The following is a 70,595-nucleotide window of genomic DNA, read 5'->3' as shown; positions in this document are numbered from 1 at the left end:
TCTTATTCACTTTTCTTAACATTCTGAATTCCATTTATTTAATTATAGCTTAATTTATCCTAGGCCTATTTGTTACTTTCAAGTAGTTTCTAATTTTTTATATTACAATATTTGTTCAAATAGTCTTTGAATTTCTTCCAATCCTCTTGAAACTCCTCTTCTTTCTGGTTGCGGACTCTTCCAGTCAGGTCAGCTAGCTCCGAAAAGTCCATCATCTTCATCTGCCAATCTTCCATTGTTGGTAGTTCTTGTGTTTTCCAATTTTTAGCAAGTAATATTCAAGCGGCCATTGTGGCATACAAAAATAATTTAACATCTTTCTTGGGCAATTCTAAACCTGTTATTCCAAGGAGAAAGGCCTCTGGTTTCTTAATAAATGTATATTTCATCATTTTTTTCAGTTTGTTATAAATCTTCTCCCAGAAGTCTTTCACCTTGGGACAAGTCCACCACATATGAAAAAAAGTACCTTCTTTTTCTTTACATTTCCAACAAAGATTATCACTATTGTGATAAATCTTTGCTAGTTTTACAGGGGTCAAGTACCATCTATACATCATCTTCATAATATTTTCCTTTAACATCGTACATGCAGTGAACTTAACCCCTTTCCTCCATAGCCTCTCCCAGTCCTCCATCATTATATTATGTCCCACATCCCTTGCCCAATCAATCATAACTGATTTAACTTGTTCATCCTTTGTATGCCACTCCAACAACAAACTGTACATTTTAGACATATTCTTATCATTAGTATCTAACAACTCCATTTCCAATTTGGTTTTTTCTGTTGCAAAACCATTTCTCTTATCCATCTTATATAATTCATTAATTTGATAATATTGCAACCAATTCACTTTATCTTTAATTTGTTCAAATCGTTTTAATTTAAAACCTTCCTGATCCTCTAACAACAAATCTGAATACCTCAACCATTTGTTTTCCATATTTAACTTTTTTTGGGCCTGTGCTTCCATCGGTGAAATCCATTTTGGTGTTTTTCTTACTAAGAGATCTTTGTATCTTTGTATCTAGACCATACATTGTATAATGCCTTTCTAATTACATGACTCTTGAAACCACCGTGGGCCTTTATCTTATCATACTGTAGATATGCATGCCATCCAAATCGATTATCCAGTCCCTCCAAGTCTAACACATCATCGTTCTCTAATTGAATCCAATCCTTGATCCAGCAGAATGCGGCAGCTTCAAAGTATATCTTCAAATCTGGTAGGGAAAAGCCCCCTCTTTCTTTTATAAGTAATTTATATTCAATTCTAGGTTTTTCCCCCTGCCAGATAAATTTAGACAATGCCTTCTGCCATTCTTTAAAGGATTTGACATTATCAATGATTGGTAAAACTTGGGAAAAAAACAACATCTTCGGCAATACATTCATCTTAACCATCGATATTCGGCCCATCAATGAAAGTTTTAGGTTTGACCATATCTTAAGATCTCTCTTGATTTCATTCCATAATTTTTCATAGTTATCTTCATAAAGATTCAAATTCTTTACCGATAAGTTCACACCCAAATATTTAACTTTTTTCACAGAAACAGGGCCTGTCCTTTCAAAAAGGTTTTTTCTTTCCTCATTATCTAAGTTTTGGTTTTGCTCTTGTTTAATTTAAATCCTGCTACCTGCCCAAACTCTTGAATCAGCTCCAGTGCTTTTACTGCACTGGTTTCTGGATCTTGTAAAGTTAAAACCAAGTCATCAGCAAAGGCTTTTAATTTATATTGCTTGGATGCTACTACAATGCCTTTAACCTCCTCCTCTTTCCTCAACATGTTTAGCAAAACCTCCAGAACAGAAATAAATAGCAGAGGGGAAAGCGGGCACCCTTGCCTGGTTCCTTTCCATATGTCCGACAAATTGTATTTATCAGTCATATCGAAGAAAATCTTTGGTAGTCTGCCGGAACTTGCATTTTTCTGTCCCTGTGTTTTATCCATTAATGTTGATGCTACTCCATTCAGGCCTCCCATTAAAATCATTTTGTAATCCATATAATCCATGAGTTTTAAGTCCAGATTCTTAAAGAATTCCACTTTGCCATCATTTGTTGCATAAATTCCCAGCAAAAGAAATTTATCGCCTTGTGCCGTAATTTCAACTGCAATGTACCTCCCTTCCTCATCTTTAAACAACAATTTGGGGTTCCATTTTTCTTTAACGTAAAAAACCACGCCTCTTTTTTTCACTTTCTCAGATGAAATAAATTCCTGCCCAAGTTTCTTATTCTGGAGAACTTCCGTGTTGGCTGCCCGTTCTGCTGGAAGGGTGAGCTCTTTCGCTTGAAAGAGCACTGGTGATTTGAAGGTCGGGGAAGCCCCTAGAGCAACGCGGTACCCCTTACAAACCTTGGATTGAGCATTCCGAGGACTTGGTTTCCTGCGGGTGCCTGGAACGACTCCCTCACCCCCCGGTAAGCTCTTGATAAGGGCTCTGAGAGTGGGTGGGGTTGGAGATGGAGGCACTTGGGAATAGACTCACTTCCTTCATCACATGAAGCTCCGAGTCCGGCGATCGTGAGCGGCCAATTTCTCCAAGCAACTTTGATTGGAAAAGAGTAATAAATTAAAAATTGGACATTTAAGTGAAAAGGACAGGGACTTAAAAAAACGGAGGTCAGTCCCTTCCTCTGATTAAGAGACAAAACAGCTACATTAGCCGAAGCCGCGATCTAAAATTTACGATTTTCTAAAGACTTTCAAGTTAACCTTGGGATTTCCCCTTCTAGCAGGGGGAAGGGGGATGCTACTTTTCAGACTTGTTTAATCCTTGCAGACAGTTTGGATTTACGAGGTATTTTCTTTGTGGAAGCGGACTACTCGGTCGGGAAGACTAGACTCCATTTTGACGTTGTAAAGAAAAGGACACTTTCAACTTTCGTTTTCCTACTTGGGGGGAAAAAAGTAACTGCAGCTGCCCGAACTCAAAGGTTTTTCTTTTCCCTTCTCTTTTAAACAGTACCCCTACCCCTGGATATAAATTGTAAATTGTGACTGTGTTATTAACTTCTAGGGAATTAAGAAAGGATTACAAGTTAGAAAGACTGTTGACTTTTATATTAAGACTGATGGAGAGGCTTGAGAAGAGAAACTGTCTGCATCCTTATCTCCCCCTTGTGTTTGAGACTGACCTTGAACAAAAGAATTGCAAGTTATGGATGGGGAGAGAAAGGAGAGAGGACAGAGAAAACAAAAATCAAAGCAAGAAGGGACTCTTAAGTCACCAACTTTTGAGGAGTCTGTGTTGCAATTGTTTCAGGAAATTAAAACAGAAGTAAGAGGAAATCAAAAGTCTATACAGGAATTAAAAAGTGACTTTGCTCAATTAAGACAAGATTTGACACAAGTTAATTCAGATGTATCAGCACATGAGTCAAGACTGACACATTTGGAAACTGTGAGAATTGCTGACTTAGAGGTAATTCAGCGACAATCTCAAATTTCAATTGCATCTCTGCAGCTAAAACAGAAGGAATGTAATCTGAGATTGAGGGGCGTACCCCAGAAAGAGCGGGACAATTTGAAGGATTGGTTAATTGAAGAATTTGCAGTGTACTGGGGCCTCTCAAAAGAAGAATTAAATTCCTGGATTGACCAGGCCTACAGATTTGGACCTAAAAAAGATACTAAGATCACACATGACTGTATGGTGATTTTTAAAACTAAAGAGCAGAGAGATGATATTTTAGAAGAAACACATGTTATAAGACTTCATAGGAAAATTCTCCAAAATCAGAAAGTTCTAAATTTGAATCTGATTTGGTGAACTCTAAATCCAAAACTCTGTCCAAAATGTAGGTCAAAGCAGCAATAATAAAATGGGCCCAGGATTTTGGGCATGTTATATATATGCATTAATGGGAAAACTTGTGGAGGGTGAACTGGAAATTCACAACTTGCTATATACACTGAGATAGAACTTCCAGAAAATGTTTCATGGGTGGTATCTGACACCCTGGAAGCTCTCTAAAATGTACAAAAATGTCTCCAGCACCTTCTGGAGATGTAAAGAGGAAATGGGCACGTTTCATGTGTGGTAGCGGTGCAGGAAAATAGAGGTGTTCTGAGAGGACATTTATTCAGAGCTTAAAAGAATGCTAAATGTAGCTTTTTTTAAAAAACAGCAACAACCTGGAAGCCTTCCTACTGGGGATAATAGATCCGGATATTCCCAAAAATGTTAGCGAGATCTTCCTTTATGCCACAGTTGCCGCCAGGATGCTTATTGCATCAGATTGGAAAAGTGACAATGTTCCTTCTAGGACAGAAGTGATTCAAAAACTGGTTGAATACTCGGAGTTGAATAATTGGAAAAAAAGAAAAATAAACCAAAACATGTATTCATTTCTAAGTGGGAAGTAGTTAAAATATATTTGAAAAATAATTGTCGCAGTCTAAACTCTGTTGTAGGGGATGCAGGTGGCGCTGTGGGTTAAACCACAGAGCCTAGGGCTTGCCGATCAGAAGGTTGGCGGTTCGAATTCCCGTGATGGGGTGAGCTCCCGTTGCTCAGTCCCAGCTCTTGCCAACCTAGTAGTTCGAAAGCATGTCAAAGTGCAAGTAGAGAAATAGGTACCACTCTGGCGGGAAGATAAAAGGTGTTTCCGTGCACTGCTCTGGTTCGCCAGAAGCGGCTTAGTCAGACCCGGAAGCTGGCCACATGACCTGGCCAATAAAGCGAGATGAGCACTGCAACTCCAGAGTCATCCAGGACTGGACCTAATGTTCAGGGGTCCCTTTACCTTTTTAAACTCTGTTGTAGCATTCAAATAAAATCTGTAGTAGTTGGTAGTAAGAATCAAGATCACAGATAATTAAATATTTATTTATACTTTATTTATACTTTTGACAAGTTTTGGCAAGAAGTTAATAATGAATATGTGAAATATGGGATAGATGGGAAGTTGTATGTAAAGAAAGAAGATATTCTTTATTCTATTTATTAGATTTCCCCCCTTTTTCTATTAGTTGATTTGTTGTGTACTTTTTTATGAATGGATGATGAAGACTGTTGCTTTTGTTTCTTTCAGTTAAGCAAATACAATTTTAAAAAGAAAAGAAACATACATGGGCTATTACTGAATTCTTCCACACTTTATTTCACTGCCCAACTAAGCCTTTGCAGGTGTAAAACAATGGCTTTTTTCCAGCCTCAGAATAGCAGGATTGACAAGGTGGTATAGAGTGCAGATTATCAATTATTTCATCCACTTTTTAATAGGTTTCCTTTTGCAGATGCACCGTTTTAAGCCTTGGCACAAAACATCATGCCAACAGTAATAAATTTTGTCGCAGCCCCTTGTGATGATGACACAGTTGGTTGTATCTGGTTTTGCAGGACCTTTATTTCTTGGACGTTGACTATCCCAGTAGCTGAAAAGGAGAGGAGAAACTACTCAGTCTGAATACTTATTTTATTGTGTACCTCTTAGAATCAAATACTTGCCTATCCTCCAAACACTTATTGATTATTTTTGCAGTAACCCAGAGGAGTAACATTCAGAGGAGAATTCTCTTTCGGTCTAGAGCACTCCCCTGCCTCTCTGCCCTACCCTGTAGTCAGAGCTTACAGACTTTCTGCACTACCACCAACACCAGATGAGTCTCATTTTATTCCCCGTATCAAGAAGTTTGTAATGATTGCTTTTTTATGTTTTGATATATGCTGTGAGCTGCCCAGAGTGGTTGGGGGAAACTAGCAGATGGGTGGGGTATTATTATTATTATTATTATTATTATTATTATTATTATTATTAGTGTCTGATTGGAAGGCAAATCATGTGCTAGCCTGCAGAAACACGTACATCCAAACAGCACTTATTGTGCTTTCCTCAGGAAAATAAGGGGGGAAATATTCTTATAGGCAAACCCTATAAATTAATAAATGGTAGGATTTTGATGATTTGGAGTGTTGAAGGGAAGATTGCAGGCCAGTGGAAAAATACAGGCTAAACCTCCTTTCCAAGGCAGTGCCTCAACTGTGACAAAGTTGCACGGTGTGATGGCCTGGGACTCGGGCTCGGACTCGGAACCAGAGGAGTCTCAATCCGCACCAGATCCTTTGCCTCAGGTGGCATCTGAACCCAGTCTGGGGCATGATTCTGAAGAGCCCCAGTCTGCACAGGTTTTCCTGCAACAAGCACCAGCTGGTCCGTGTCAGGGGCCTGAGCCTGCCCTGGCTCCAGATGCAGGGATGACCTCGTTGCTTCTAGCTGGGCCATCACTTACAGCTGCTCCACTACCAGTTGGGTCAAGAGAGGCTGAGGCAGTCCCTGGGTCCATTAACCCACCGACATCTCCCGAGATGCAGAGACTAAGGTCTGAGAGAAGGAGAGACCTGAGTACTTGCAGGAGGAGTGCTTGCCTTTGGGCGAGTCAGGGAGGTGAGTCACCGGGGGATCAGGACTGGCTGTTACCCTGACAAAGAAAAAAGGCTGTCAGACCCCACCCCAGGTTGTGGGAGCAACTTTGCTGTTTGCTAGAACCTGCCTGAGACTCTGAGCCTGACCTTGCCTGGTTTCCTGCCTCGTGTCCTGCCTTGGCCTGTCAGACTGATTCGGGACTGGACCTGGACCGCGTTTCTCGGGTTATCCCCGGGCCCAGCACACACAGCTTACCGAGAGGGCAATCCTAATGCACTCCTTTTGCAAGAGGACGGTCCTAATCAGGTCCACCAGGCAATTTGACAGCATTTTCCAGTCTTTGTCTTTTGTCCATTCAGAGAACAAAGCAGGAGAAGACAGAGAGGGAACAGGGGTTGTGGGAGGGCTGTCTACCATTGGCAAGTGCCACAGCTCAGTAGCAGAGCATCTGATTTGAAAGCAGAAAGTCATTTTATGACTTACTAAATGTGTGCTCTATGTTTGTGCTAGGGAAGTTGGGAAGAACCTTTGAAAGTGGGATACTTTGGAGTACACTGGAAAGAGGACATTTTTAAGGGTTTACAGCCGACATTTCCACACTTTTATTTGCTGCATCTTTTGCTATCTCAAATCTCTGCTGGGGTTCTCTCATCAAAGAGTACTCACCCCACACTTGGGTCTTGGCTTCCAGGATTCCCAACATACAGAGTGTGGGCTGCCTTTGCACTCTGATTGAAGCAGGGGTGTCCAAACTTTTTTCTAAGAGGGCCAGATTTGATGAAGTGAACGTGCGTGAGGACCGACCAAAGTTGTCTTTTTTTTGGATTGAAGTTGTTTAGCTTTTTTTAGGATTTTACCCCAGAATATAAACTGCTGCATGGGCCATATTAAACTAACCGGCGGGCTGGATTAGGCCCCTGGGCCTGACTTTGGACATTCCTGGTAAAGCATCAGAGAAGCTTGAAAAGCAATTGCTTTGGTGCACCCTGTCAGCATTGCCCTTGAGCCAGTGCCACCAACTGGACTCATCCACTTCAGCCTCGACTGGGCCAGGCGATCTGGGGTAGCACTTCCAGAGACCACCTTCTCACAGGAACAGGTCTAAGTGCTGTGGACTCACAGCTTAGAGCTGTGAGCACCGGATTCACTTCCGCAAGAATACAGTCATTGCACAGCAGAGTATACCAGAGTATAGCAGAGCATAAACGACTCGGAGAGCAGCTCTGTAGAATATCTTCTTTATTCTATCTACAACTATAATACACAACTATATACAGAGCTAAATGAGGTCTAAACGAAAAATGCTGAACTGCACTGAGTTTCTGCAACTGCTCTTAGCAGCAACGTTATCTATACACACGATCTCTCTCTAACACTCTCTCTGACACTGACACTTTGATGTGGTGCTAGAGCGGAATAAGTAGAGAGCAGAAAACCACCCCCTCCTCTCTGGAGAATCAGCAGAGAAAATCAGCAGATTCTTGGATATGGGAGGGGTGAAATCTCCACATCCTCCCCCATTTCTTCCAACCATTCAAGAATCTAAACATAACTGCAATTTACACACACACTCCAAAAATTGTTCTCTGCTGAAATGTCATTTTGGCCAAGAGATTGAAAAAAGTGTTGCTGGAAGAGATTCATAAAGACCAAGCGGGCTTTCTCCCGGGAAGACCCTTTCTGACAATTTGAGGAATATAATTGAGATTCTGGAAAAACTAGAAGTGAACATAAATACTAAAGCAGTTTTGATATTTGTGGACGCGGAGAAAGCTTTTGATAATATCTCTTGGAGTTTTATGAAGAAGAACCTACAGGGGATGGGGGTAAGCCAAGGTTTTGAAAATGGTATAAGTGCAATTTATTCAGAACAAAAGGCTAAACTAATTGTAAATAATGTGGTGACAGAAGAATTTAAGATAGAAAAAGGGACAAGACAAGGTTGCCCAATTTCCCCATTGCTTTTTATATCGGTCCTGGAGGTTTTGCTGAACATGATTAGAAGGGACCAGCGGGTTAAAGGTATACAGGTCGGAGCTAAACAGTACAAATTGAGAGCATTCGCAGATGACTTAGTATTGACGCTACAGGAGCCACAATCTAGTACTAAAAGGGTTTTAGAATTAGTTCAAGAATTTGGTCAAGTGGCAGGATTTAAACTGAACAAGTTAAAAACCAAGGTTTTAGAGAAAAATGTAACACCGATTGAGAGAGAGAGGTTTCAGAAGTGGACAGGTTTGACAGTGGTTAAGAAAGTGAAATACCTGGGGATTAATATGACAGCCAAAAATGGGAACTTATTTAAAGACAATTATGAAAAATGTTGGACGGAAGTGAAAAAAGACTTAGAAATTTGGTCAAATTTGAAGCTTTCACTGCTAGGCCGTATTGCTGCAATAAAAATGAATGTATTCCCTAGAATGTTGTTTTTGTTTCAAACATTGCAAATTGTGGACAAGATGGACTGTTTCAAGAAGTGGCAGAGAGATATTTCTAGATTTGTCTGGCAGGGCAAGAAGCCCAGAATAAAATTTAAGATATTAACTGATGCAAAGGAAAGGGGTGGATTTGCCCTGCCAGACTTTAAACTTTACTATGAATCAGCAGCTTTTTGCTGGTTGAAAGAATGGCTACTTCTTGAAAATACAGACATTTTGGATTTAGAAGGTTTTAACAACGTATTTGGATGGCATGCATATCTGTGGTATGATAAGGTCAAAGCACATAAAGCATTTAAAAATCATATTGTCAGGAAAGCACTGTTTAATGTCTGGATAAGATATAAGGATGTATTGGAAAATAAAACCCCAAGGTGGTTGTCTCCGATGGAAGCGAAAGCTCTGAAAAGGCTCAAAATTGGAAACAGAACTGTCAGAACCCAAAACTAAGAATCTGTCAAGAATGTATAACTTGCTGTTGAAATGGAATACTCAGGATGAAAGGGTGAAATCTGCTATGATTAAATGGGCACAGGATGTTGGACATAACATAATGATGGCTGACTGGGAACAGTTATGGACCACAGGTGTAGTAAAGTTATAACTGTTAGAAAAATCATTCCTTGGTCAAGTAAAAGAATGTGGCCTTGTGGGTATCTTATCAGCCGCAAGGACCCTGGGAAAGGGAGCTGTGTATCTTTAAAACCCAGACTTTTCGGCTCCTTACTGTGAGAGGTTTATGGGAGGAAAGGAGTCCTTGATTAATGAAAGGTTTGACACCTGGGCTGGTGGTGTGAATCTCTTCCCCCCTCTCGGAGCTTATTTGTTTTCAAATTGCTGAGAATTGGGGATCTGGTTAATTTCCACAGGTGGGAGGAAGATTCTTTGATTAGGGTTCAAACCTAAAACTGACCCACCTGCAAAAGAGTGAGCTGATCAAATTAGGACTCTTGATTGGCTAAAAGTTACGACGCCAAGTCAGAATTGTAAATAAAAGGATCAAGGGATGTTTTGTGTTTTGCTCTCTGCCATTGCTCTGCAACTTGCAAAGATGCCCGGCTGTAACTTCCACCGATAGCCGTCGTTTCGTCCTTTTGAAATGGAAATCCTCAAACATCTCCATTACGCAACAGCTTGAAAGGACTCTTGACTATTCTAACTGTGTTCCTTTGTGAGTATGTAAAGCTAGTGATAATATACAGCGTTTTTATTTTCTTGTTTGTAAGACTCAAAAGAAGTGCCTGTTGATTTTCAACATGTTTTCTGTTATTCTTTTAAAATAAACTTTTATAGTAGAACCTGTTGGTATTTGTGCCTTTTCCGAGGGAATAGCTAAATCCAAGCCTTCCGCTTAGTTACGCTCTACCGTGAGAATTTCTGTCTGCAAGTCTGTGGATTCAGCTTGTAGAGGGGGGAATTGCCAGGTTAACGGGACACACCCTTCTCCCTGGATTGTGTCTCTGGGTTCCCCTGAACAAAAGGGAGTGGTGGCAGCCCTACCGGTGTTATTTCGGCCTGTGTTTTTGAAAAGTAAAACCCTTGCCAACCTGCTCAAGAAACCTGGTCTGGCCGGAGAGCAAAGACAGGTGATGGAGGGGCAGTAGGGGGTGAACGGAGCTTTACTACAACAGGTATGAAGTTTACGACATGCAATGCCTTAAGAGAGGATATTATGAAAATGGTATACAGTCAAGCTTGCAAAAATCTATCATTTGCCCGATAATAAATGTTGGAAATGTAAAGAAACTAAAGGTACATTCTTTCACCTTTGGTGGACGTGCCCAAGGATTAAGGCTTTCTGGGAGATGATCTATAATGAATTGAAAAAGGTATTTAAATATACCTTCTTGAAGAAACCAGAGGCCTTTCTCCTGGGCATAGTTGGCCAATTGGTGCCAAAGAAGGACAGAACTTTTTTTATGTATGCCACAACAGCAGCAAGAATACTTATTGCAAAGTACTGGAAGACACAAGAGCTACCCACTCTGGAAGAATGGCAGATGAAGGTGATGGATTATATGGAACTGGCAGAAATGACTGGCAGAATCCGAGACCAGGGAGAAGAGTCGGTGGAAGAAGATTGGAAGAAATTTAAAGACTATTTACAGAAATATTGTAAAATTGATGAATGTTAGAATGATGTTGGATAGAAATTAAGTGGTTTTCAGCTTTAATATTATAAGGGACTATGAAAAATGGATTATTTAGGTAAAAACTTAATGTCACAATATTTTAAAATTAAAGACTAGGATAAACAAAGAGGGTAGGGATTTGCTGAACCAACAAACCGAATTGGAATACAAAAAAGGGAGGTGTGAGGAGGTCCGGGAAATAAGCTAATGAAAAATAAGTAATGGAAAGATTGAGTTGATTTTAACCATTTTTTTATTTTGTATTTTTTTCTTTTTTATTTTGTAATACTTTGAAAATCTTAATAAATATCTTAATAAAAAAACAAAAACAAAAGTTGTTCTCTGCTTACAACCTTTGTTAACATATCTGCAGGTATCTCTTTCCCTGGCATATATGACACTTTTACAATACCATTTTGAATACATTCTCTAGCTCTAGCTTGAATAGCAGATATTTTGTCCTTCGTTTACATCCCTCTGAGTGGAGCAACGTTATACATGCTTTATTATCCTGATAAACCTGAACAGGAAAAGCGACCTTCACTTTTATGTCATCAAACAGTTGCTGCAACCACTCTATATCCATCAGGGAAAGAGTTAAAGCATTAAGCTCTGCCTCGCAGGAACTTAAGCTTACTGTTGCCTGCTTTCTGCAACACCAATCAAAAAGACATTGATTGTACAAATAACACACTTCTGGTGTGCTTTTGCCATCCATTGTGTCACTTCCGAAACTGGCGTCAGCATAGATCTCGAGACCTCCAGACTTTTGACTTGTAAGTCTCAATCTGTAATCCACAGTTCCTTTTAAATATCTTGCTATCCGTTTTAGTGCTTTCCAGTCTTGAACTGTGGGTTGATTGGCATACCTGCTGATTAAATTCACACTCACTGCAATGTCTGGCCTTGAACACCTTGCTATGAAATTAAGTTTACCCAACACACTTCTGAAAAGTGTTACATCAGGAAAAACCTCAGCATTTGTGTCATGCTGATAACCTGCGACCATAGAGGTATCCGCAGGATTTGCCTCAGTCAGGTTCAACTTCTCTATTACATCAGTGATCTTACGTGACTGATGCACCAAAACGTCACCCTGAGCATTTCTCTCAATCTCAAGAGAGAGATAATTTGCTAACTTCTCCTAGGTCTTTTAAATCAAAATGCTTTTGCAACTTTGCCAAAGTGCTTTTGTAGATGTTTTCATTCTTCCACACAAATAATATGTCATCTACAAAACAGATGCAATAAAGCTTATGCTGATTGGACTCTTTAACAAAAACACACGAATCAGCCTTTCCTTGCACAAAACCTAAGGAGAACAGCACTTCAGTTAGCTTGGTGTGCCAGCACCGTGCACTCTGTTTCAAACCATAAAGGGATTTTTTCAACTTGCAAACCATTCCTTTTTTTATCTGCACATGATCTGAAGGTGACATATAGATATTCTCATTTAGAACGCCATACAAAAACGCAGTATTGACGTCATGATGGGAAATCGTCATACCCTCTTTGGCAGCTATCTTCAACAACAGTCTAACACTTTCAAAGCTTACTGTTGGAGAATACGTTTCATGGTAATCCTGATCAAGTGTCTGAGAAAAACCTCTCGCTTTATGATTAAATGGGCACAAGATGTTGGACATAATATTATGTTTGCGGACTGGGAACAGTTATGGACCACAGGTATGAAGTTTACGGCATGTAATGCCTTAAGAGAGAATATTATGAAAATGATATACAGGTGGCAGATGACCCCAGTCAAGCTTGCAAAAATCTATCATTTGCCCGATAATAAATGCTGGAAATGTAAAGAAACGGAAGGTACATTCTTTCACCTTTGGTGGACGTGCCCAAAGATTAAGGCTTTCTGGGGAATGATATATAATAAACTGAAAAAGGTATTTAAATATACCTTCCTGAAGAAACCAGAGGCCTTTCTCCTGGGCATAGTTGGCCAATTGGTGCCAAAGAAAGACAGAACTTTTTTCATGTATGCTACAACAGCAGCAAGAATACTCATTGCAAAGTATTGGAAGACACAAGATCTACCCACTCTGAAAGAATGGCAGATGAAGGTGATTGACTACATGGAATTGGCAGAAATGACTGGCAGAATCCAAGACCAGGGAGAAGAGTTGGTGAAAGAAAACTGGAAGAAATTTAAAGACTATTTACAGAAATATTGTAAAATTGATGAATGTTAGAACAATGTTGGAAAGAAACTAAGGGGTTTCCAGCTGTAATGCAGATACAAAAGATTTTTTTTTTACAAATGGGTAAAAGCTTAATGGTAAGGATTTGCTGAACTAACAAATTGAAGTGGAATACAAAGAAGGGAGGTATGAGGAGGTCTGGGGAAATAAGCGTAAGGAAGATGTTATGGAAAATTGTTTGTTTTTTAATTGTTTTTATGTTGTATTTTGTATTTTGTATTTTGTTTTTTATTTTTCATTTCTATTGTTATATTCTAAAAAACTTTAATAAATATCTACCTTCCAATCGCCATCTCCTTCCTCCACACACAGCTGGGGCTTCCCAGCTCACTTCACCCCCAGGATCCACTGATCTTAGCTCCCGGACGTAAGAAGTGGGATTTCTATCTGGAGCAAGACATAAAAGTCCTCCTAAATTCCCCTGAGATCCTAGCCCTGAAAGCTCAGCTGTTAACAATGACTGTGAACCATTTCTCAACTTTCCAGCAAATTCTAGCCTTCTTGCTTCCTTCACTTACGAAACCTGCCCGTGCAATTCTAACCTGGAAGAATCAAACTTGGTTCGACCAAGAATGCAAACAGTGCAGAAGTAGGCTTAGACTTCTTCAGTCTGATATGAAATCAGACAGCACCCAGAGCAAAATCAGGGAGTTAGCCCAATTCCGTTCATACTACAAGAAGCTGCTCCATCATAAGAAATTGCTCTTTGCGAAAGAACGCTGGACGGCACTGTCAGTGGCCATTAAAACCCGTGACGACAAGAAATTCTGGAATTTAATTAATGCAGGTTTAAGACCCCCCTCATTCATCGCTAATAACATCACAGCAGCCAGTTGGCACTCTCACTTTGCTCAGCTGTATTCCGCCCCAGATCCCGAAGTAAATGTTGTCTCCACTCTTCCAGCATCTGCCTTGCCCCCCTGGGAGCCAGTCTCCCCAGAGAGATGTATACAACTAATCAGCACGCTCTCAGGGGATAAATCCCCGGGGGAGGATATGATACCACCTGAGGTATTCTTATCGAACCAGACGTGGTGGGCCCCTATTTTAGCATCTCTCTTTACCACTATTAATGCTACTCTTAAGATTCCACCTAATTGGAAACAGAGCATAGTCATCCCAATACATAAAAAGGGGGACCCACAAGATCCGCGTAACTATCGTCCTATCAGCCTGCTAGATATATCATACAAGGTCTACTCTAGATTCTTGCTAGAGAAACTAATCAAGTGGGCTGAAGAAACAAAGCTATTCCACCCGGAACAGGCTGGCTTCCGTAAAGGTCACAGCACATCTGGCCAATGTCTTGTTCTATTTACCCTGATTGATAAATACCTAAACAGGTTCAACTGCAAACTGCACGCGGCTTTTGTGGACCTGACCTCTGCTTTTGACTCCATCCCCAGAGATAGGCTGTGGCAGAAGCTTAGTTACACTAACATAGATAAGAGACTCCTCCACCTTCTTATGGAAATTCATAATGACATATCGGCCAGAGTAAAATTCGGCCCTCTGGGTGCTCTATCTGATCCTTTCCCTCTGAATAAAGGGGTCAAACAGGGCTGCCTCTTGGCCCCTTTTCTATTCAATTTCTACATCAATGACATCGTTACAACCATGAAGGCCCTAAATCAATCTGCCCCCTCTTTACAACAGCTCAAGATCCCCATATTACTCTATGCGGACGACATGGTGATACTGTCTTTAACCAAGCAGGGCTTAAACAACATGCTCAGAGGGCTCATGACATATTGTGATACCAACTCCCTCAAAATCAATTTCGCCAAAACCAAAATTCTTACTTTTGGCAAGAAAACTCGGAAGCCTTTCTGGAATTTTGAGGGCCACTCTATTGAATACTGTTCAGCATTCAAGTATTTGGGTATCACTTTTCAGCATGGGCTTAGCTGGTCAGCTCACCTAAATATGACCATCCTGGCTGCCCGCAGAACCATCAAAGCCTTGGAGAAATTCTTCTACGCAAAAGGCGGCCAGTTGGTTCCACCAATCAGAAAAGCTTTTATCAGCAAAGTCCTCCCAATGTTACTGTATGGGGTTGAAATCTGGGGGTGGAATTTAAAAACACTACAACGGCTGGAGATTCTGCAAAACTCTTTTGCACGAAAGATACTGGGTCTCCCCAAGGGCTCGGTTGCTGCACAGTTGAGAACAGAACTGGGCCTCCCCTCCATTGTTGCGAGAGCCCACATTAGAATCATTAGTTTTTACTGTAAATTAATCAATGCCCCAGGTTCCCTACTAGCTAGGCAAGCCTTTTTAACTTGTTCTCAAACCAACAAATGGTCCAAGGCCATGGAGACTATTACTGCACGCTACTCCCTCCCAGACCTCGACACGCTGTCATCTTGGCACCAACATAAAATCCGGGCCTGGATTCTTACAAGAGACGAGGCCATGGACCGGGCACAGTCCTCCACAGCCCGCCTCTCCATGTGGCTCCCTAAAGTGAAAGTGGTAAGATCACTTGCCAACTACTTGATAGACCTGACGGAGCCCAATTTGAGAAGAGCGTTTACTATGGCCCGTTTCCATTCTATACCCACGGCCTTCCTGCAGGGGATCTACTCTAAGACCCCTATTACTCAGCGTTTATGTCCATGCACAATGAACGAAGTAGAGGACTTCATACACTTCTTTTTCCATTGCCCTATTTATGAGCTAATAAGACCTAAGCTCCTCCTCCTGATCCCGTCCACCATTACATCTAAGGAAGACTGTTTGAAATCACTTCTTGTGGACGCAAATCCCCAAATTTCACGTGGGGTGGCAATCTTCATTGTGCAGGCTCTGAAACTCAGGGCTACTTTGACTGGGTAGTGTGTCCTAGACCTGGACCTGTTTTAATTCTTTTATTAGTTTTTCAACCCAATGTGCCGAGACTATTTTGGGGCCATTTTATGTTTTATATACATCCGCATTTTAGATTCTCGGCGTTGGCAACCAAATCTTTACATTATTGTATTGTTGTTTTATTGCTATGGCCAATGGCTGATGCAAATAAAGATTCATTCATTCAAAAAAGAGAAAAACCTCTCGCCACTAATCTGGCTTTATATCTGACTACTTTTCCGCTCTGATCAGTCTTTACCTTGTAGACCCACCTACTGTCTACACACTTCATACCTGGTTCTGCTGAAACCAATTCCCAAGTATTGTTCTGTTTCAGGGAATTCAACTCAGCTCTCATGGCATTCAGCCAAGGTTCTGCATCTTTTGCAGATAGATTTTTAACTTCCTTATAATTGGCTGGTTCAAAGACCACACCAGAGTTACTTGTGACCGCAGTCTTAGCGAACTCTTTAGAAAACCCTTTTGGTGGTACACCGGTCATGCAACTTCTCATTCTTATCAACAGATAAATTGCAACACTCTTTCTCAGTTGCTTTTGCAGTTGTACCTGAAACAAAAGGCAATTGGTACAAACCATTTACACATTTTGCATACAGAATCAGCTTGCCATCTCGACGAATTTCACAACGAGATTTAGCAAACACCACCTTAAACCCCTGACGATCAAGCTGGAAAACACTCAACAAATTGTCCAGAATATGAGGAGCATACAGGACATTCTTAATAGTAGCATTCAGGCTCTTTAAAAACACAGTTCCCTTAGCCAAACTCGTGAGAACAGTCCCATCTGCTTGATGAATTTCTTTTTCTTGCTTCTCAAGCTGAACAAAGAGACTTTCATCTTTGGCCACGTGGTTGGAACAGCCAGAGTCGACTACAAAGAAACTCCGCCCACGTTGATTGGAGCAGCGAGAGATCAAAGCCTTTGAAGTAGCAGGTGCTTGGGGATTTCGTCCTCCTCCCCCTCTGCCTTTAAAGTTTCCCTTCTTCTTTGAAGATTTCTTGCTGCACTGGAAACTCAAATGGCTTTCTGCTCCACACGAAAAGCACCGCTTCAATTTCAAAGCTTTAACAGCAGCAGTTTCACTTTCACTTTCCCCTGCTGAAAACTCAGGCACATTTGCAAGCACATTTTTAACAGCACCATTGTCTCGGCTTTCTCTAACAGCCTGTCTGCGACCCCACTCATTCAAGAGCACGCTAGCCACATAATCTTCTGTTAGCCGGTCAGAAGGCATCGTAGAAATCTGGGCAGCTACTCCATCATAAGACTCATCTAGGCTATTTATCATTAGCATTGCAAACACAGCCTCTGAAATAGCCAGGTCTCGCTGAACAAGGTCCTGTCTGAGGCATTTTAACTGAGATGGATGGCTAGGCAAATCACCACCTTTCTCCAACTGCAGCCTGCACAGCTTCTTGAAGAAAATTACACTGGAACCAGCATTCTGCCTCAAATGCATATCTCTCAGTTTATGCCAAACAGCTCGTGCAGTCTCTTGACCCTCTAAGTTCACCAACAAGTGGTCTGCAACACTCAAAACAATTGTCCCTCGGGCTTTCATGTCTGCAGCATGCCACTCAGGCGAATCATCATCATCCTTATCGGGAGGGTCATCTTCTATAGTGTAGAATAGCTTTTCCCTCTGTAAAAGCGCTTTCATATTGACCTGCCAAACTGCATAGGTTTCAGGCGTGAGGAGAGGAAAGGACAGTGCCATCTGGCCAGGATGTGCACAGGCCATGTCTGCTATTACTTAAAGCAAGACACTTCCCTCGTGCAACACAGATAAAGCCTTGGACTCCTTCAGCCACTTCCCTCGTGCAACACAGATAAAGCCTTGGACTACTTCAGCCACTCTCTCTCCCACTCAGAGCGCAATTAACAGGCAAACAGGAATGCTATCTTCTTTCTTTGGCAGTCAGCAACATACCTCCATAAATCAAGCAGCAGCAACAGCAACAGCGGCAGCTTGAACACTCTGCTCCAAAACAGCTCTGCTTCTGGGCACCGCAAATCAATCCAGCATGCAGCCTCCGTTCTGCCGTCTGGCAATCAGCAACAGAAACCTCTGGCGATTGGACGACTGGGATGACTGGAACAGCGACTGGTCAGATGACTGGAACGACGACTGGGCCCATAACCGATGTCAGCATCACCCTTGAGCCAGTGCCACCAACTGGACTCATCCACTTCAACCCCGACTGAAAAGCAATTGCTTTGGTGCACCCCAGGTCCCTTCCCTCTGGAGTGCTGGAGGAAGTGGAAGGGTTGGTGGCAGCAATGGCCAGAGAATAAATCCCAGTGGTTGAACTGCAGGGTTGTTGTGTTGCAGCTTGGCAACAAAGGTGGTGTGAGAGGCTCATTTAATCACACATTTCCTGCCTGTGGATTTTGTTCTTTTCTATTTTAATTTTGTATTTTGTAAAGCACTTTGAAGCTCTCTGGAAACGAATTGGCCTATAAATTAAAACATTATAATAAAGAACAATATAAACACACAAACATCTTGGCTCTCTTCAAATACTTATTGCTTATGAAAGTTCCCAGATGAGGAGGAGTTTGGACTTACAGAGTTTCGATGCGAAAGCCCTTTTGATAGCAGCGCCAATCTGAGCCTACCATGGAAACTCCAATAAAGTAATCGGTCGGTCTGGGCTTCACTATGGCTACAGCAAAGGCCTACATCACAGAAAAGAAGAAAGTCCAGATAAGGGGGAAACGAAGGAGCAAAAATGCCTATGTCTTGGTCTCATTGAGGAGCAGGAAACTTTAGCTGGCAGAAATGCAACGGGCAGATTAATCACCATAACAAGCTGGTTTGCGCATGTAACACCAATCAGGGCACAACTGCACTGGCTGGTGATTAGTAGTCCAAATCGAATTGCTGGTGTTGACCTATAAAGCTTTACATGGCTCAGGAGCCAATACCTTAAGGATTGCCTCTCCCCTTAGGAACCCACCATACCCCGTGCTTGTCATCTGAGGCCCTCCGCAATGTCCCAGAGAGGTTAGAAGGATTGCAAAAAGAGAAGGGGCCTTTTCTGTGGTAGCTCCCAATTATGGAATGTTCATCCCAGAGAGGCTTCTCTGGCGCCATCATTACATGCCTTTAGGCATCGGGCAAAACCATTCCTCTTTCCCCAGGCTATAAAGTAATCTATAGCCTGCAAAAGTGTGGGGGAGAGGACTGTTATTATGATTGTTTTATTATTAGGCTGTCTATTAGTATGCTTTTTAATTATTTCATGGCAGAGTGGGGATTCAAATCCCGGTTTCCCAGGTCTCATGTCTGTCCCTTATCAGTCTCTACAACCACGGCAGACGCTGAAATCTACCCTCAAAGTCACACTCCTCCATGGTCTCTGAACAATTTATTGCATGATCTGCTCACCTCTTCCTCCTCACTTTCAACACATAACAATTTTGTTTCGTATTTCATCCTTTCGCAGTATTGTATGCACTGTTTCCAAGTCCTTGGGGTGGCAATGAAGTCAAATAAATATAGGGCTCCATGCCAAACAATCCATTCCTCACGTAACCTGTGGTGAATGTCACCTTTGAGCAATGCCCAGAATGTGAGAGGAACAAAAAGAGAGAAAGGACAAGTGAGGTTGTAGTAGAAGCCAGCTTGTAGGACTCTGCAGAGTTTAAAATACTGATATTAGGGGGAACCTTGGGAGAAGCTTGGGTGGGGGAACCACCCCCACTGAAGAAAATCTAGCATTGTCCTCAAAGACCCACTAGGACCCACTGGCTACACACTGCAGTTGGTGCTGAATGCTGCAGCATGATTGCTGACAGGAGTGAGGCCTTGTCAGCATATAACTTCTTTGCTCAGGGATCTGCGCATGGCTTATTTGGTCTGAGAAGTACCATTCATTTCCTTCCCTCTTTCTCTTTTTGCATCCATTAAAAATTCACTAGCGAGATTTCTAACAGATTTGGGTCAACAGCCCAAAGTACCAGACACAGACTGAAAGGTGCAAGGGAGCTCCACCAGGTCTCCTGTGAAATTTGACCTTGCTGTAGCCAATTCCTTCTAGACAGTTTCAGAACTGTTTTTGAGTACAGAGTATAGACCAAAAAACCTAGAACGACCCACCATTTGAACAGTAGGAAAGAAAATATAGGAAACAAAAGCTGTAGTACTGACATGATGGGAAAGAAAATACTTTTTTCTTACTTCACAGGCGCAGGATGAATTCCCTTAGCATGGAAAGGAGGACATGTGGGGACTGGTCATTGAGTCATGAGTCAGGTTCAGTATTTGGCCCTCAGGACAAATGCCTCAACAGACATGCTAATGCACCAGCTTGTTCCTCAAAGGACTATGGGATTAACCAGACATCCGTAATAACAACAACAACAACAACAAAATATTTATACCCCGCCCATCTGGCTAGGTTTTCACTGTAATGGAGCTGTTGCCCTCATAGGCTCAACATCATGGCCTTTTGACTGTTTCCATACTATTTAAAATCCTGTACCTAATAGAGAACTTGTACATAGTACACAGAGAACTTGTGACCTTCCCTATGTTGCTGGTTTGCAGCTTGAGCCCGTCACCCTGTAATTTCACAGGGAAGAGCCCTAGTGGGCCAGAGCTAGTATGCTCATCCCTACAGCCCTCTGCACATGTGCTCACTTAAAGCACCTGAAGAGAGCTACCCATTCTCTGTTTCCAGCTGTGCTAATCTGACTGATATTTCAAAACGGGATTGGCACCAGAATGTGCCATTCTAGCCTGTAATGGAAAAGAGAAGTCCGTCCCAATGGTTCTGAAATCGCCTATTGCCTCAAAGGTTCTGGCACCTTGACCTTGACCAATAAAAGTGGTTTCTGAGTAACTTACTAATAGCCTGCTGTAGTTCACTGATTTTCTTTTTCTCTTCGGATATTGCCGCAGATATATTCTCAGCTTTCTTGAATTTTGTGATATCTAAGAGAGTGGCAACAATTGAAGTCGGGAGGAATCTCAAACAGCCATGCACAGATACTGAACAGCCATGTTTCTCAAAATATAATATTTACCTTTCATATATAGGAACCTAGGAAGTTGCCTTATACAGAATCAGACCATTCATTAACCTAGATGACAATTGTCTATGCTGACTAGCAATGGCTTTCCAGGGCTTCTGAAAGAGGTCATTCCCACCTCTGCCTGGTGCTGCTGAAAATTGAACCTGGGGCCTTTTATAACACAGCAATAACAATGGCATTTGCACGTCCACTCAGCTGGAGTCCTTTCCTGGAGCTTCTGGATAGCTCAGTCAGTAGAGCATGAGACTCTTAATCTCAGGGTTGTGGATTTGAACCCCCCATTGGGTGAAAGATTCTTGCACTGCATAGGGTTGAGCTAGAAGACCCTTGTGATCCCTTCCAACTCACCCATTCCTCTTCGACTTCCCTGAACTGAGTAATGAGGAGAAATGGTGGGCTGTGGAAAGAGCTCCTGCGCAGACAAAAAGTAACATATGACTTACCATCTGCCTCAAAAAGATCCGGAAAGGTGTCTTCTATCATTTGCACAATCTTTGTCGTTCCTTCTTCAAATATGGCTCTCCTTTGCACTTCCTTAACATCTAAAGGTGATGATGGGGAAAGTTGTTCAACACATGTGGGAGAATAGCTTTGCTTCCCCCAGCACCCCTTTGGAAGGGATTAAGTTGCATTTGGAATGAGACTTCTGTCGTAAAAGTTCCAATATGTAATGTACTTCCCAAAATTCGTAAAGGAAGAATTTCTCCTCTAGGAAGGTCTATTTTCAAGCCTTAAGATCTAATTTAGAGTCCTTAGCCCAATATCTTCATAGATAGATGGTTATAGGAATGAGTGTGTGTGTGTATTCTGAATTGCAGAGGTGCCGGGCCCTTACAGGAGATGGACATGATGGCTCCCTCATCTTGACAAGGAGATCGAGACCTAGAATCCCCTCCTCCCTCCACCTGACACTTGACAGAGGTGTTCTCCAGGATGTCTGTGGGTACTCCAGCGTCTCGATGCCCTTGGGAGTTGAAGAAAGCATTTCAGCCTTGGGAAGCTCTCCTTCCCCCAGAGGTGAAGCAACCTGCTCTGGTAGTCGGAGTGGCACTCGTCCCAGGTGGTGTGGTGTGCCACTCACGGGGGACGTGGTGTGCGTCCCGGAGGTCATAGCACGTGTCCGGGGGGCATGTTATGCCCCCCGTAGGGATGGCGTGCTTCCGGGGGGGATGCATACCGCTGGGGTCGGTGCACAGTGAGTAGGGCGCGCCCCGGGAGACACTGCTGATTGGGGGTCGGCATTTTGTCCTCCCCCCTTTGGAATGACACCCAGTGCAGCTGCCCCCCCCCCACGGAATGCCCCTGCCTCCCCCTGACTGAGTCTCTTTCAGTAGCAGGATAGCTGCCAGCAGGTGGGCTTGGCTTGGCTGACCAGGGTTGGGTCTACCCCACTCTCACAGTCCAGATTTGTCAAGAAAGGAACAGCTGAATGCACATATTTACGCTGGGCCTTGAACATTAGGAAGGTTTTCTACAGGCTCCCAAAAGCAACAGCCTGGCCCCCAACCTGCTTCATCCGTGAGGTAGTGGAGCTGCTTTGGGTACTTCTCAGATTTGAGGACCCTAGGCTGCAACAGATGGTAGAGGTTGCAGTGTGCTCATCCAAGGAAGGGGTTAATCGCCGGAGTACAAAGGAGCAAGGCACATTCCAGAAGAACTCCCAGGGGGAGGGACAGAACTTTCAGGAGACAAACCCAGCACAGATAAAGCTAGCAAATCTCCCATTTCTTTACTGTGCTATAGACAGAGACCTGAAAGAAAGTGTGGCTATGAATTTCAGATGAGAATGCTTCCTCTCTTCCAACGAAGGGGAAAGGAACAGGGGAATGGGAAATAGGATGGAAGGCTACGAATGTGGGCCCAGGAATTTATATTGCCTTACAAACCAGTTAAAAGTCTTACATGTTTATCTCACCAACTGAAATCAGGGGGTGAAAGGGCTTAGTAGAGACCAGAACCTATCCTTTCCTTTTAAAGGTCTCCACTGAAATGAAGCAAGCAAGAGTGAATTGTAATTCTGCCCATTACCCTTTTATATTTTACTAGAAGACTGGAACTTACACAGATAGGTCAGCATTATTGCCCCTATAACGGAGCCCATCACAAGCACTGCACCAACATACAGGGAATATGAAGATTCGAAGAACTTTTTCACTTTTTCCTGCCAAGGTGTTAGTTCTCCTTGATGGACAGGAGGAGAGAAAATACTGCTTTAGCCATCAACAGACAACATCCCAGTGCCACCCCAGTCAAAAAATTCCTTATGATCTCTGGCCACCCATCTAGATCAACATATGGCAGTCAGCTTCCTAAACCCATGGTGGGGGGTTGCTCCACTGTGAAATGCCAGGGGGCCAGACCCTTGGAAGGTAAAGTGGATGAAGGAATCTGGCATGGAAGTATTGCTTCTTGAAGACACTTTTCTGCTCATGTTCCCTGTCTGGAGGCCTCAGGAGCATGAAGAGACATCACCTGGGACTAGAAGGATCTTGGTCTGACCCAGCAAGCTCTGAGCTGAGGAGAGACTTAACGTAGAGAAGTTGATCCTCAACTAGCAGAGTGGATTGGACACCCTCAGTGTGTCTGTTACCCCAGCCTGCAACAAGGACACAGCATACTCATGGGAAGATTGGGGTTGTGGAGTTCCATCTGGCTGCCCTCCATCAAGTAAGTGGAAGGGGCTGCCGCAGTGGATGGGTTGTAGTGAGGGTGAGGGCACATCAAGGAGAGCTTTCATTTCAAGCTGGGGCTGTTCACTGCCAGCAGCAGATGGTGGACACAAGCTCAAGTTCATTGCTCCTCAGTTGGACTTGGTGGATGCCCTGGACCTATAGAAAATGCTTGTCCTCGCTCTGGTCCTCCCCATCACAACTTTCCTTTAGTGTTCCTCCTCCATGTGCTAATGAGCATACAGACCTGGTGCTTTTGCGGCCTTGTCTCCTGCAGGTGGTTCAGCTTTCTCTGGCTTATCTATATAAAGACGGGATGAGTATAGTAATGTTATATGATGAGATGAGATGATCAACATAAAAATAAACATCGAGCAACAGCCCGAAATATTTCAGCTCTGTCAATTGTCTACAGTACAATGTACTGGAGGGAACATATCAAGTCAGCAGATCTCTGTGTTCCTGTGAAGAGAAAATAGTAACCGAAAGGATTTACCTGGTGGCTGTTTAGGAGCCATTGAACTGGTTTCTTATTTTTTCCACAACCTGTGGGAGTATAAAGTAGACAGTGAAGTCAATGCCTTACTTAAAAGCAGAGTCACAATGGGCAATTCATAGGCAGTGTTGCTATGGAGACCCTCTCCCAGTTAATATAATTGTTAGAGGGAGTTACTGTAACAATGCACTTACCTGCATTTCTTATCCCTCTGATCTACCTCTCTACAATCCCACTATAGAACTCTGCAGGCATCTTTTAAAGTGTTGTGTGGTTCACAATAACACAATACATTTGATAGTCTTTAAGCTGCCCAAATAATATGTATTGTTTTTGCTCTAGAAAGACTAATAAGGCAACTCTGAAGATGTTATTATAATGCTAATTCCTTCATACCTGACCTTGATTGTTTAAAGCAGTTAAGGAATCACTGTTTCACTGTGTGTGTGTGTGTGTGTGTGTGTGTGTGTGTGTGTGTGTGAGAGAGAGAGAGAGAGAGAGAGAGAGAGTACATATGTACTTTGCTTGTTGAACTTAATTCATTTTGGGAGTCCGTTCGACTCCAGGAACCATTTGAAAACCAAGGTACGGCTTTCAATTGGCTGCAGGAGCATCCTACCCGCCATTGGAAGCCAGGATGCCGTGTCGGAAGTTTGGCATCCAAAAAATGTTTGCAAACTGGAACACTTACTTCCGGGTTTGCGGTGTTTGGGAGCCAACTTGTTTGGGAGCCAAGCTGTTCGATAACCAAGATAGCGCTGTAATGTACATTGTAAAGGCTTGAGGAAATGATTTAGGAGCAGACATAGTATGAATAGCTTTGTTTGAGTAACCTTCCCTCTATCTTAGTTATGTTCAAATGCTATGGCAGGTTCTTCAGTTTTGCCCATAGTTGTTGACTTTTTTGAGCAAAAATGCAAAGAAAGAAAAAAAGAAAAACGGCTGTTTTGTCTTTTTCGGGGGGGGGGGGGATGGCCAAAACGGCACTTCCAACATAGGCTGCCATACACCCAGATTTTCCTGGACATTTGTCCGATTTTACACCCGGTCACTGCTGTCGGCTGCAGTATTCCGTATATGTCCGGGTAACCCTATGGCAATCCTAAGCTAACTTCACAGCATGAACTTTGACTCAACTCTAGATAGCATGAGATAGCTGCATAAGTTTGCATGAGACTTCCTGAAATGGTTTACTTCCAAATACAAAGGTCAGGTTCATGTGCTTTTCCACAAGCATGGGCATTAAAACATGGGGTTAGTCACAAAGTAGTAAAAGTTTCTGAATTATTGATACAGGAATTCAAGAGTGGCTTGTGGGAGCCATGCGGCATGAGCTGGAGCAACCACCTCCAACCTCTTTACACACTGAGCTTCTCAGTAGGCTGGGGGGGGGGACTGTAGGCTTGATTACCCATTTCATCCCAAGGTAAAGTAAGTGGAAATAAGTAAGCCTGGCTGGACAAATTAGCTATGGTATTAACCCATTTATGCATTAGAGTTAAGAATGTTGGTTAGGAGCTACCAGCATGAGTTTGACCAAACTGTGGGAGGCAGTGGAAGACAGGAGTGCCTGGCGTGCTCTGGTCCATGGGGTCACGAAGAGTCGGACACGACTAAACGACTAAACAACAACAATGCAGAATTCTTTTAAAATTCAAATCTACTAACTTGGGGGACCATCCCGCCACATTCCATGATAAGACCATCAATGTATTGTTGACCCGCAGAATTCCTTATTGGAGTTATAACCTCATAGTCAAACAAGACTTGAACTGCATGTTTTCCCCAGAGGTTTGCATGGCATTGGGTGCTAAAAGCTCTATTGAACTGTTCATTAAGGAATCATTATATCAATCCAGTTCTAGAGTTTGATTTAATTCCCTACCTTTGTCCACAAACACAGACCCGCCTCCTATTAAAGGGTTAAAAACTCCTTTTTAGTAGTTGGAATTTGGCTTGTTGATTTCAGGTCAGCGAGGCCTAATTCTTCTGGATTAAGAAATCTTCTTTGGAGTCATTCAACAGAAGTTATAGAATAAAGCCACTTCCGACATCAGGAGGAGGTGGTGTTGCAGGCTTCCAGCCCCTGCGTGATCAGGGGAATCCTCGGGCCGCGTCATCCCCCGAGCCAGCCAATCGGCTGGCTCGGGGTGTGTGGCTTGCCTCATTTAAGGCAAGCATGGCTCTTGGGATCTCCCTCTTTGGTCTGTGCAGCTGCCATGGTTGTTATGTAGATGTGTTGGGGGAGGGAGCCCCATTAGCTAAAGTGGTGCTTCAGGTTAAGAACAGTTTCAGGTTGAGAACGGACCTCCGGAACGAATTAAGTACTTAACCCGAGGTACCACTGTATTGGCTTTCTCTGGAGGCCAAAGTTGAATAAGGGAGTCTCGTAAGGAAGTCATTCTGCTAATGATCTCTTCCAGTGACTGGTAAGGGAGGGCTAAAAAAAAGTGTTTGAAGGTCTCTTTGCATCGAAGGCAAGGGAATCGTCAAACTCATTTATTGAATGGTGTACTTCTTGGTTTAGACTGGGCTGTTTCCCTCCGCCATCTATCCACTTGATAGGGGAACATTGTGAGTCGTGTGTAGGTGGTGTCTTCCTTTCTGGTTTTGATGTCTGTTGTTTATAGTACAGTGGCAAGGATTCTTGGGTCCCAGTCAGATCTATGAGGTTTTCATCACTGTTTGGTTTTTCGGAGAATGTTTGTTTTTGCACTCGACTGCCATATCACCAAGAAGAGAGGCCACTGGCACCTGGTTTTCAAAAAAATCTTATAATTTCTAGCCTGTCTTTTATGAAAAACTCTCTGATTTTACAAATAAAGTTGGCTAGATCTGGGCCCCTAAAGGTAATCACTGCCTGTGCCCTAAAGCTGTCATTTTATATATATTCTTTAGACAATATCCTCGGACCTCATTGCTCTTGGTAAGGTCTTATTTCAAATAAGCAGGAGGTGTGTTATACGTTCTGCCTGGGTGAGGAGGCCTTTTGGTTTTGGATAATTTGCAATAACTAGTTTTTGTGGAATCATCACCCTTTTTCCTGATGAAAATTATGCTGGGTCTCTGAGTAATTAGTTATTGGGTCAGATTCAATTTTGTGGATAGTGTCCTCTCTGTTTCCTTTGTTCCCAAGCACTTTCCCTCCTGGAGTCAGAGCAACAGCAACTGAGGTGTATCTTTTATTTTCCTCTGTCAGATTTTCTTTCTCTGACATTTGCTGTGGTTTGGCGACATTGGTGCTGTCTTCTTTGTTTCCCCTTTTCCCCTATGAGCTTTTAATATAGGCTTATTTGTATCCCGGGTGGAATCCGTTGCTATCAAGTTGTAATTGATTTTTACGTGCACGGTGAGTTTTCTTCTGCTTCTTTAAATTTTTAATATTTTTAATTTTCTTCAGTGCTTTAGATTACCGTATTTTTCGCCCTATAGGACGCACTTTTCCCCCTCCAAAAATGAAGGGGAAATGTGTGTGCGTCCTATGGGGCGAATACAGGCTTTCGCTGAAGCCTGGAGAGCGAGAGGGGTCGGTGTGCACCGACCCATCTCACTCTTCAGGCTTCAGGAAGCTCCGTGCAACCCTCTGTAGCCTGGTGCGTAGCCTGGTGAATACGATACAATACTTGACTATACTACACTCAAATGCTGAAATGTTTCTTTGATTGTCCTTGAATCTTCCTGCCACACTTCCCACCCTCTCCTGCCACACTATTCTAGCACGCAAGCTCCTGTGCCTCTGTCTTCACACGAAAGGAAAACAGTGCCTAGTCTGGAGAGAACTGAATAAACAATTTCTACCCTAAAAGCTTCAGGAAAGAGAAGGCTGTGATCCTTTAGATAAACCTTGATCTAATATCCAGTCCTTGCAAGATATCAGTAATCAAAAGAAACCATATCTATCTGTTCTAACATTGCTAGGTAGATACACACAGTTAATCTATTGAAACGTACACAGACTGAATTCTTCCACACTTTATTTCACTGCCCAACTAAGCCTTTGCAGGTGTAAAACAATGGCTTTTTTCCAGCCTCGGAATAGCAGGATTGACAAGGTGGTATAGAGTGCAGATTATCAATTATTTCATCCACTTTTTAATAGGTTTCCTTTTGCAGATGCACCGTTTTAGGCCTTGGCACAAAACATCATGCCAACACTCATAAATATTGTCGCAGGCCCTTGTGATGATGACACAGTTGGTCGAATCTGGTGTTGCAGGACCTTTATTTCTTGGACGATAACTATCCCAGTAGCTGAAAAGGAGAGGAGAAACTACTGTTGGTATTAAAGGGTTAAGAAGCTCTAGTCAAGACGCTCTAATCACTGAGCAGCTGGAGGTCGTTAACCTTCCAAGAATGTGAGTTTGTATAAATAGTCAACTCACTCATGTGTTTGCCCCTCCTTCCCCCTTTCTTTTTCTTTTGGGGCGTGTTTGCTGAAATGTGTGATTCTTCACCAGGGTTTTTTGTTTTGTGTAAATAAACCTTTTATTTGAGTTCCAAACCGCTTGCTCCACGATTCCTTTATTGAAAAGATGCTGACTCTCCAGCCCTTCTTGAGCCGCTGTGCGAAATGCTCTGCTGTAATGGGACATTGTTGCATCGGAAGCGCACTGGACATTTGATAAGCATTAAACTAATTAAAGTTTAATGGGACAGGTTATGGATGTTTGTACGCCAAGAAGGAGATAAGGAGTGCAGTTAAGAGTGATTTATGAAAGGACTGGAGCGAAGACAGAAGCGGTTGCTGACAACGAAAGCCTTCAAAGCAGCTTGAGTCCTGCAATGTGCCTAGGAAAAGTTTTAAAGAGGCACTGCGCAGTTTGTACTCGCTGGAAGACGTCTTATTCCTCGAGGAGCCACCTCAGCAGCTGGGAGACGGTCTACAGGTCTGTGAGTATCGTTCCTAAGCCCCAGGGAGGATGGCAGAGTCCCAGGAAAGTTTTACTGTCCCCTTTACGCGACTCAATGGGAAAAATTGGCAAGATTGGAAGGCTAGAGTAAGGGTTTGGTTGCAAGCAAAAGAGTTGTGGAGTTGTACTGAAGCACCGCCTTTACAGGCAGCTGCAGACGCGTCTGCAGAAGACAAAGCAGCAGCGGCAGCTTCTCAGAAACGCGACAGGAAAGCCCAAGGTCTACTAGTTTTGGCAGTGGGACCAGAGCAAATGCCTTATGTTTCTGAGTTAAAGAACACGCATGAGGTCTGGACGGTTCTGCAGCGGCTAAATTCCAGAAACACTGCGGGGGCCAAAATTCATGCTACAAGATGTTTGTTTGATTTACGTCTCCAACCGGGAGCGTGTGTGAAAGAACATATTGCCAAAATGGTGTCTGCCTTTAATCAACTAAGACAGCTGGGCATTCCTTTCTCTATGGAGCAGCAGTCATACATATTGTTGTCTTCTCTTGATAAAAGCTATGAGACTCTAGCTTTAACTTTGGAAGCTATGCCTTCAACTGAATTAACCCTTGAATACATTTCTTCTCGACTTGCAGATGAACAGGATAAAAGGCAAAGAGAAAGAGGTTTGTCTTCAAAGGGGAGTTGTGCTGTGCCTAAGAGTGGGGATGCTGAGTTTGAGAACACAGTAAATGCTTTTGCAGCTAGACACTGTTTTCGCTGTGGTTCCTCTTCCCATTTAATCAGGAATTGTACACGTGAACCTGGTCAAGACAGCACCAAGGCTGTTACCCCTAGTTACCAGACAAGGAGTTCCAGGGGACGTCGAAGAAGAGGAGGAGGTCGTGGCTACTCCCACAGCACACAGCACATGGCTTCAGCGATGGCGTTGATGCAAGGGCGTGGCCAAGGCAGCAATCTACGCTGGTTGATCGACAGTGGTGCATCTCACCACCTGGTGGCGCCATCTAGTGTCCGTTTGCAGAATTGCAGACATTTGAAAACCCTTAAAGTTGTGACAATGGCAGATTCAACTAAACGTTCCTTAGAGACTGTAGGCGCAGTGTTTTTGAAGTGTTTGCAAACAGAAATTGATGCCTATGTGCTAAAGGGAATGAAGGGGTGTATTTTGTCTGTGTCAGAACTTGATAGAAATGGGTTTAAAACTGTGTTTGAAAATGGGGTTTGCACTATTTCAAAGAATAACGTATCTCTTTTGCAGGTGGAATGCAGAGATGGGTTATATTATTTTGAGACAAGTCCAGATGAAGTTGAACAGGTTCATGCTGGTTGTGTGAACTCGCCTACCCATAATTCTTGTGTTCATTTATGGCACCGCCGTTTGGGACATATTAATTTTCAGTATGTTAAAAGACAACCTGAATTATCAGAAGGGTGCAAATTGAACAAATGTGCTAAGTATTTGGATTGTACTGCATGCAAAAGGGCGAAGGTTCATAGATGCAGCTATCCCAGTTCAAATAGGAAATCTGACAAAGTATTCCAACTAGTGCATATGGACCTATGTGGCCCAATGCCTGTTGCTAGCATGGGAGGTTCGAGGTATGCACTGTGTCTCTCAGATGACAAAACAAAGGTTACATGGTTTTTTCCTCTCAAAACAAAAGCAGATACTGCAGAAACAGTTAAAAATTGGGTTCATGCAGTAGAACTTGAATTCGGTACTAGAGTACTTGCTTTTCAGACAGACAGAGGGTCAGAATTTACCGGGTCTGTGTTGCAGAATTTCTTTAAGAAAAAGGGAATTAAGCATCGTCTGTCTACACCTTATTCCCCCCAAGAAGGAGGTGTGGCCGAACGTAAAAACAGGGTTCTGCAAGAGTTGGCAAACTCTATGTTGTTTGATGCTAAACTTCCTCAAAGTTACTGGGCGGAAGCCTGGAAGACGGCTACTCACGTTCTGAACCGAGTATATAATTCGGTAATTGGTACTACGCCATATTTTGCTTTATATGGGAAGAAGCCCAAAGTTAATTACTTTCGGGTGTTTGGATCTCAAGCCTATGTACCTATCCCAAAAGCGTTAAGGAAAAAGGGAAGTCCAAGGGCTAGGAAACTCATCTTTTGTGGGTACGAACCACATGCCAAATCTTGGAGGTTTGTGAACCCAGATGGGGATACTACAAGAGTGATCCTCAGTAGGAGCGCTGAATTTTGTGAGCAATACGGATGGACTCACTTACATGCTAACCCTGACATTTTGAGAGATGATTTAGGCATTTATGCTGAGAAAGAAAGTCCAGAGGGTGATGAGCCAGAAGGGGATGGTGCACATGGTTCAGATGCAGATTCTGACCAGGCACAAGGTTCTTCTCCTAAGGTAGAAAAGCCAGAATCTAAGAGTGTTCCAACATCGCCAGTCAGTAGGCCTAGCAGACAGCAAAAGCGAAGCAGGTCGCCTGCAACACCAAGCCCAAGGGAGGTATCTAAACGGAGGTCTTTATCCCTAGGGGCACGTCCAGACATAAAGTCTGAGACAGATTCTGACAGCCAACGGTCAGAGGGGGCACAAGAGGAGCAATTGCGCAGGTCAAAACGTGCCACAAAGGGCAAGCCGCCAGAGCGGTTTAAGGTGACAAGTGTATACGTAAATATGGCACAGTGTGAGCCAGATAGCTATGTAGAGGTACAACAGCTTCCAAGCTCAGAAGCCGTAAAGTGGCAGGAAGCAATGGAAAAAGAGATAGCTTCAATGAAGTCTCTCGGTGTGTTTACTAGTACAGAGCTTCCAAAAGGGCAACAAGCTGTAGGTTGTCGATGGGTATATCGTTTAAAGCCCACAACTACTGAGGAGTTGCAATATAAAGCCCGACTAGTTGCAAAAGGGTTTTCGCAGCGCAAAGGAGTTCACTATTCTCAAATTTATGCCCCTACTTCAAGATCAGAGTCATTAAGAATGCTATTAGCCTCTTCAGCTAAGAAGGGAAATAAGCTGTTTCATTTTGATGTCAATGTGGCTTATTTAAATGCAGACTTACAGGAGGAGGTCTATATGACGCCACCACCAGGTTTTGAAGGAGACAAGCCAAACCAGGTCTGGCGCCTACACAAATCCATTTATGGGTTGAAACAGTCCACCCGTAATTGGAATTCCTGCTTAAACGATGCTCTAGAGAGCATGGGGTTCAGAAAGAGCGCAGCAGATGCGTGTCTTTATCTAAAAGGCTCGGGATGTGAACAAGAAGCAGTCTTGATATTTGTTGACGATTTATTATACAGTGGAAAGGATGATAAACTTGCACAACAATTTGCCACAAAGCTTGGAGAAAGGTTTCAGATAAAATCACTAGGCAATGTATCTGTTTATCTAGGAGTTAAAATTCAGCAAGATGAAGATGGGAACTATTGGCTCAGCCAAGAAGCTAAAATCCAGCAGTTGCTGGAAAGGTTTAAAATGGACAACTGTGCTGGTGTTAAAACCCCAATGGAGTTAAGTTACACAAAGGATGCTCAAACTGAGCAACAGGCAGAGTTCTGTAATCCCGGGGTTTACCAGTCAGCGATAGGCAGTCTACTCCACATTGCACAGTGGACTCGGCCCGATATAACATATGCTGTCAACATGCTGTGTAGACAAGCTGAAAAACCATCAATGCATGCTTGGCAAGGAGTAAAAAGAGTTTTAAGGTATCTCCAAACTACCAAAAGGTTTCGCTTAAAACTATCAGCAGAGGGCAGCACACAACTTGAATGTTGGGCTGACAGCAGTTGGGCTGATGCTGGACCAGATAGAAAATCAGTGTCAGGAATGGCGATAAAATTTGGAAATGCACTAATTGGTTGGAGATCAAGAAAACAATCACTTATAGCTTTAAGTTCAACTGAATCTGAGTTCAATGCATTATCAGATGTATGTAGAGAACTAGAATTTTATAAGCAACTGGTACAAGAATTGTTTGGAGAATGTTCCCTACCTATCAGAGTGTGGGAAGACAATCAACCTTGTATTAAACTAGCTAAATCAGGTCAATTCAAGGCACACACAAAACACTTGGATATCCGTTATCAAAATGTATGCCAAAGTGTAAAACAAGGTTTAATTGAACTAAAGTATTGTCCAAGCCAAGAAAATCTCGCAGACGGTTTTACAAAAGCTTTGAGTCCGCAATCTCATAAATGTTTCTGTTCAGGTTTAAATTTGAATTAAGGTTGGTACAGCTCAGTGTTACGAGCGAGAGGGGGTGTTGGTATTAAAGGGTTAAGAAGCTCTAGTCAAGACGCTCTAATCACTGAGCAGCTGGAGGTCGTTAACCTTCCAAGAATGTGAGTTTGTATAAATAGTCAACTCACTCATGTGTTTGCCCCTCCTTCCCCCTTTCTTTTTCTTTTGGGGCGTGTTTGCTGAAATGTGTGATTCTTCACCAGGGTTTTTTGTTTTGTGTAAATAAACCTTTTATTTGAGTTCCAAACCGCTTGCTCCACGATTCCTTTATTGAAAAGATGCTGACTCTCCAGCCCTTCTTGAGCCGCTGTGCGAAATGCTCTGCTGTAATGGGACATTGTTGCATCGGAAGCGCACTGGACATTTGATAAGCATTAAACTAATTAAAGTTTAATGGGACAACTACTCAGTCTGAATACTGAATACTGAATACTTATTTTATTGTGTACCTCTTAGAATCAAATACTTATTTTATTGTGTACCTCTTAGAATCAAATACTTGCCTATCCTCCACACACTTATTGATTATTTTTGCACTAACCCAGAGGAGTAACATTCAGAGGAGAATTCTCTTTTGGTCTAGCAGACTCCCCTGCCTCTCTGCCCTACCCTGTAGTCAGAGCTTACAGACTTTCTGCACTACCACCAACACCAGATGAGTCTCATTTTATTCCCCATATCAAGAAGTTTTTAATGATTGCTTTTTTATGTTTTGATATATGCTGTGAGCTGCCCAGAGTGGTTGGGGGAAACTAGCCAATGGGTGGGGTATTATTATTATTATTATTATTATTATTATTATTAGATTGGAAGGCAAATCATGTGCTAGCCTGCAGAACCATGTACATCCAACCAGCACTTATTGTGCTTTCCTCAGGAAAATAAGGGGGGAAATATTCTTGCAGGCAAACCCTATAAATTAATAAATGGTAGGATTTTGATTATTTGGAGTGTTGAAGGGAAGATTGCAGGCCAGTGGAAAAATACAGGCTAAACCTCCTTTCCAAGGCAGTGCCTCACCTGTGACAAAGTTGCACGGTGTGATGGCCTGGGACTCGGGCTCGGACTCGGAACCAGAGGAGTCTCAATCCGCACTGGATCCTTTGCCTCAGGTGGCATCTGAACCTAGTCTGGGGCCTGATTCTGAAGAGCCCCAGTCTGCACAGGTTCTCCTACAACAAGCACCACCTGGGCCAAGTCAGCTGCTCCACTACCAGTTGGGTCAGGAGAGGCTGAGGCAGTCCCTGGGTCCATTAACCCACCGACATCTCCCGAGATGCAGGGACTAAGGTCTGAGAGAAGGAGAGACCTGAGTACTTGCAGGAGGAGTGCTTGCCTTTGGGCAAGACAGAGAGGTGAGTCACCGGGGGATCAGGACTGGCTGTTACCCTGACAAAGAAAAAAGGCTGTCAGACCCCACCCCAGGTTGTGGGAGCAACTTTGCTGTTTGCTAGAACCTGCCTGAGACCCTGAGCCTGACCTTGCCTGGTTTCCTGCCTCGTGTCCTGCCTTGGCCTGTCAGACTGATTCGGGACTGGACCTGGACCGCGGGTTATCCCTGGGCCCAGCACACACAGCTTACAGAGAGGGCAATCCTAATGCACTCCTTTTGCAAGAGGACGGTCCTAATCAGGTCCACCAGGCAATTTGATAGTAGCATTTTCCAGTCTTTGTCTTTTGTCCATTCAGAGAACAAAGCAGGAGAAGACAGAGAGGGAACAGGGGTTGTGGGAGGGCTGTCTACCATTGGCAAGTGCCACAGCTCAGTAGCAGAGCATCTGATTTGAAAGCAGAAAGTCATTTTATGACTTACTAAATGTGTGCTCTTTTTGTGCTAGGGAAGTTGGGAAGAACCTTTGAAAGTGGGATACTTTGGAGTACACTGGAAAGAGGACATTTTTAAGGGTTTACAGCTGACATTGCCACACTTTTATTTGCTGCATCTTTTGCTATCTTAAATCTCTGCTGGGGTTCTCTCATCAAAGATGTTATGTACTGAGTTGAATAGGATCCAAACTGCAGCAGTCTGATTGGTCCTAGAACAATAGGATCCAAATTGCAGCAGTCTGATTGGTCCTAGAACAATAGGATTCAGAATGCAGCAGTCTGATTGGTCCAAGAACAATGCAGCAGTATGATTGGTTGGCAGGAACCACCCAATCATGCTCCAAATATAAGTGAATCCACAACCTGATTGGCTTACAGTAGAATTCCAGAATTAACCAATCATGTGCAGCCCATTGTGTAAATAATGTATATAAAGCAGATACTTTGAGGGGACTTTCATTCATTCCTCCTCACCACTATGAGCTGAATAAAGAGCATGAAATCACTTTGCGACTCTGAGTATATTTCAAAAGAGTACTCACCCCACACTTGGGTCTTGGCTTCCAGGATTCCCAACACACAGAGTGTGGGCTGCCTTTGCACTCTGATTGAAGCAGGGGTGTCCAAACATTTTTCAAAGAGGGCCAGATTTGATGAAGTGAACGTGCGTGAGGACTGACCAAAGTTGTCTTTTTTGGGGGGGGGGGATTGAAGTTGTTTACCTTTTTTTAGGATTTTACCCCAGAAAATAAACTGCTGCATGGGCCATATTAAACTAACCGGCGGGCTGGATTAGGCCCCTGGGCCTGACTTTGGACATGCCTGGTAAAGCATCTGAGAAGCTTGAAAAGCAATTGCTTTGGTGCACCCCAGGTCCCTTCCCTCTGGACTGCTGGAGGAAGTGGAAGGGTGGTGGCAGCAATGGCCAGAGAACAAATCCCACTGGTTGAACTGCAGGGTTGTTGTGTTGCAGCTTGGCAACAAAGGTGGTGTGAGAGGCTCATTTAATCACACATTTCCTGCCCGTGGATTTTGTTCTTTTCTATTTTAATTTTGTATTTTGTAAAGCACTTTGAAGCTCTCTGGAAACGAATTGGTCTATAAATTAAACCATCATAAAGAACAATATAAACACAGAACATCTTGGCTCTCTTCAAATACTTATTGGTTATGAAAGTTCCCAGATGAGGAGGAGTTTGGACTTACAGTTTATCCAGGCGAAAGCCCTTTTGATAGCAGCGCCAATCTGAGCCTACCATGGAAATTCCAATAAAATAATCGGTCGGTCTGGGCTTCACTACGGCTACAGCAAAGGCCTACATCACAGAAAAGAAGAAAGTCTAGATAAGGGGGAAACAAAGGAGCAAAAATACCTAGGTCTTGGTCTCATTGAGGAGCAGGAAACTTTAGCTGGCAGAAATGCAATGGGCAGGGCAGTTGAAAAAAAGACAGAAGCTGAATACGGTTACTAATCTTGAGGTTGAAGGGAGAAACATTCAGAATCCTGTGGAGATTAGAAAATGCTTCCAGAGATATTTCAAACAACTTTACACTCAGGGGCCGCAGAAAGAGACTGATATAGACCAATTTTTAAAAACTAATGTACTACAAGAACTATCTCAAGAAAACAAGACAATATTGAATCATAAGATAACGGAACAGGAGATTGAAGGTGCCATTCAGAACACGCAACTGGGCAAATCTCCAGGGCCGGACGGGTTAACCTCCAAATATTATAAGACTTTGAAGGACTATTTAATTCAACCATTAAAGGAGGTGTGCAATGAGATTATGGAGGGGAAGAAGCCACCGGAGTCGTGGAAAGAAGCTTTCATCACTCTTATACCAAAATCGGAAGCTGAAAAGACACAACTTAAGAACTACCGTCCCATTTCCCTTTTAAATGTGGATTACAAAATTTTTGCAGATATTTTAGCCAGCAGATTAAAAAGAGTGTTAAATGAAGTGATACACAAAGATCAGGCAGGCTTTCTCCCAGGCAGACATTTGTCTGATAACACAAGGAACATTATTGACATTTTGGAGTTATTACAAACGGATATCAACACGAGCAGTTTTGATTTTCATTGATGCGGAGAAGGCCTTTGACAATATTTCTTGGAATTTTATGAAGAAAAATCTTAAGGGAATGGGAGTGGGACGGGGGTTTGAAAATGGTATAGATGCGATCTATTCAGAACAAAAAGCTAAATTGATAGTTAACAATGTGGTGTCAGAAGAGTTTAAAATTGAAAAAGGAACACGACAGGGTTGCCCTATCTCTCCATTGCTATTTATTTCGGTCCTGGAGGTGCTCTTGAACATGAATAGGGGGGACCGGTTGATTAAAGGAATTCAGGTCGGAGCTAAACAATATAAGCTTAAGGCTTTTGCAGATGACTTGGTTTTGACATTACAGGAGCCGGAATCTAGTACGAAAAGAGTTTTAGAACTGATTCAAGAATTTGGGCAGGTGGCAGGATTTAAATTAAATAAGCAGAAAACTAAGGTCTTGGAGAAAAATTTGACAACAATGGAAAAAGAAAGGTTTCAGAAGGAGACAGATTTAAATGTGGTAAAGAAAGTGAAATACCTAGGGATAAATATGATGGCCAAAAATTTGAATCTATTTAAAGACAGCTACGAGAAATGTTGGTCAGGGGTTAAAAAAGATTTAGAAATTTGGTCAAAATTGAAGCTTTCCTTGTTGGGTCGAATTGCTGCTATAAAGATGAATGTATTGCCAAAAATGTTGTTTTTGTTTCAAACTCTGCAGATTGTTGACAGGATGAACTGTTTCAGGGGGTGGCACAGAGACATTTCTAAATTTGTCTGGCAGGGCAAAAAGCCCAGAATAAAATTTAAAATATTGACTGATGCTAAGGAAAGAGGGGGGTTTGCCCTGCCAGACATGAAGTTGTACTATGAATCAGCAACATTCTGCTGGTTGAAAGACTGGCTACTTCTTGAAAACACTGACATTTTGGATTTGGAAGGGTTTAATAATGCGTTTGGGTGGCATGCATATCTGTGGTACGACAAGGTTAAAGCTCATAAAGCATTCAAGAACCATATTGTCAGGAAAGCAGTGTTTAATGTCTGGACAAAATATAAAGATTTATTAGAAAGCAAGACTCCAAGGTGGTTGTCACCTATGGAAGCTAAGGCTCTGAAAAAACTCAATATGGAGGCCAAGTGGCCAAAATATTGGGTGATAGTAGAACAAGATGGAGACACATTGAGATTGCAGAGTTTTGAGAAATTAAAAGATAAAGTGCGAGACTGGTTACATTACTACCAAATTAGAGAAGTTTTTAATATGGATAAGAAAGTAGGCTTCCAGGTGGAAAAATCGAAATTAGAAACAGAACTGTTAGAACCTAAAATTAAGGTACTTTCGAGAATGTATAACTTGCTGTTAAAATGGAACACTCAGGATGAAACGGTCAAATCAGCTATGATTAAATGGGCACAAGACATTGGTCACAATATTATGTTCGCTGACTGGGAACGGTTATGGACCACAGGTGTGAGGTTTACGGCATGTAATGCCTTAAAAGAAAATATTATGAAAATGATATATAGGTGGTACATGACCCCAGTCAAGCTTGCAAAAGTATATCATTTGCCTGATAATAAATGCTGGAAATGTAAGGAAACTGAAGGAACATTCTTTCACCTTTGGTGGACATGCCCAAAGGTTAAGGCCTTCTGCGAAATGATCTATAATGAACTAAAAAAGGTATTTAAATATACTTTCCTTAAGAAACCAGAGGCCTTCCTTTTGGGCATTGTCGGCCAAATGGTGCCAAAGAAGGACAGAACTTTTTTTATGTATGCGACAACAGCAGCAAGAATACTGATTGCAAAATACTGGAAGACACAAGATTTGCCCACCCTGGAATAATGGCAGATGCAAGTGATAGACTACATGGAGTTGGCAGAAATGACTGGCAGAATCCGAGACCTGGGAGAAGAGTTAGTGGAAGAGGACTGGAAGAAGTTTAAAGACTATTTGCAAAAACATTGTAAAATGTTGGAATGTTAAAATGTTGGAATGCTAAAATGATGCAAGATATAAAGACAATGTGGCATTAGTGATATAAGTAAAAGGAGTATGTAACAAATGTCTCAAAAGACAAGGGCGAAAAAAATAGATTACACTGTGTCAAATGTAATCAAAAGGACATAAAGGGAAAAATTGGAGACACAATGGGTTGAAATGTATAATATAGATCAAGATTTGAAAGAGGGTAAGATATTGCTGAATATGATTGTGTAAAAAGGAACACAGAAAAGGGAGATGTGAGGAAGTCAGGAAGAAGGGTTATGAAAACAATAAGTAAAAATTTGGATTTTTATGTCTTTTTTATGTCTTTTCTTACTTTTTTTCTTTTTGTTTTTTACCTTGTATATGTTTTTATTGTATTTATCTGTTTTGCTTTGAGTGTGATAATGTTGTTTCTTTTTTGGTTTGATTGGAAGGTTGGTTTTACTGTTTAAAATTTCAATAAATATCTTTAAAAAAAAAAAGAAATGCAATGGGCAGATTGATCACCAGAACAAGCTGGTTTGCGCATGTAACACCAATCAGGGCACAACTGCAGTGGCTGGTGATTAGTAGTCCAAATCGAAGTGCTGGTGTTGACCTATAAAGCTTTACATGGCTCAGGAGCCAATACCTTAAGGATTGCCTCTCCCCTTAGGAACCCACCATACCCCGTGCTTGTCATCTGAGGCCCTCCACAATGTCCCAGAGAGGTTAGAAGGATTGCAAAAAGAGAAGGGGCCTTTTCTGTGGTAGCTCCCAATTATGGAATGTTCATCCCAGAGAGGCTTCTCTGGCGCCATCATTACATGCTTTAGGCATCGGGCAAAACCATTCCTCTTTCCCCAGGCTGTAAAGTAATCTATAGCCTGCAAAAGTGTGGGGGAGAGGACTGTTATTATGATTGTTTTATTATTAGGCTGTCTATTAGTATGCTTTTTAATTATTTCATGGCAGAGTGGGGATTCAAATCCCGGTTTCCCAGGTCTCATGTCTGTCCCTTATCAGTCTCTACAACCACGGCAGACGCTGAAATCTACCCCCAAAGTCACACTCCTCCATTGTCCCTTAAGAATTTATTGCATGATCTGCTCACCTGCTCCTCATCACTTTCAACACATAACAATTTTGTTTCGTATTTCATCCTTTCGCAGTATTGTATGCACTGTTTCCAAGTCCTTGGGGTGGCAATGAAGTCAAATATATATAGGGCTCCATGCCAAACAATCCATTCCTCACGTAACCTGTGGTGAATGTCACCTTTGAGCAATGCCCAGAATGTGAGAGGAACAAAAAGAGAGACAGGACAAGTGAGGTTGTAGTAGAAGCCAGCTTGTAGGACTCTGAAGAGTTTAAAACACTGATATTAGGGGGAACCTTGGGAGCAGCTTGGGTGGGGGAACCACCCCCACTGAAGAAAATCTAGCATTGTCCTCAAAGACCGACTAGGACCCACTGGCTACGCACTTAAAGGATAAAGTTTTCAACTTCAGAGTGCATTTGTTTCTCCAAATGTTGCATCTCCAGTTGAAGAACCCAGGGGATGGTCCCTGCTTCATTGAAAGAAGCATTGGTGTGACCACTCCTAAAGAAAGCAGCTCTGGACCCTCTGGATTGGAACAGATATGGGCCGTTGCCAATGTTCCCTTTTGGGGGAAGGTAGAGGAGAGGGCCATGGTAGATGCCCCAATGGCTAGTAGTGCCTTTTACCAGCTGCAGCTGGTTCAACAGGTCTGGTCATTCCTGAACCAAGATTCCTTGCCACAACAGTTCATACTTTGCTCAGTTCAAGACTGGATTACTGCAGAATGCTCTATTTGAGGCTTCCCTCGTGCTCGACCTGCAGTTGGTGCTGAATGCTGCAGCATGATTGCTGACAGGAGTGAGGCCTTGTCAGCATATAACTTCTTTGCTCAGGGATCTGCGCATGGCTTATTTGGTCTGAGAAGTACCATTCATTTCCTTCCCTCTTTCTCTTTTTGCATCCATTAAAAATTCACTAGCACAGACTGAGACACAGACTGAGAGGTGCAAGGGAGCTCCACCAGGTCTCCTGTGAAATTTGACCTTGCTGTAGCCAATTCCTTCTAGACAGTTTCAGAACTGTTTTTGAGTACAGAGTATAGACCAAAAAACCTAGAACGACCCACCATTTGAACAGTAGGAAAGAAAATATAGGAAACAAAAGCTGTAGTACTGACATGATGGGAAAGAAAATACTTTTTTCTTACTTCACAGGCGCAGGATGAATTCCCTTAGCATGGAAAGGAGGACATGTGGGGACTGGTCATTGAGTCATGAGTCAGGTTCAGTATTTGGCCCTCAGGACAAATGCCTCAACAGACATGCTAATGCACCAGCTTGTTCCTCAAAGGACTATGGGATTAACCAGACATCCGTAATAATAATAATAATAATAATAATAATAATAATAATAGATATTTATACCCCGCCCATCTGGCTAGGTTTCCACTGTAATGGAGCTGTTGCCCTCATAGGCTCAACAACATGGCCTTTTGACTGTGTCCATACTATTTAAAATCCTGTACCTGATAGAGAACTTGCTGCTGGGTGACTTTGGGCTAGTCACACTTCTCTGAAGTCTCTCAGCCCCACTCACCTCACAGAGTGTTTGTTGTGGGGGAGGAATTAAAACAAAACAAAACAAAAACAAAGAGAACTTGTGACCTTCCCTATGTTGCTGGTTTGCAGCTTGAGACCGTCACCCTGCAATTTCACAGGGAAGAGCCCTAGTGGGCCAGAGCTAGTATGCTCATCCCTACAGCCCTCTGCGCATGTGCTCACTTAAAGCACCTGAAGAGAGCTACCCATTCTCTGTTTCCAGGTGCGCTAATCTGACTGATATGTCAGAACGGGATTGGCACCAGAATGTGCCATTCTAGCCTGTAATGGAAAAGAGAAGTCCATCCCAATGGTTCTGAAATCGCCTATTGCCTCAAAGGGTCTGGCACCTTGACCTTGACCAATAAAAGTGGTTTCTGAGTAACTTACTAATAGCCTGCTGTACTTCACTGATTTTCTTTTTCTCTTCGGATATTGCCGCAGATATATTCTCAGCTTTCTTGAATTTTGTGATATCTAAGAGAGTTGCAACAATTGAGTTTGGGAAGAATCTCAAACAGCCATGTACAGATACTGAACAGCCATGTTTCTCAAAATCTAATATTTACCGTTCATATATAGGAACCTAGGAAGTTGCCTTATACAGAATCAGACCATTCATTAATCTAGATGAGAATTGTCTATGCTAACTAGCAATGGCTTTCCAGGGCTTCTGAAAGAGGTCATTCCCACCTCTGCCTGGTGATGCTGAAAATTGAACCTGGGGCCTTTTATAACACAGCAATAACAATGGCATTTGCACGTCCACTCAGCTGGAGTCCTTTCCTGGAGCTTCTGGATAGCTCAGTCAGTAGAGCATGAGACTCTTAATCTCAGGGTTGTGGATTTGAACCCCCCATTGGGTGAAAGATTCTTGCACTGCATAGGGTTGAGCTAGAAGACCCTTGTGATCCCTTCCAACTCACCCATTCCTCTTCGACTTCCCTGAACTGAGTAATGAGGAGAAATGGTGGGCTGTGGAAGGAGCTCCTGCGCAGACAAAAAGTAACATATGACTTACCATCTGCCTCAAAAAGATCCGGAAAGGTGTCTTCTATCATTTGCACAATCTTTGTCGTTCCTTCTTCAAATATGGCTCTCCTTTGCACTTCCTTAACATCTAAAGGTGATGATGGGGAAAGTTGTTCAACACATGTGGGGGAATAGCTTTGCTTCCCCCAGCACCCCTTTGGAAGGGATTAAGTTGCATTTGGAATGAGACTTCTGTCGTAAAAGTTCCAATATGTAATGTACTTCCCAAAATTCGTAAAGGAAGAATTTCTCCTCTAGGAAGGTCTATTTTCAAGCCTTAAGATCTAATTTAGAGTCCTTAGCCCAATATCTTCATAGATAGATGGATATAGGAATGAGTGTGTGTGTGTGTGTGTATTCTGAATTGCAGAGGTGCCGGGCCCTTACAGGAGATGGACATGATGGCTCCCTCATCTTGACAAGGAGATCGAGACCTAGAATCCCCTCCTCCCTCCACCTGACACTTGACAGAGGTGTTCTCCAGGATGTCTGTGGGTACTCCAGCGTCTCGATGCCCTTGGGAGTTGAAGAAAGCATTTCAGTCTTGGGAAGCTCTCCTTCCCCCAGAGGTGAAGCAACCTGCTCTGGTAGTCGGAGTGGCACTCGTCCCAGGTGGTGTGGTGTGCCACTCACGGGGGACGTGGTGTGCGTCCCGGAGGTCATAGCACGTGTCTGGGGGGCATGTTATGCCCCCCGTAGGGATGGCGTGCTTCCGGGGGGGATGCATACCGCTGGGGTCGGTGCACAGTGAGTAGGGCGCGCCCCGGGAGACACTGCTGATTGGGGGTCGGCATTTTGTCCTCCCCCCTTTGGAATGACACCCAGTGCAGCTGCCCCCCCCCCACGGAATGCCCCTGCCTCCCCCTGACTGAGTCTCTTTCAGTAGCAGGATAGCTGCCAGCAGGTGGGCTTGGCTTGGCTGACCAAGGTTGGGTCTACCCGACTCTCACAGTCCAGATTTGTCAAGAAAGGAACAGCTGAATGCACATATTTACGCTGGGCCATGAACATTAGGAAGGTTTTCTACAGGCTCCCAAAAGCAACAGCCTGGCCCCCAACCTGCTTCATCCGTGAGGTAGTGGAGCTGCTTTGGGTACTTCTCAGATTTGAGGACCCTAGGCCGCAACAGATGGTAGAGGTTGCAGTGTGCTCATCCAAGGAAGGGGTTAATCGCCTAAGTACAAAGGAGCAAGGCACATTCCAGAAGAACTCCCAGAAGAACCAGTTGGGAAATGGGTGGTGCTGTGGTCTAAGCCACTGAGCCTAGGGCCTGTTGATTGGAAGGTCGCCAGTTCGAATCCCCATGACAGGGTGTGCTCCGATTGCTCAGTCCAAGCGCCTGCCAACCTAGCAGTTTGGAAGCATGCAGTGCAAGTCGATAAACAGGGACCACTGCAGCGGGAAGGTAAACGGCGTTTCCGTGCGCTGCTTTGCTTTTGCCAGAAGAGGCTTAATCATGCTGGCCACATGACCCAGAAAAACTGTCTGTGGACAAATGTCGGCTGCCTCGGCCAGTAAAGTGGGATGAGCGCCGTAACCCCAGAGTCGTATGTGACTGGACTTAACTGTCTGGAGTCCTTTGCCTTTTTTTAACAAACCAGTTAAAAGTCTCTGAGCATTTCTTCAGGGACAACCCTACGGTGCCACTGGTTTCAATGGGAGAGAGTACATTAAATGTTTATCTCACCAACTGAAATCAGGAGGTGAAAGGGCTTAGTGGAGACCAGAACCTATCCTTTCCTTTTAAAGGTCTCCACTGAAATGAAGCAAGCAAGAGTGAATTGTAATTCTGCCCATTACCCTTTTATATTTTCCTAGAAGACTGGAACTTACACAGATAGGTCAGCATTATTGCCCCTATAACGGAGCCCATCACAAGCACTGCGCCAACATACAGGGAATATGAAGATTCGAAGAACTTTTTCACTTTTTCCTGCAAAGGTGTTAGTTCTCCTTGATGGACAGGAGGAGAGAAAATTCTGCTTTAGCCATCAACAGACAACATCCCAGTGCCACCCCAGTCAAGAAATTCCTTATGATCTCTGGCAACCCATCTAGATCAACATATGGCAGTCAGCTTCCTAAACCCATGGTGGGGGGTTGCTCCACTGTGAAATGCCAGGGGGGCAGACCCTTGGAAGGTAAAGTGGATGAGGGAATCTGGCATGGAAGTATTGCTTCTTGAAGACACTTTTCTGGCCATGTTCCCAATCTGAAGGCCTCAGGAGCATGAAGAGACATCACCTGGGACTAGAAGGATCTTGGTCTGACCCAGCAAGCTCTTGCTATGTTCTCATAGAATAATAGACGAAGGCGGAAGGGACTACGAGGGTCATCTAGTCCAACCCCCTGCAATGCATGAATCTTTCCCCAATGTGGGTCTCCAACCCATGACCCTGAGATTATGTGTCCCACTCTGCCCACTAAGCAAAATGTTCTTATAGTGAAAGGTAGAGCTGAGGAGAGACTTCACGTAGAGAAGTTGATCCTCAACTAGCAGAGTGGATTGGACACCCTCAGTGTGTCTGTTACCCCAGCCTGCAACAAGGACACAGTATACTCATGGGAAGATTGGGGTTGTGGAGTTCCATCTGGCTGCCCTCCATCAAGTAAGTGGAAGGGGCTGCACCAGTGGATGGGTTGTGGTGAGGGCGAGCACCCATCAAGGAGAGCTTTCATTTCAAGCTGGGGCTGTTCACTGCCAGCAGCAGGTGGTAGACACGAGCTCAAGTTCATTGCTCCTCAGTTGGACTTGGTGGATGCCCTGGACCTATAGAAAATGCTTGTCCTCACTCTGGTCCTCCCCATCACAACTTTCCTTTAGTGTTTCTTCCTCCTCCATGTGCTAATGAGCATACAGACCTGGTGCTTTTGCTGCCTTGTCTCCTGAGGGTGGTTCAGCTTTCTCTGGCTTATCTATATAAAGACAGCATGAGTATAGTAATGTTATATGATGCTATGATATGATCAACATAAAAATAAACATTGAGTAACAGCCCGAAATATCTCAGCTCTGTCAAGTGTCTACAGTACAATGTACTGGAGGGAACATATCAAGTCAGCAGATCTCTGTGTTCCTGTGAAGAGAAAATAGTAACCGAAAGGATTTACCTGGTGGCTTTTTAGGAGCCATTGAACTGGTTTCTTATTTTATTCGCAACCTGTGGGAGTATAAAGTAGACAGTGAAGTCAATGCCTTACTTAAAAGCAGAGTCACAATGGGCAATTCATAGGCAGTGTTGCTATGGAGACCCTCTCCCAGTTAATATAATTGTTAGAGGGAGTTACTGTAACAATGCACTTACCTGCATTTCTCATCCCTCTGATCTACCTCTCTACAATCCCACTATAGAAGGCTGCAGGCATCTTTTAAAGTGTTGTGTGGTTCACAGTAACACAATACATTTGTTAGTCTTTAAGCTGCCAAAATACTATGTATTGTTTTTGCTGCAGAAAGACTAATAAGGCAACTCTGAAGATGTTCTTATAATGCTAATTCCTTCATACCTGACCTTGATTGTTTAAAGCAGTTAAGGAATCACTGTTTCACTGTGTGTGTGAGAGAGAGAGAGAGTGTGAGAGAGAGTGCATATGTACTTTGCTTGTTGAACTTAATTCATTCTGGGAGTCTGTTCGACTCCAGGAACCATTTGAAAATCCAGGTACGGCTTTCAATTGGCTGCAGGAGTGTCCTAACCGTCACTGGAAGCCATGGAAGCCGTGTCGGAAGTTTGGCTTCCAAAAAATGTTTGCAAACTGGAACACTTACTACCGGGTTTGCAGTGTTTGGGAGCCAATTTGATTGGGAGCCAAGCTGTTCAACAACCAAGGTACCGCTGTAATGTACATTATAAAGGCTTGAGGAATGTACATTATAAAAAGGCTTGAGGAAATGATTTAGGAGCAGACATAGCATAAATAGCTTTGTTTGAGTAACCTTCTTCCTATCTTAGTTGTGTTCAAATGCTATGGCAGCTTTATCAGTTTTGCCCAAAGTTGTTGAGCTTATTGAGCAAAAATGCAAAAAAAAGGGCTGTTTTGTGTAATTTTGGGGAGAGGGAAATGGCAAAAACAGCACTTCCAACATAGGCTGCCATACACCCAGATTTTCCTGGCTATTTGTCCGATTTTATGCCTGGTCACTGCTGTCAGCTGCAGTATTCCTTATATGTCCGGGTAACCCTATGGCAATCCTAAGCTAACTTCACAGCATGAACTTTGGCTCAACTCTAGATAGCATGAGATAGCTGCATAAATTCGCATGAGACTTCCTGAAATGGTTTACTTCCAAATACAAAGGTCAGGTTCATGTGCTTTTCCACAAGCATGGGCAGTAAAACACGGGTTAGTTACAAGGTAGTAAAAGTTCCTGAATTATTGATACAGGAATTCAAGAGCGGCTTGTGAGGACCATGTGGCATGATCTGGAGCAACCACCTCCAACCTCTTTACACACTGAGCTTCTCAGTAGGCTGGGGGGGGGGGACGGACTGTAGGCTTCATTACCCATTTCATCCCAAGTTAAAGTAAGTGGAAATAAGTAAGCCTGGCTGGACAAATTAGCTATGATATTAACCCATTTATGCATTAGAGTTAAGAATGTTGGTTAGGAGGCTGGTTAGCCTACAAATGATCTCTCTGAACAGGGTAACCGGGCAGTAAAATGGCAAATGCATTTCAGTGTAAGCATGTGGAAAGTGATACACATTGGAGATTAAAGTTTTTAATCTCTTTTATCCCATTAATCTGGTGTTGGAAAGTTCGGGGAGGTGAGTGCTTTTTCACACAGTGCACTTAAACTTGATTCCCTCCCCCCACAAGAGGAAGGGGTGGCTGTCACCATGGATGGTTTTGAAAATGATGTTCTGGCCCTCACTGGATGAAGAATTGGAACTTGAGGTATGGCTTCTGCCAAAATCATTCATGCCGAGATCAGTGCAGTACAGTGCATGTGACACATGGCTAACAAGCTAAGATCTTGATCCAACAAGCAACCCCCTGCCTTATATGAAAGCAGAGTAGGCACAAATTTAGCACTGCAAACAGGCAAGCAAACAGGAACTCGTTCTGGAGGGCTGGATCTGATCTGTCTGGCATCTCCATGACCTTGGTGAGAGTGGCAGCTTTGAACCAGACTGAATGCCCAACTCCTGCTGAGAGGATGGGCTAAGGGCAAGCTCTAGCAGCACCAGAGGGGGTCAGGATTGGAGGCAAAACTGGCACAGGTATGAGTGACGGGGGTGCAACGTGTCTAGGTGACATATGAGAGGACAGAGAGAAGCACTGGTACTCTACCATAAAGAAGGCTGATCGCCAAAGAATTGATGCTTTTGAATTATGGTGCTGGAGGAGACTCTAGAGCAGTGTTTCCCAACCTTTTTTGGGCAAAGGCACACCTGTTTCATGAAAAAAATCTCGAGGCACACCACCATTAGAAAATGTTTAAAAAATTAACTCTGCGCCTATATTGACTATATATAAAGTAATTCTCTTTAATAGGAATCAAATAAACCAGTGTTTCCCAACCTTTTTTGGGCAAAGGCACACCTGTTTCATGAAAAAAATCTCGAGGCACACCACCATTAGAAAATGTTTAAAAAATTAACTCTGCGCCTATATTGACTATATATAAAGTAATTCTCTTTAATAGGAATCAAATAAACACAAAGAAAGTAAATCCTATGAGAAAATCCTATGAGAGAAGAGAGCAAATGTTATTAGAAGCTGGGGAAATATCCATGTAAACGTAACGGATTCAAATACTTAAAAGGAGGTGCTGAGCCCTTGACATATGCCTGTAAAAAGGTTGTTGTTGGCGTTGTTAATTGAATTAGTATTCTGCCTTTCAACCCAAACATCTCCAGGGCAGTAATGTAGCTGGCATGAGTCTGATTTAAATTGTGCTTATACTGTGAATCTAAATTCAATTTCATTTATAATGAATTGATTTATTATTTATTAAAGTATTTAGGCTGCCTTTCGGGATAAAGAAATCCCCACAGAGTGGTTTGCAATGCAATGCATTGCAATAAATAAAATAAAATAAAATAAAATAAAATAAAATAAAATAAAATCTATTTAAAGCTCCACAAAGGTTATGTGGGACACTGTTCAAATTCTTTGTGATTAGGATTTCAATAATTTCCTGATAGTCCAGTTCTCTGTATTTCCCAGGTGATCCTTATTTCACCTGGCCTTGGCTTTCCTTGTGCTGACTATCCATTTTCTTTCATAGTATGGGAAGAGACTGTCCGCCCAAACAAGCCCAACTGCTGCCTGCTTTACAGAACCTCCTGGATGACTACGGATTTGTGTCACTGCCCATTTCCATGAAAGATTTATTCATGCATTTTGCACAATGCCACAATCCCACATGCAACTTTTAAAAAGGATAATAAAGGATGATCTGCATGACTGCCTTGGCAAGCGCAATACCTGCCAGGCTCAACGGCCGGTCTCGTGCTGCCGCTTCCCGCGCTCTCAAGGCCCCGGGAGGAGGAAGGCGTGAAGGGAATCCCGAAGGCGCGAAAACCTCGCGCATGCGCAGGCCTTCCGCCTGCGACAGCCCAGTAGGCCAGCCGAAGCGAGCGGCGATGGGATGTGGGAGGGAGCTCGCTCGCCGCCCCGCATGTGCCTATGTGGGGCACATTACACTGACATAACTTAATCAAATTATGAGTCCTGTGAAGGAGATGATTCTCTCTATACATTCTTTTCTTCACACAACACATTTTATTAAGTAGTCTTATATGCTATTCATATCTTCTTCTAAAGCTGCATTATTGTTGTGTATACCTTCCTACACCTTTTCCAGTTCTCTTTAACATCCTTCTCATTAAATTTGCCTCTCCCCCCTCCCCCGCGCCGTGTGCACACTGAGACTGCGCCCACATCACGCACTTAAAACACATTTTTAGCACTTTCCCCCCTCCCAAGAATCTTGGGAGTTGATGTTTGTTAAGAGCGCCGGGAACTGTAGCATTAAATGTGCTTTAATGGTGTGCATTCAGCTTTGATGTAAATGCTTTCATTGAGCGAGCAACCATGACCGCAAGATCTTTCCTTGGAAAATCACTGCCAGTTCAGGACTTGCCACTGCATATGTGAAGGCTTTCCAGAACGCATCGCTTTATGCTTACATTGAACCTCATCTGCTGCCCATTCTCAGCTTAGAGAGCTGCTTTGGCATTTCTTCACTGGTTGCTTGGGTTCCCCACCCCCATATATATATATTGGGGTTTTATATTTCAGCACGCGTTTTGCAACCCTGGAGAAATCAACGTACTAAAAAGAACGCAGGGAAACGCCCAGCTTCAAACAGCAGCCCGTGGAGGGCAAGAGGCGTGATGACGGGGGGCGGGGCTTAGGGGCTCGCCCCCGCAGTCTCCTCCCACTGGTTTAGTTAACTCGTTTACAGAGCGCTCGAAAAGGGCTTAAGATTCACTAGGAATAGTGCGCTTGACGGTACACGTGAAACTCTGGATTTAGTGGTTTTCCACGCCGGCTTTAGACGGTCGTGTGCATTACAGTACTGGACTTCCTTCGAAATGTGGTGATTCTGGCTGGCTGCACCCCAGGGCCCCCCTGCTCACTGGACTTCTGCCCCAGAGCCCTACACAGAGGAAGAGAAACGGGTCTCTTTGCATCTCGTCTGGGGAAAATAATAGCCGAGAGGAAGCAGGCTGCGGACTGATAGGGAAGCTCGAGAGAGGGACTCGTTTCTGCAAATGTGAGGCATGGGATCCGCGACACTTCCGCCTACGATCTCCCCTTCACTTAAAAACAAACAAACAAACCCTTCCCTCCAGCCCCACGGAAGCCGTGTAGGGAAAGGGGCAGTGGAGGGCTGTCTGAGCCCCGCAGCTTGTTGTCGCTTTTGCAGTGCGTGGGGGAATCTGCTCCTTGGGCAATGGTGCTTCCCGGCACTTGAGAGCAACTTGGCAGGCGGAGGGAACGGGGCGCTAATTACCTTTGTCACCAGCTCCTTTTCTACCCTAAAGTGAGCAGGAAGCATATAATCTGCCCTGTCAGAGAGGAGGCTGAGGAGGGTGAAAGCCCCGCCCCCACCTGCCCCCGGCCTCGAGTCGCAGGGCTGTCAAGTTACAGCCCCGTGAGCGCCACGCAGGCAGCCAGGCAGGCAGACGGCGAGAGCCCCGCGCTGGGCGGCCTCTCCTCGCGGCCGCCGCCGCCCCGCCTCTCGCCGCCCGACTCGCCCGCCTCCCTCCCACGGCACAGCAGGCAACGTCTCACGGCACACTAGTGTGCCGCGGAACACCGGTTGGGAAACACTGCTCTAGAGAGTCCCATGGACTGGAAGAAGATCAAACCTATCCATTCTGAAGGAAATCAGCCCCAAGTGCTCACTGGAAGGACAGATTGTGAAGCTGAGGCTCCAAGACTTTGGCCACCTCATGAGAAGAGAAGACTCCCTGGAAAAGACCCTGATGTTGGGAAAGATGGAGGGCACAAGGAGAAGGGGAGGACAGAGGACGAGATGGTGGGACAGTGTTCTCGAAGCTACCAGCATGAGTTTGACCAAACTGCGGGAGGCAGTGGAAGACAGAAGTGCCTGGCGTGCTCTGGTCCATGGGGTCATGAAGAGTCGGACACGACTAAACGACTAAACAACCAGAATGCAGAATTCTTTTAAAATTCAAATCTACTAACTTGGGTGACCATCCCGCCACATTCCATGATAAGACCTTCAATGTATTGTTGGCGACAATTGTATTGTTGACCCGCAGAATTCCTTATTGGAGTTATAACTTCATAGTCAAACAAGACTCGAGCTGCATGTTTTCCCCAGAGTTTTGCATGGCATTGGGTGTGTGATGGCCTGGGAATCGGATTCAGAGGCTGAACCTGAGGAATCCCAGTCTGCACAGGAGTCCCCGCCTCCAGGACCGGCTGAGTCGGGGTAGGGGCTTGAATCTGAAGGGCCCACATCTGTGCCGGATCCTCAGGAGCAGACACCAGCTGAATCTGCTCTGGCTCCAGAGGTGATGGAGGACCTATTGCCTGCAGGTGCGCCTCTCCCAGCCCTGTCAGGGGAAGGTGAGGTTGCCCCTGGGTCCAGTAACCCCCCAGCCTCTCCTGAGCTGCAGAGGCTCAAGGCAGAGAGGCGGAGGGAACTAAGTTCTCTGAGGAGGAGTGCTCACCTTAAGGCCAGGGGAAGCGAGTCACCTGTAGTCCGGGCCCACCCTAGGTCTCAGAGGAGATAAAGGCCAGTCAGCCCAGTCCCAGGTTGTGGGAGCAACATTGTTGGAATCCTGTTTCTGCCAGCACCCAGACCTGCTCTTCTGGAGTTCCTGACCACGCCCGGCTTCTTGCTTTGGACCCTGCTTCACCCTTGGTGGACAGCCTCCAGACCCTCAACCCAGGACCGGACTCAGACCATGCCTCACAGTTGAACTGTTCATTAAAGAATCAATCCAGTTCTACATTTTGATTTAATTCCCTATCTTTGTCCACAGACCCGCCTCCTATTAAAGGGTTAAAAACTCCTTTTTAGTAGTTGGAATTTGGCTTGTTGATTTCAGGTCAGGGAGGCCTAATTCTTCCAGATTAAGAAATCTTTTTGGAGTCATTCAACAGAAGTTATAGAATAAAGCCACTTCCGAAATCAGGAGGAGGTGGTGTTGCAGGCTTCTAGCCCCCGCGCGATCAGGGGAATCCTCGGGCCACATCATCCCCTGAGCCAGCCTGAGCCTGAGCCAGCCAAATAAATAAATACATGACAAAAGTTCAACTTCTGTCCCCTGGATCCTTGACACCTGTTGCAATATCACTGCAGTAGTGTCACCAGGAAAAAGATATATGCATGAAATCGGCTAGAATACACTGGAGGAGGTGAATACGATACAGTACTTGACTATACTACACTCAAATGCTGAAATGTTTCTTTGATTGTCCTTGAATCTTCCTGCCACACTTCCCACCCTCTCCTGCCACACTAGTCTAGCATGCAAGCTCCTGTGCTTCTGTCTTCACACGAAAGGAAAACAGTGCCTAGTCTGGAGAGAACTGAATAAACAATTTCTACCCTAAAAGCTTCAGGAAAGAGAAGGCTGTGAACCTGTTAGATAAACTTTGATCTAATATCACAGGAGTCCTTTCCAGACTTTTTAACATATAAGTAATCAAAGGGACAAACTAGAAACCAGATCTATCTGTTCTAACATTGCTAGGTAGATACACACAGTTAATCTATTGAAACGTACACAGACTGAATTCTTCCACACTTTATTTCAGTACCCAACTAAGCCTTTGCATGTGTAAAACAATGGCTCTTTTCCAGCCTCGGTATAGCAGGATTGACAAAGTGGCATAGATTGCAGATAATCAGTTATTTCATCCACTTTTGAATAGGATTCCTTTTGCAGATGCACCGTTTTAGGTCGTGGCAATAAACATCACGCCAACAACTATAAATATGCGCACAGCCCCTTTTGATGATGACACAGTTGGTTGTATCTGGTTTTGCAGGACCTTTATTTGCTGGAAGATTATAATCCCAGTAGCTGAAAAGGAGAGGAGAAACTACTCAGTCTGAATACTTACTTTATTCTGTACCTACTAGAATGAAATGCTTGCCTATCCTCCACACACTTACTCATTATTTTTGCAGTAACCCAGCAAGTTATTCAGAGAAGAATTCTCTTTAGGTCTAGAGCACTCCCCTGCCTCTCTGCCCTACCCTGTAGTCAGAGCTTACAGACTTTCTGCACTACCACCAACACCAGATGAGTCTCATTTTATTCCCTGTATCAAGAAGCTTGTAATGATTGATTTTTTTAATGTTTTGATATATGTTGTGAGCTGCCCAGAGTGGTTGGGGGAAACTAGCAGATGGGTGGGGTATTATTATTATTATTATTATTATTATTATTATTATTTGATTGGAAGGCAAATCATGTGCTAGCCTGCAGAAACACGTACATCCAACCAGCACTTATTGTGCTTTCCTTAGGAAAATAAGGGGGGAAATATTCTTGCAGGCAAACCCTATAAATTAATAAATGGTAGGATTTTGATTATTTGGAGTGTTGAAGGGAAGATTGCAGGCCAGTGGAAAAATACAAGCTAAACCTCCTTTCCAAGGCAGTGCCTCACCTGTGACAAAGTTGCACGGTGTGATGGCCTGGGACTTGGGCTCGGACTCGGAACCAGAGGAGTCTCAATCCGCACTGGATCCTTTACCTCAGGCGGCATCTGAACCTAGTCTGGGGCATGATTCTGAAGAGTCCCAGTTTGCACAGGTTCCCCTGCAACAAGCACCAGCTGGGTCAAGTCAGGGCCTGAGCCTGCCCTGACTCCAGATGCTGGAATGACGTTGTTGCCTTCAGCTGGGCCATCACTCACAGCTGGTCCACTACCAGTTGGGTCAGGAGAGGCTGAGGCAGTCCTGGGGTCCATTAACCCACCGAAATCTCCCGAGATGCGGAGACTGAGAGAAGGAGAGGCCTTCAGGCGAGACAGGGAGGTGAGTCACCGGGGATCAGGACCGGCTGTTACCCTGACAAAGATAAAAGGCTGTTGGACCCCGCCCCAGGTTGTGGGGGCAACATTGCTGTTTGCTAGAACCTGCCTGAGACCCTGGGCCTGACCTTGCCTGGTTTCCTGCCTTGTGTCCTGCCTTGGCTCTGTCGGACTGACTCCTCGTGGAACCCTTGGATTCGGACCGGACCTGAACCGTGTTGCTCGGGTTACCCCTGGGCCCACAGCACACACAGCTTACAGAGAGGGCAATCCTAATCTTAATCAGGTCCACCAAGCAATTTGATAGTAGCATTTTCCAGTCTTTGTCTTTTGTCCATTCAGAGAACAAAGCAGGAGAAGACAGAGAGGGAACAGGGGTTGTGGGAGGGCTGTCTACCATTGGCAAGTGCCACAGCTCAGTAGCAGAGCATCTGATTTGAAAGCAGAAAGTCATTTTATGACTTACTAAATGTGTGCTCTATGTTTGTGCTAGGGAAGTTGGGAAGAACCTTTGAAAGTGGGATACTTTGGAGTACACTGGAAAGAGGACATTTTTAAGGGTTTACAGCCGACATTTCCACACTTTTATTTGCTGCATCTTTTGCTATCTCAAATCTCTGCTGGGGTTCTCTCATCAAAGAGTACTCACCCCACACTTGGGTCTTGGCTTCCAGGATTCCCAACACACAGAGTGTGGGCTGCCTTTGCATCTGGGAAGCTTGAAAAGCAATTGATTTGGTGCACCCCAGGTCCCTTCCCTCTGGACTGCTGGAGGAAGTGGAAGAGCGGTGGCAGCAACGGCCAGAGAACAAATCCCACTGGTTGTGCTGCAGGGTTGTTGTGTTGCAGCTGGGCAACAAAGGTGGTGTGAGAGGCTCATTTAATCACACCTTTCCTGCCCGTGGATTTTGTACTTTTCGATTTTAACCATGTGCATTTTAAAAAATGTTTTGTAAACCACTTTGAAGCTCTCTGGAAACTAATTGGAATATAAATTAAATCATCATAATAAATAGCAATATAAGCACATATATATCTTGGCTCTCTTCAAATACTACTTGGTTATGAAAGTTCCCAGGTGATGAGGAATCTAGACTTACAGTTTGTTGATTCTAAACGATCTATCATAGCAATGCCATTCTGAGCCTACCATCGAAACTCCAATAAAATAGTCGGTCGGTTTGTTCTTCACTCTGGATACAGCAAAGGCCTACAACACAGAAAAGAAGAAATTCTAGTTTTCCTCTTAAAACTTTCCACATAATGCCCCTTCCCCAGGAAGACAAAGTAGACTATATATTGTTCTGTGTGTAGCAGTAGCTCACTGTGGCAGGATTTATCATAAACTACAGTATACACAGCCGTTCAAATACCTGAATGCAGCCATCTTGACTCAAACGTAGGGAGCTCACTACATCACTGGAAACTCTGCAAAGTCAGTGTGTGCTTATGGAGAAAACCTTCCACCAAGGGCGGAGACTGCAAGCACAATGATGTGTCTTTTTCTTCTCTGTGTTGCTGTGAGGCTCGCTCTTGTATGATAGGGCTGCCATAAGTTTGAATTTTCCCAGACATTACCAGGATTTCAAAGGTAGAATAGAGATCCCATGGGGAATTTCTGAAATGTGGCGCTATGCCCTGGATCTTAGGCAAGTCAATTGAAAAAAATCGTCATTGTTTTTTACATTTTTTTTTTTTTTTTGTAGCTGAAACTGACACAATGGCTGCTACATTGGCAGACCCTGTGCTCATAAAACCTTAAAATCTGCCAGTTGGTGTTCAGGTGAATAAGAGGGGTAAAGGGTGCTTTTGTGGATGCAAATGTTTATGAGATTCCTTTGGGGAAAATGCAATGGCCAGATTGATGACCAGAACAAGTTCCCCTTAGGAACCCACCATACCCTGGGCCTCTCTCTCTCTTTTATTATTATTGAAGATTTTCTTAGACAAACAGATTCTTAAAATACATGCAATACCAACAAAATAACATTCACTATGTTATAAAGATGATAAAGAATATAAATGGAAAAAGAAAAGAATGGAAAAGAACAGAAGAAAGAAAAAACAAAGAGAAAGAAGAAGAATGAAAGTGTGAATAAAGGCAAAGACATAATGATATCCACTGTTTGAGTCAGCAAAGAAAAGAAACTTCCGACCCTAGCTAATGTACTAATTTACAATTAAACTATTATTTACACAGTTGTGCGAAGTTGTTTTTCGTTAACTTAATTTAACTTTATCTAACAAATACTTTCTATTGCATGGCTCATTCAATAGCTGCCAGAAAGCATCTGAGGCCTTTCTCAATGTCCCCCACCCCCGAGAGGTTAGGAGGATTGCAAAAAGAGAAGGGGCCTTTTCTGTGGTGGCTCCCCAATTATGGAATGTTCTTCCCAGAGAGGCTTCCCTGGTGCCATCATTACATGCCTTTAGGCAAAGGGCAAAGCCATTCGTCTTAATTAATCTATGGCCTGTAGAAGTGTGGGGGAGAGGACTGTTATTATGATCATTATTTTATTATCAGGCTGTCTGTTAGTATACTTTATTATTATTTCATTGTGTTTCTATCTCCGATATTCTATAATGTGTTTTTGATGTTGTACACCACCCTGGACCCTTTTGATAAAGGAGTATTTTGATAAATGGAATAAATAAATAAATACTAATACTAATATGCCACCTTTTCCTCCAAAAGAGCTCAAGGTGCTGCGTGACCTTCTCGTCTCCCCATTTGTCCTCACGACAGTCCCGTGGGGTAAGGTGGGATGAAAGGCAGTCCTGACCAGCAAGCTTCATGGCAGAGTGGGGATTCAAATGGTTTCCCAGATCTCATTATTCCTGGTCTCTCCATACAATTGTATTGTGAACTTGAGTACTTGAAAAGAGGTCTCTGACTCTTGCTCATGGAGCAGAGGAGCAGGAAGCCATAATGTTCCCACTTACACATGATGGCAAGTTACCCAGAGGATCAGGATGGAGCAGCATCCTGCTGTGATGGGTCAATACTACCTCTTATATATGATATGTATATATAATGCCAGAGGTGCAGCAAAACATGCCTGTCCCTTACCAGTCTCTACAACCACAGCAGACGCTGAAATCTACCCCCAAAGTCACACTCCTCCATTGTCCCTGAAGAATTTATTGCATGATCTGCTCACCTCCTCCTCATTATTTTCAACACATAACAATTTTGTATTGTATTTCATGCTGTTGCAGAGTTGTATGCACTGTTTCCAAGTCCTTGGGGTGGCAATGAAGTCAAATGTATATAGGGCTCCATGCCAAACAATCCATTCCTCATCTAACTTGCGGTGAATGTCATCTTTGAGCAATGACCAGAATGTGAGAGGAATAAAAAGAGAGAAAGGACAAGTGAGGTTGTAGTAGAAGCCAGGTTGTAGGACTCTGCAGAGTTTAAAACACTGATATTAGGGGGAACCTTGGGAACAGCTTGGGTGGGGGAACCACCCCCACTGAAGAAAATCTAGCATTGTCCTCAAAGACCCACTAGGACCCACTGGCTACGCACTTAAAGGATAAAGTTGCTCAACTTCAGAGTGCATTTGTTTCTCCAAATGTTGCATCTCCAGTTGAAGAACCCAGTGGCTCTAGAGAGGATGTTTAGTGGGATCAGTTTCACCTTATGCAATTAGCTGATATGGAGAAGGTACTGGGAGCAATGCCTCCAGCCCCATGGCCCCTCAACTCCAATCCCTCCTGGCTTATCAAATCTATCAGAGGGGGCTGACTGGTTGGGTCCAGATTGTGGTTAATGCTTTGCTCCAGGGGGGGGGGTGGTCCCTGCAGCATTGAAAGAAGCAGTGGTGTGACCACCGCTAAAGAAAGCAGCTCTGGACCCTTTGGATTGGAACAGCTATGGGCCGTTGCCAATGTTCCCTTCTGGGGGAAGGTAGAGGAGAGGGTCACTAGCCAGCTTTCTAACAGATTTGGGTCAACAGCCCAAAGTCCGAGACACAGACTGAAAGGTGCAAGGGAGCTCCACCAGGTCTCCTGTGAAATTTGACCTTGCTGTAGCCAATTCCTTCCAGACAGTTTCAGAACCGTTTTTGAGTACAGAGTAATATACCAAAAAAACACACAAAGCCCTAGAATGACCCACTATTTGAACAGTAGGAAAGAAAAGATAGGAAACAAAAGTTGTACTACTGACATGATGGGAAAGAAAATACTTTTTTCTTATTTCACAGGCTCCTCTGTCCTTCCGCAGGATGAATTCCCTTAGCATAGAAAGGAGGACATGTGGGGACTGGTCATTGATTCATGAGTCAGGCACAGTATTTGGCCTGCAGGACAAGTGCCTCAACAGACAACTGTGTCCTCCAAATCAGCCTCCTGATTTCATCATGCTAATACACCCACTTGTTCCTCAAAGGGCTATGGGATTAACCAGACATCCGTACTACTACTACTACAAATAATAATTTATTTATACCCCACCCATCTGGCTAGGTTTCCACTGAAATGGAGCTTTGCCCAGAAAGGCTCAACAACATGGCCTCTTTGACTGTATCCATATTATTTATAATCCTGTACATAATAGAGAACTTGTACATTGTACACAGAGAACTTGTGACTTTCCCTATGTTGCTGGTTCTAAAAAATGTTGGGAGCCTCCATGAGGACATTCTTCTTGAGACCGTCACCCTGCAATTTCACAGGGAAGAGCCCTAGTGGGCCAGAGCTAGTATGCTCATCCCTACAGCCCTCTGTGCATGTGCTCACTTAAAACACCTTAAGAGAGCTACCCATTCTCTGTTTCCAGCTGTGCTAATCTGACTGGTATTCCAAAACGGGATTGGCACCAGAATGTGCCATTCTAGCCTGTAATGGAAAAGAGAAGTCCGTCCCAATGGTTCTGAAATCGCCTATTGCCTCAAAGGTTCTGGCACCTTGACCTTGACCGATAAAAGTGGTTTCTGAGTAACTTACTAATAGCCTGCTGCAGTTCACTGATTTTCTTTCTCTCTTCGGCTATTGCCATAGATACATTCTCAGCTTTCTTGAATTTTGTGATATCTAAGAGAGTTGCAACAATTGAATTTGGGAAGAATCTCAAACAGTCATGCACAGATACTGAGCAGCCATGTTTCTCAAAATATAATATTTACCTTTCATATATAGGAGCCTAGGAAGTTGTCTTATACAGAATCAGACCATTCATTAATCTAGATGAGAATTGTCTATGCTGACTAGCAATGGCTCTCCAGGGCTTCTGAAAGAGGTCATTCCCACCTCTGCCTGGAGATACTGAAAATTGAACCCAGGGCCTTTTTTAGCACAACAACAACAATGGCATTTGCACATCTACTGAGCTGCAGTCCTTTCCTGGAGCTTCTGGATAGCTCAGTCAGTAGAGCATGAGACTCTTAATCTCAGGGTACCCCCATTGGGTGAAAGATTCTTGCACTGCATGGGGTTGAGCTAGAAGACCCTTGTGATCCCTTCCAACTCTGCAACTCCAAAACGTGGGTTAATCGGCCTCATATAACCAATGTGCTTAACTCTAAATAATGCATTAAGGTGTTCAAGCCATAGAGTATGCTGTCCTGCTAGACTCAGCTACATTGGGAAGAAATAGGTAATCAAGCCTATTGTTTTTCCCCAGGCTACTTGAGAAGCTCAGTATGTGGTGAGGTTTGATCTGGTTGCTCAAGCTCAAGCTTTTGAGTTCCTGTACCAATACTCTAGGAAATTCCTCCACATTGTTGCTAAGCTACGTTTTCCTGGTGTGATCTGATTGCTCAAGCTCAGCCACATGCTCCTCATGAGCCACTCTTGAGTTCTTGTTCCAATACTCTAGGATATTCCTCCACATTGTTGCTAAGCTAAGTTTCCCTGCCCTGCACCTTTTCTGAAGCACATGGCTCTGACCTTTGAAGAGTTTGTAAGCAAAGCATTCTTTAACTTACCAAGTGTGTGTTCTCGTTTGCTGGGGGAAGAGGGAAACTTTGGAACTCACTTGGAAGAGCCTATTTCAAAGGTCTAGCAGCCTATACTTTCATGCTGACATTTGCTGCATATTTTGTGATTGTAAATCTCTGCTGGGTTCTCTCACCAATGGGTACTTGCCCCAAACTTGGCGATTGGAATTCAGAAATTTTCTTTCTTATATCAATATATTTTTCCACCAACACAGCACACACACACACCATGCTTATGGAGAAGTTGAGAATAGAATGAGCTTGAGGCAACCCACCCATTCCTCTTCGACTTCCCTGAACCGAGTAATGAGAAGAAATGGTGGGCTGTGGAAGGAGTTGCTGCGCAGACAAAAAGTAACATATGACTTACCATCTGCCTGAAAAAGATCCGGATAGTTGACTTCTACCATTTTTAGAATCTTTGTCGTTCCTTCTTCAAATATGGCTCTCCTTCGCACTTCCTTAACATCTAAAGGTGATGATGGGGAAAGTTGTTCATTGCATGTGGGAGAATAACTTTTCTTCCCCCAGCACCCCTTTGGAAGGGATTAAGTTGTATTAGGAATGCGACTTCTGTGGTATAAATTCCAGTTTACAATGTACAAAATTTGTAAAGGTAAAATTTCTCCACCAGGTGGACCCATTTTTCAGCCACAAGATTTTGTTTAGAGTCCTTAACCCAATATCTTCATTATATATCTCATTTCCCATCCAGGTCTTTAGGGAATTGCTTAGAAAATCTATAAAGCAGAAGCAGCAGGAAGTCATAGGGATACAATACTATGTGAGTTTCCTGGGGAAAGAATTTCCGAGTAAAGAAGCCTTTACTGCTATGGCCGCTCCTGGTAGGGACTTTTGAGGGAAAAGAATTTGTGAGGACATTTTCCCCATCAGGTTCATGTAGAAGAAAGTAGTGTAGGAAAGGAAGGGCAAACCTTTTTTGACCCGGCAGGCCAGATCCATCTCTCTTCCCAACCCCAAGGGCTAACTTCGAAAGGTGGTTGGTTGGGACAACTCACTTGTAAATCATCTGATGACATGACATGAGTGGTTGACACCTGTCAAAGTTGTTAATGAGCTGAATACTGGGGACAAATGTGTAGTGAAAGTGATCATCCCAGGGGTTATGGAGTAGAATAAAACAGTGGCTCATGACCGAAGAAGGCCCCAATGTCTTTTTTGAGAGCAGTAATGCTTTTTCTGTGTGGAATGTATGAGAAGCAGATGTACTGACAAAGCCTTAGTTGAGCTAAGAGAGTGCATCAGTGTGTAGAAGGCACAAGATTTGTTACTCCATGTGGCCAGCAATGATGAGTGACCTCTGTGAATCTCCTGATAAGGCTTGGAATCATATTAACCACCTGAAACACTGCGAAAGTGTTTTGTGCAGGTGATTACTCCGTGACCTGCCATTTGCGAGCTTTTCTGTTCTAGTTTACCCACACACATTTTGTACAGCTCTGATCACTTTCTTCCCAGGGGAAGTTCAGGTCATTTCCATTTCCCAGATTCATTTTCTGTTTGGATTTTCTGCTGCTGTGTTCAAAGCAAATCTTTCCAAACAGATCTTAGCCATTTGAATTCTGTAGGGGTCATCTCCCACTTAGTGGGACTCTTTAAGAACCCCATTTTCAAAATACTGCTGTGCATTGTTTTGAAGGCACCTGACCACAAACATGTATACTCAATTCACACATACCCTTGACCTGCCCCCACATTATTATTATTATTATTATTATTATTATTATTATTATTATTATTATTATTATTTACTTATTGCTCTCATGGTATCTTGTAGGGCTATCCTTGTTCCCATGAGATCTTGCAAGTTCATCCCAGTAAGCAACTCTGAGAACATAAAGGTCTTTCTGTGCCAAGAAAACCTGGTACTTGAAAGCTCTCTGCCTTGAGAACAATTATTTGTGGGGTTTCAATCAAGTGGTGTTTGACCACATAACGTTGGTAATAATATTAAGTTTTCCAATTTAATAATCCAATAAGAATAACAGTAAAATATTTCAAATTACAATACAATCAAAAAAGGCTAAATATATTGCCAAATTATATATCTTTGGGTGACTTCCCATGCTCTGAATTTTGTGGAGTGCTAATCTAATATCACATTGCATTTCTTAATTAGTCAATAAACCATTCCGATATTAATCCTTCACTTAATTTTCATTTATGTTTACAACCACTGGTCTGTTCAAACTTTCGTCTTCATAGTTCTGTGTGAAATATTTTCCCTTGTTGTTATCCACATTCCAGCAATTCCATTTTTGATTTCTGCCAGCAGGAGCCATAATACAACACATCCCAGACAAAAAGATACATTAGCTCCTGGCAGCCATCCGGAAATCCCCTCTGTAGTCTTGCACCATCTTCCAACATGCTGGTACCTCTGCAAAAACAAAGTAGCTCCAATCCAGAATTTTTTTATTCCTTCCACTGAGGGAACAGCGGTAGTGTTCTTTCAAACCCACTTACATATTTCAAACTGTTGCCTTTCGGGGGAGGTTTACCAGGTAAAACTGCAAATACATATATATCAAAAGAGAATAAAAAAGGCTCACCTCCCCCTGGGGCTATACAATTAATCCATCAATTAATTCAACAAGTGGGTCAGTCCTTTGTACTGTTGTTTCTGCTCCTCAGTGATCTTTAGTTTCATTTCTGCTCACGGCGGTATTTTAACTGCGTCATTGTCCGTCATTAATCGCCTGGAGATATCCAGAACTCTCCTCTTGGTCTCCTTCCAGCTGTTGATGAGGTGATGCCTCCACACTAAAACGATAGCTCCATCAGGAATTCCTTTCATCTTTCCCTTAATGATCATTGCCAGAATCATAGTCAAAATATCATACAGTCCGTTTCGTAATTGAGATAGTGTCCACTTACATATTTGAAGCCATTGTGTTTTGGTGACGATGAAAAGTCTTTCCCCAGATCAAATCCTTCTCAGTAGCTGATTAAATTTGCAAATTATTTTATCTCCACTGGTTCAGGGCATGCCTATTAGTTAAGTCCGAATTTTTATATTAAAAAAAGGTGTCCTCTGCTCCTGCCATTGTCTTTGGAGAGTTGCTACAACCGTGCTGTGTACACCCAGCACCCCTTGCCCCCTCTTCCTTCTGGACGGGCAGCAGGTATTGGACAATCTGCGGGTGGAATGCCCCCAACCCGGGGTTGGGGGGATTGGGAGGATAATTACTCCCATATTATCCTCTATTACCAGCACAAAAGGGCTGTGGTGTAATTGGCACAGCTGATTGCCATGGCAGACAAACAGGAAGTGCTTGACCACACTAGTGAAACTGCACTAGTTAATTGTGCCCAAGATGTGATTGTACTGTACCAGCAAAGCCACTTTCAGCCCAGCTCTGCATTCCCATGAGATCTTGTGAGAGCATTCTGGAGCCCCTTAAGCAATTCTGAGAGTTTAAAAGCTCTTTTTGTGCCAGGAAAACTGGGTGTTTTCATTTTTTTGCCAATTAATGTTTATTAATTTTCCAATTTTTTAATAGGTTAACAACAAAGTAATTCAAATTAAACACACACACACACGACTTTCTGTCCCGCTTTAGAGATGCTTCTTTGCTCCTTTGCTGCTCACAGTAAAGTGCTTTAAAAAATTTAAAATTCTAATACTTTCCCATCCATTCTCTATTTCAACCGGCTGTACATGTTCAAATCCTGCTTAGACTTTTATTGAACTATTTCCCCAATTGATCAAATAGAATTGCTCTTCCTTTATCAATCAATACAGCTTGTTCATCATGCCTTTATGCCTTCATGACATTTTAATTGATAATAATAATGATGATGTGATCTGCTTTAGCCCTAGCATTCTATTCAAGTTTTACAACCCTCACAAACATTGGGGGAAATCTCCTGGTCGACCTTGTTATTTAGTTTCTTTTTCACAAAACAGACCTACACTCTCTACTTTCCCCGGCTTAATGCATTCTGCTCCCATCATTCACTCCTTGGTATGCAGCTCACTAACCCCAACAAACCTTGATTTTATCCTAGGGTTGTCATGTTTTAAAAAATTGGATTTATTTATTTTTTGTCAAAGCTATTGGGCTACATACACATACACACACAATTGTGATTTTGAGCTGTTTTTAAGGAAATACACCAACACCCACACCAGACAAGCATTTCGTGTGTCCAGATTTTCCTGGACAATTTAGCAATTTCCACCTGGACACTGTTTCCGATGGCCAAATCCCAGCTATGTTGGGGAAATTCTGGATGTATGGCAACCCTGTTTTATCTATTCTCTAGTCCCCATTAACCCTGTCCATGCCAAATGCTGGAGTGAGAATGAACTTTATACCTGTGAAATGTACAAATCGCTTCTACCCTTCATATTGCCTGATTCATTCTTGTTTACAAACTACCTCCAATTTTTAATATATCAGCTACATAAAACTCAGAACTGCTTCTTTCTCTCTCTCCAATTAGGTGTTGAAAAACATTATTCTCCCACACCAAGCACCGAAGAGCCTCCAGTTCTGTTATACAGCTCTCTTTAAGCAAAAAGAGTCTTTGACAGGGTCTCTTATCTTTAATCTGCTAGCATCTGTTTGACCCCCATGGCACTGCCCAGATCCAATACTGAATACGGAGGCAAGAATTGAACTTGTACTTGTGAATCTTTACCATGTTATAATACATTCCCCCACCAGCCCAGCCCACCCCTACCCCATTATGCCGCCAAAAACATTACCACCACCCTCTGTCCTTTGTGTCGCCAGACTCAGTCTCCTTTTTCTTTGCATACCCACAGCTTATTGTTCACGACTGCTTCTCCTTCTCTGTCTGGGTGCTTTAATTAACAAAGATAGCATCCTTATTCCGCACAGATGGTTTATCACACTCGACTGTATACCCAGTTATAATCTATCTGCTCCTTTGCACATTCTTTTCCACAGGTCGGGGTAGGTCTGGAGAAGTCCCTCGTAATCCTTTGCAATAACACAACTCCACTCATTCCCTTTAATTGAGCAACTTGGCGAACGCATCCAACATAGTTAATTTGAGTTTTAAACCCTTTCTTCTGGAATCCTTAGAATTCCAATGCTCGGGGGTGGGGGAGCAGCTATAGAAAACCCCTGCAATTAAAATGACTTGAAACATTGTCTGCCCCTTCCTTCTTGAAGGGGCTCGTCTTCGCAGGGATAACATCTTTATGAAAGGGGAATCTGAAGCGTGACACAGTTGTAGAATGAGGCTGTCTTTGTTAAACTCCTTCCATTCAGTGGCAATCCATGTTTTAATTCTTGCCATAAGCAGTCTTTATGCAATTTGGCTCAGACGTTCTGCTGCCAAGAATCTCAAGGTTGCCCATCGGAGTCTGTTTCGCAAAAGAGGAGATCATATTTCCAAAGTCCTGTCTCTTCCTCCCCTCCATTCATTCCAAACCACAGTCAATGTTGCCAAACAGGAGAGATTCCCCTACTAAACCATTTACAGTTTTTCCTGAGAGCTCCTCCTGCTCTCCACAACCAATCCTCCTTCAGCACTGCAAGTTGTGAATCTGTATAGCCTCCTCACTCCACACTGCAAGTTGTAAACTGCATCAAGTCAATTAGAGGCGAGTTCTTCTCCCAGCAAACTCCCCTCCTTCGCAGTCTCAATGCAGTTCACAAAGCAGTTCAAATCTTCACACACCCAGTCTTAGCTCACAGACTTCCAGCCTCATAAATCTCCTTTAACAAACCTTACTTGAAGTGTCTTGAAGAGAGGGTAGATTTTAAACCTTGGAGACATATATACTAGTAAAAACAAAATAATACCTCTCTTTTATCCATTTTCTACTGTGGCAGGGATTTTCAACTGAGCCTTGTTCCTTCCATTTCATCTTGTACAGAGCACTCCTTCAGTTTTCAATCCAATATTCCGAATTGCAAAGGTGCCTGGTCCTTACAGCGGATGGACACGAAGGCTTCCTCATCTCGACAAGGAGATCCAGACCCAGAGTCCCCTCCCCCACCCACCTGACACTTGGAAGAGGGTCTGTGGGTACTCCAGCCTCCTGATACCCTTGGGAGTTGAAGAAAGCATTCCAGCCTTGCGAAGCTCTCCTTCCCCTTTCCTGAGTCTCTCTCACTAACAGGAGAGCTGCCGCCATCTCGCAGACCAGAAAAGGAAACCAATTGTGTGTGGGATTTCAACTATCTGCCCAAGGTGGATCATACTGTACCTGCAAAGCCACTTTCAGCCCCGACTTTACCTGCCCCACAGGTGAAGTCATATGAGATCAGCTATAGGGCAGGTGGGCTTGGCTTGGCTGACCAGGGTCGGGTTTACCCCACTCTCACAGTCCAGATTTGTCAAGAAAGGAACAGCTGAATGCACATATTTACGCTGGGCCATGAACATTAGGAAGGTTTTCTACAGGCTCCCAAAAGCAGCAGTCTGGCCCCCAACCTGCTTCATCCGTGAGGTAGTGTAGCTGCTTTGGGTACTTCTCAGATTTGAGGACCCTAGGCTGCAACAGATGGTAGAGGTTGCAGTGTGCTCATCCAAGGAAGGGGTTAATTGCCTGAGTACAAAGGAGCAAGGCACATTCCAGAAGAACTCCCAGGGGGAGGGACAGAACTTTCAGGAGACAAACCCAGCACAGATAGAGCTAGCAAATCTCCCGTTTCTTTACTGTGCTATAGACAGAGACCTGAAAGAAAGTGTGGCTATGAATTTCAGATGAGAATGCTTCCTCTCTTCCAACGAAGGAGAAAGGAACAGGGGAATGGGAAATAGGATGGAAGGCTACGAATGTGGGCCCAGGAAATTATGTTGCCTTACAAACCAGTTAAAAGTCTTACATGTTTATCTCACCAACTGAAATCAGGGGGTGAAAGGGCTTAGTAGAGACCAGAACCTATCCTTTCCTTTTAAAGGTCTCCACTGAAAGGAAGCAAGCAAGAGTGAATTGTAATTCTGCCCATTACCCTTTTTATATTTTCCTAGAAGACTGGAACTTACACAGATAGGTCAGCATTGCTGCCGCTATAATGGAGCCCATCAGAAGCACTGTGCCAACATACAGAGAATATGAAGATTCGAAGAATTTTTTCATACGTTGCTTGAAAGGTGCTCGTTTTCCTTGATGGACAGGGAGAGAGAAAATTCTGCTTTAGCCATGAACAGACAACATCCCAGTGCCACCCCAGTCAGGAAATTTTCCCATATACTCTGGCAACCCATCTAGATCAACACATGGCAATCAGCTTCCTAAACCCTTGGTGGGGGATTGCTCCACTGTGAAATGCCAGGGGGCCAGACCCTTGGAAGGTTAAGTGGATGAAGGAACCTGGCATGGAAGTATTGCTTCTTGAAGATACTTTTCTGCCCATGTTCCCTGTCTGGAGGCCTCAGGAGCATGAAGAGACATCACCTGGGACTAGAAGGATCTTGGTCTGACCCAGCAAGCTCTTGCTGTGTTCTCATAGAATAATAGACTAAGGCGGAAGGGACTACGAGGGTCATCTAGTCCAACCCCCTACAATGCATGAATCTTTCCCGAATGTGGGTCTCAAACCCATGACCCTGAGATTAAGTCTTCCACTCTGCCCACTAAGCATAATGTTCTTATAGTGAAAGGTAGAGCTGAGGAGAGACTTCACGTCGAAACCTTTGATCCTCAGCTATGTTCCCACAGAATCATAGACTTGTAGAGGCATAATGGACCATGAGGGTCATCCAGTCCAACACCCTGCAATGCATGAATCTCTTCCCAGGGTGGGGCTCAAATCCACCACCCTGAGATTAAGTGCCCCACTCTACCACGAAGCTTAATGTTCTTGTAGCAAAAGGTAGAGCTGAGAAGAGACTTCATGTCAAGACCTTTGATCCTCAACTAGCAGAGTGTCTGTTACCCTGGCCTGGAACAAGAACACAGCATACTCATGGGAAGATTGGGGTTGTGGAGTTCCGTCTGGCTGCCCTCCATCAAGTAAGTGGAAGGGGCTGCCGTAGTGGATGGGTTGTAGTGAGGGTGAGGGCACATCAAGGAGAGCTTTCAGTTCAAGCTGGGGCTGTTCACTGCCAGCAGCAGATGGTGGACACAAGCTCAAGTTCATTGCTCCTCAGTTGGACTTGGTGGATCCCCTGGACATATAGAAAATGCTTGTCCTCACTCTGGTCCACCCCATCATAACTTTCCTTTACTGTTCCCTCCTCCTCCATGTGCTAATGAGCATACAGACCTGGTGCTTTTCTTGCTCGTTTTGCTGTTCTTTTTTTAGCTTTCACTAGCTCCATACCTATATAAAGACAGCATGAGCATAGTAATATGATGTGATATATGATATGATCAAGATAGAAATAAACATAGAGCAACAGCCTGAAATATCTCAGCTCTGTCAAGTGTCTACAGTACAATGTACTGGAGGGAACATATCAAGTCAGCAGATCTCTGTGTTCCTGTGAAGAGAAAATAGTAACTGAAGGGATTTACTTGGTAGCTTTTTAGGAGCCACTGAACTGGTTTCTTTTTTTATTCACAACCTGTGAGAGTATAAAGTAGACAGTGAAGTCAATGCCTTATTTAAAAGCAGAGTCACAATGGGCAATTCATAGGCAGTGTTGCTATGGAGACCCTCTCCCAGTTAATGTAATTGATAGAGTGAATTACTGTAACACTGCACTTACCTGCATTTCTTATCCCTCTGATCTACCTCTCTACAACCCCGCTCCTGAATATCATCATCATCATCATCATCATCATCATCATCAACATAATTTTATTTGTATGCCACCTTTCCACAGTTAAAAAACAATGCTCAAGGTGGCTTACAACATAACAAGATTTACATAATTACAAAAGTCCTAAACAATACATAAACCACACCAAAAAAATACACAACCAAATGGAAAACAATTTCCACATTAATCAAAATCTAAAGCTAAGAATACAGCATTAATGTCACAGTTTAAAATGCCATAGGTAAAAAATAACAGGATTTTTTAAAAACCATCAAAACCCCAAAAACGGAGACCTCTCTGACCACCACCAGCAGCAGTCCTTTATGGAGCCTCTCAGGCCCTGCCCTAGGCCAGGTGGTGAGTGACAGGACTGGGGCCCTCAGGCGCTCAGCAGGAGAGTCTATCATGTCTATAGAATGCTGCAGGTATCTGTTAAAGTGTACAGTGGACGCTTGGGTTGCAAAAGTGATCTTTGCAACCCGCAGCGTTTGCAACCCGCTTCTACACACGCACGGGTTGCAATTCTGCACTTCTGTGCATTCACAAAGCACAATTTAGTGCTTCTGTGCATGCGCAACCGCCGAAACCCGGAAGTAACCCATTCCAGTACTTCTGGGATTCGGTGGTCTGTAACCCAAAAAAACGCAACCTGAAGCGGCTGTAACCCGAGGTATGACTGTAGTGTGGTTCTCATTAACACAATACATTCTTTAGTCTTTAAGCTGCCAAAATAAAATGTATTGTTTTTAGTGCACAAAGACTAATAAGGAAACTCTGGAGATGTTTTTATACTGCTAATTCCTTCATACTCAACCATGTTTTTTTTTAAGCAGTTAAGCAATCACTGTTGTGTGTGTGTGAGAGAGAGAGAGAGAGAGAAAGAGAAAGAGAGCAAGAGGGAGACAGAGTGAGTACAGTCATATCTTGGTTGTCAAACTTAATCTCTTCCAGGAGTCTGTTCAACTCCCGGAATAATAATAAAATAATAATAATAATAATAATAATAATAATAATAATAATAATAATAATAATTTATTTATACCCCACCCATCTGGCTGGGTTTCCCCAGCCACTCTGGGTGGCTTCCAACAAAATATTAAAATACAATGGTCTGTTAAACATTAAAAGCTTCCCTAAATAGGGTTGCCTTCAGATGTCGTCTAAAAATCTGGTAGTTGTTTTTCAATTTGACATCTGGTGGGAGGGTATTCCACAGGGCAGGTGCCACTACCGAGAAGGCCCTCTGCCTGGTTCCCTGTAACTTGGCTTCTCGCAGCAAGTGAACCGCTAGAAGGCCCTCGACGCTGGACCTCAGTGTCCGGCAGAACAATGAAGGTGGAGATGCTCCTTCAGGTATACTGGACCGAGGCAGTTTCAGGCTTTAAAGGTCAGCACCAACACTTTGAATTGTGCTTGGAAACGTACTGGGAGCCAATGGAGATCTTTCAAGACCGTTGTTATGTGGTCTCGGCAGCCGCTCCCAGTCACCAGTCTAGCTACCGCATTCTGGATTAGTTGAAGTTTCCGGGTCACCTTCAAGGGTAGCCCCACATAGAGCGCATTGCAGTAGTCCACGCAGGAGATAACCAGAGCATGCAC

General features: G+C 43.5%; 3 protein-coding genes across 7 annotated transcripts; all 3 read right to left on the bottom strand.

Annotated features, from left to right (window-relative positions):
• Positions 1-5,100: 5,100 nt before the first annotated feature.
• Positions 5,101-24,314, bottom strand: LOC310685922 (latrophilin-like protein LAT-2). Of its 3 annotated transcripts, XM_083459040.1 has the most exons (8): positions 24,250-24,314; positions 24,001-24,054; positions 23,146-23,265; positions 21,528-21,626; positions 20,897-20,983; positions 19,436-19,599; positions 18,614-18,723; positions 5,101-5,394 (listed from the first exon to the last, which is right to left on the bottom strand). In XM_083459040.1, exons 1-8 carry the CDS (start codon positions 24,269-24,271, stop codon positions 5,220-5,222), a joined length of 831 nt encoding a protein of 276 aa, XP_083315166.1. In that variant the 5' UTR covers positions 24,272-24,314; the 3' UTR covers positions 5,101-5,219. The 3 variants fall into 3 exon arrangements, with proteins under 3 accessions (XP_083315166.1, XP_083315167.1, XP_083315165.1); XM_083459041.1 differs by lacking the exon at positions 23,146-23,265 and having other exon boundaries at positions 24,250-24,313; XM_083459039.1 differs by lacking the exons at positions 24,001-24,054; positions 24,250-24,314 and adding an exon at positions 23,703-23,912.
• Positions 24,315-28,206: 3,892 nt separating this feature from the next.
• On the bottom strand, positions 28,207-46,079 carry LOC310685924 (uncharacterized protein). Of its 2 annotated transcripts, XM_083459043.1 has the most exons (8): positions 45,970-46,079; positions 45,721-45,774; positions 44,692-44,811; positions 42,848-42,946; positions 42,217-42,303; positions 40,301-40,464; positions 36,363-36,472; positions 28,207-28,500 (listed from the first exon to the last, which is right to left on the bottom strand). In XM_083459043.1, exons 1-8 carry the CDS (start codon positions 45,989-45,991, stop codon positions 28,326-28,328), a joined length of 831 nt encoding a protein of 276 aa, XP_083315169.1. In that variant the 5' UTR covers positions 45,992-46,079; the 3' UTR covers positions 28,207-28,325. The 2 variants fall into 2 exon arrangements, with proteins under 2 accessions (XP_083315169.1, XP_083315168.1); XM_083459042.1 differs by lacking the exons at positions 45,721-45,774; positions 45,970-46,079 and adding an exon at positions 45,419-45,656.
• A 7,005-nt stretch (positions 46,080-53,084) lies between these two features.
• Positions 53,085-68,840, bottom strand: LOC310685934 (uncharacterized protein). 2 transcript variants are annotated; one of them, XM_083459075.1, is made up of 8 exons: positions 68,749-68,837; positions 68,498-68,554; positions 67,275-67,394; positions 60,652-60,750; positions 59,290-59,376; positions 57,498-57,661; positions 55,437-55,546; positions 53,085-53,378 (listed from the first exon to the last, which is right to left on the bottom strand). In XM_083459075.1, exons 2-8 carry the CDS (start codon positions 68,550-68,552, stop codon positions 53,204-53,206), a joined length of 810 nt encoding a protein of 269 aa, XP_083315201.1. In that variant the 5' UTR covers positions 68,553-68,554; positions 68,749-68,837; the 3' UTR covers positions 53,085-53,203. The 2 variants fall into 2 exon arrangements, 1 of the variants encoding a protein (XP_083315201.1); XR_014515609.1 differs by lacking the exon at positions 68,498-68,554 and having other exon boundaries at positions 68,749-68,840.
• Between the last annotated feature and the right edge of the window lie 1,755 nt (positions 68,841-70,595).

The sequence above is a fragment of the Podarcis liolepis genome, assembly GCF_965112155.1.
Source record: "Podarcis liolepis genome assembly, chromosome: 9".
NCBI classification, from domain to species: Eukaryota; Metazoa; Chordata; class Lepidosauria; order Squamata; family Lacertidae; genus Podarcis; species Podarcis liolepis.
This window is presented reverse-complemented; position numbering and strand designations above follow the sequence as displayed.

Bases quoted from the DNA above. Each gene is read 5' to 3' on its own strand.
- LOC310685934 (XM_083459075.1), bottom strand. From the start codon at position 68,552: ATGGAGCTAGTGAAAGCTAAAAAAAGAACAGCAAAACGAGCAAGAAAA. The intron at 59,377-60,651 runs GTAAGTCATATG...CAACTCTCTTAG, and splicing joins GGATCTTTTTCAGGCAGATG to ATATCACAAAATTCAAGAAA. The intron at 57,662-59,289 runs GTAAGTTACTCA...CATTGCTCAAAG, and splicing joins TGAACTGCAGCAGGCTATTA to ATGACATTCACCGCAAGTTA.
- LOC310685922 (XM_083459039.1), bottom strand. From the start codon at position 23,805: ATGTGCCCTCACCCTCACTACAACCCATCCACTGCGGCAGCCCCTTCC. The intron at 18,724-19,435 runs GTGAGCAGATCA...TCTGTGATGTAG, and splicing joins TTGAAAGTGAGGAGGAAGAG to GCCTTTGCTGTAGCCATAGT. The intron at 5,395-18,613 runs GTAAGTCCAAAC...TCTCCTTTTCAG, and splicing joins GGCTTTCGCATCGAAACTCT to CTACTGGGATAGTCAACGTC.
- LOC310685924 (XM_083459042.1), bottom strand. From the start codon at position 45,521: ATGGGTGCTCGCCCTCACCACAACCCATCCACTGGTGCAGCCCCTTCC. The intron at 42,947-44,691 runs GTAAGTTCCAGT...CATCACCTTTAG, and splicing joins AATAATGCTGACCTATCTGT to ATGTTAAGGAAGTGCAAAGG. The intron at 36,473-40,300 runs GTGAGCAGATCA...TCTGTGATGTAG, and splicing joins TTGAAAGTGATGAGGAGCAG to GCCTTTGCTGTAGCCGTAGT.